The sequence below is a fragment of the Musca vetustissima genome, unplaced genomic scaffold, assembly GCF_032173495.1.
Source record: "Musca vetustissima isolate MV318-11 ecotype Yass unplaced genomic scaffold, APGP_CSIRO_Mvet_v1 utg7558, whole genome shotgun sequence".
Lineage (NCBI taxonomy): Eukaryota > Metazoa > Arthropoda > Insecta > Diptera > Muscidae > Musca > Musca vetustissima.
In genome coordinates, this window is record NW_026883613.1 from 75,398 (window position 1) to 147,486 (window position 72,089).

Genomic DNA, 72,089 nt, shown 5'->3' on the forward strand with positions numbered 1-72,089 from the left:
CACAATTTTTCAATTTTTTTCTTATTCGAACTTTCGTAGAGTCAAAGTTTTGAACTTTACTTCAATGCGTCGCTCATTTTTAAATTAAGGTCATATTAAGAAAAAGTAGTTTATCTCTTAATTATAGCATTTCCAATACACAGAGGGCGTATACGTGTTATCAGATGTCTGTGACAATAAAGGATTTCCACATAACTTCAACATTCCATGGTCATTAATTGGTTAGTCAGTCGTGTGCTTGTGTCGTAGATTTCTGATTTCAAAAAAATAAATAAAAAACATACCTTTATCCTTATCATTTTTACTGCGCTCTATCGATTGTAAAATACAATTCTCTCACGTTTTTCACACTCTCTTTTTTTTGTTTTGTTTTAGTTTATATCGCCCAATACTGGTATAAACTAAATTTAAACGAAGTGAAAATGTTTTTTTTTTCTCTCTCAAATGAGAAATGAGAGCGGATTTGACTAATTCACCACAATTGCGATAGCAATGTTCACGAACGATCGTCGTCGCAATCATCATCGCCACCCAATATTTAGTATCAAAACAAACACCCCACCACGACGGCGGGCAATCAGTGCTGCGATCACATTGTAAATAAATGTGATCGTGGACTTGTATTTAGCCATTTAGTCCATCGTACTAAGTTATTGCTTGCATTCATATAAAAATTGTCGAGTCGCTTCTCGCCACGATTAGTCTGTAATTTCATACGGTCGAAAGAATGGTGACAAATAGAAAATGTCTGAAAATTAAAAAAATTAAAAATGTCATAATCGATATTAAAATATATTAATTTGGAACGAGTAATTACAAAGGATTTGTAGTATGAAGAATGTGTGTTAAAAAATAATTTTTGAAAAATCTGTTCATAAAATTAAATATATTAAACAAAAAAATAATAACTGTTGCAACAAAGTTTCAGAATAATTGTGAATTGGTTCCCGAAAAAAATATATAACAATTTGTGAAGTAAAAAAAATTAAATATCAATAGTACAAAAAAAAGTTTTGCAGTAGTGTATGGAAAACACTTCTTGTCTTTGGATATTATTCCATGAAATGGTAAGTTCAATTTCGTGTTATTGTTGTTGTTGTTCATTTCACAACAAGTGAATGAACCGCAACTCTCTGAAATTTAATCAGAACAAAGTCACCATTGTAATGTCAGATATAGAATTTTTTGCCATTGAATTATTGTTGTGGTTGTTTTTGTTGGTTGGGGATTTTCTTTGCCATCGTCTGTACACCAATCAAATAATCATCCAATCTTTGGTTGGTTGCTATGCTTATTTTATTGTTGTGTTTTCTTTTTTTCTTGTTCCAATTTTTGTGGAGTTTACTTCGGTCATTGTGATAATACTACACTGAACAACTAAAAATTATGGATTTTTTTTCACGAAATATGGAGCGTAATTTAATTTTTTAATAAGGTTGAGTGTTATTAAAATTAAATAATTTAAATTTCAAAATCTCGAAGTATTTACCAGATACCCTCAAAAAAATCATATGCTCGTTATCACCGCAATTTTCTATGTTGTCCTTGCCATGTTGAAATTACCATAGAGATCGCAATATTTAATGTATAGTTTTGTACTTTTCTGGGGACTTTATGATATCGTCGTTATAACCAAAATGTATTTATAAACGCTTTCGACTGTAGCTTGCTACTTTTCCTAGAATATTTGATATTGAAAATGGTTTTTATTAGTTCAAAATTTTGGAATAGCTATATAACGATACAGTTCTATTTTCAGCATTTTTAAATTGTTAGCCTTAATTGTTATTTTTTTGAGAAACATTTTGCACAACATTTTCAATTTAGGGCCAAGTTTTGACATAGGCCTTCATATAAAGGTTCTGCTCTATTTAAGTTATTTCCGGATTTCAGAAGAAAAAGAAGATCGTGGCAGAATATTTTCAGTATAGATTTTTTTTGACATTGTTCAAATTTTAGGTGGTTTTAAGATCATAGGGGCAGAAGTTGGATATTTGGGATACTTAGTTCATAGCGAGGGAGACAACTTCATTGGAGACATTTTTATACCCTCCACCATATTATGGAGGGTATATTAGTTTTATTTTTCCGTTTGTAACGCATCGAAATAATCATTTCCGACCCTATAAATTATATATATTCTTGATCAGCGTAAAATTCTATGACGATCTAAGCATGTCCGTCTGCCTGTTGTAATCACTCTAGCGTCTAAACGAATTGAGACAGAACGCCAAAATTTTGCATAGAGTCGTCTTTTGTCTGCAGGTAGATCAAGTTCGAAGATGGGCTATATCGGCCCACGTTTAGGCATATCTCCCATATAGAGGTACCCTCAAATTTTCAGTATTTTGGGGGTTCTTGAGCGCGTTTTTCAACCGAATTCGCTAAAATTTGGTCAAATGGATTCTTTTAGGATACCAAATCTCTCTAACAAAAATTATAAATATAGATCCACTTTTTCTGGAAGCCCCCATATAACGGTACCTCCCAATTTTCAGTTTTTGGGGTTTTGACCGGATTTTTTCACCGAATTGGCGGTAATTTAGTACTTCGAGTTCTTATTGGGTATCAAATCTCTCCACAAAAAATTATAAATATAGGTCCATTTTCCGGGTAGTCCTCATATAAGGGTACCCCCAATTTTCGGTATTTTGGGGTTCTTGACCTCGTTTTTCAACCGAATTCACTGAAATTTGGTACTTTGAGTTCTTATTGCGAAGCAAATCTCTCCACTAAAAATTATAAATATAGGTCCAATTTTTCGGGTAGCCCCATATAAGGGTACCTTCCAATTTTTGGTATTTTGCGGTTCTTGAGCACGTTTTTCAACCGAATTCGTTGTAATTTGGTATTTTGTAGTCGTATATGGTAACAATTCTCCCAACCCAAAAATAATTAATATTCACCCCTTTTAGGGGTAGTCCCCATATAACCCCACTTTTTATACCCTACACAACTATGTTGTCAGGGTATTATAGCTTTGTGCAGCCCCAAAAGTTTGTAACGCCGCGAAATATTGGTCCTAGACCCACCTTTAAGTATACCGATCGTCATATCTCGACTAGCTGAGTCGATCTAGACATGTGTGTCCGTCCGTCTGTCCATTATAATTTGTAAACACGTACAGGCCACAGTTATGGACCAATCTTCACGAAATTTTGCATGTAGAATGGGTTTTGGCCAATGAAGACCCCTATTGTTTTTGAAAAATATCGGTTAATATTTAGGGGATGAGATGGACCAAAAACTTTATTTTTGTCGGTTTTTCTGGTCACTCTAGAGGCCGCAATTATGACCCAAACACCTCGATTTTTTGCATGAAGAAGGGGATCGGACCAAAGAATAAGTATGCCTGTTTTGATAAAGATTGGTCAATATTTAGCGGGTCAAATGGACCCTGACTTTTGTGTGAAAAATTACAAAATTTGTATTCTATGGGCTATATATTTGCACCTGAAGGTCCTAGACCCGAGAAGTTGATCGTATGATCAAAAGGAGTGGTTGACCTTTAAATTGATACCAATTATATTGTCGTATGTACTCGGATGCGGGACTTACACATAAATATTTACAGGTGCTTACGTATTCATGTATTAATTAGTAATCCATTACCAAATATAGAACTGATCGATTTAAAATTTTCCATGAGGTTCAAGTTATGGTCACCGACAACGCCTACAATTTTCGGTGATGATCAGATAATAATTTTGGGATGAAGTGGACCGAAAACTTATTTTTTGTTTTTTTTTTCGAGTCGATCTATAGGCTTAAGGGAACCCCCCCCCCCCCCCATTCTCGATTTTATTTTTTCAAGATTTTCAATGGGCTGGGTAAATCAATACCAATGCTTGTTAAGGTTTGTAACTTTGCACATATATAATTGAAGATTTAAAACAGAAGAAAAATAATTTACAAACAATTTTTGTTATTGTTTTGTTGTTGTTTTTTGTAATTAAAGAAAAGTCCTTATTTTTGATGGCGGGCATGATAACTCCTCACTGGAGCATCGGAATCCGAAAATTCCAACGGTGTTAGAAAGAGTACATGTCTGGCTCTCGTATGAACTAGGATTATTGACATCGCTCTAAAAGTAACAAAATGGTGGACCTTTGAAAAAATATTTTTGGAAAATCGCCGATTTTTTACCAAAAACAAAGTTAAAAAATAAGGAAGATCTTCACCGATTGGCTTTATCCTAGTTCATACGAGAGCTATACACTCCCAGAGAAACGTTGCAAAATTTGGAACCGATTGGATTATTAGTTTTTGAGTTATCGTGCCCGCCATTCGCAAAAAAATGTTTAGAGAAAAACGCGTTTTAAGTTTGAGAAGCCCTTCAGCCGTCACTTGTTGCTGACACAATAAATCGGCTATATCTTCTAGAGTTCTTGAGATTTTCACTTGAAATTTTGTAGAGACATTCTTTAATCAGTGTAGATTCGAATTATATCAACAAAAAATTTGACCCCGAGAATGGGGGGGGGTCCCCTTAAATTGAAAGCCGAACATCACAACACAACCCACGGCGAAGGGAATCTGGACAAGTGATTAGAAGGGCTGTACTGAATATTTTTAAGAGGTCAAGAGGGTGCAAAAATCGCGAAATATTGCCCGAGCTCAGAATATAGAACCGCAGAAAGTTATAGTTTCGTGGAAGTTGTGTGGGGTATCATATGGTCGGCCCCGTCCGACTATACTGCTCCACTCACTGGTTTATTTTAAAATAGTTAGCTGATTTTTTCTGGGTGTTGGGGTTATCCCATATACCTGTATTCCACCATAGTAGGTTATTCGGTAGACGAAATTTTCAGTTCATACCCCACATAGTATGGAATTTTAAAACGATTTAGTCGATTTAGCCATATGTTGTAATCATTTTTATCTCGGAGGATATCGACATAAAAACTAAAACGTGAGGTTTGAGAATGAACTGTATCGACCCAGGTCCTATATAAAACATCCTACCTATTTAATATTTAGTGTAATGGACGGTATTGGAATTGAAAACTAAAATATTGGCTTGGAACTTGAATACATCGGCCCTTAATTACTCCTAACCCCTTATATAATGAAAACACCAAGAAGTTACTAATTCCTACACAATGTTGTCAATATTGGTCCCGCTTTAGTATGCCTCATATATAATATTGCCCTTTAAATTGGAGTATTTTCAGGATTTTATACACATGTTTCAAAGTACCATACGTTAATAATATATGTCAACATTTTAGGGTTTTGATATTTTAGGAAAACCCCCATTGAAATTGCTGAATTTTCTATTTGGTTTACAACAATCGATTGGAAGAATTATCGTTATATGTATGTTCCCTATGTTTTCATTTCAAAAAATATTCATTTTCAATGAGGGTATCCAAAGTTCGGCCCGGCCGAACTTAACGCTTTTTAACTTGTTCAATATAAATTAATGTTTTGAGATAAAAAGTTTCGGCTAATAAAGTCGTACAGTATCGCTTTTATTTAATGCAGATTATTACGACCATCGATCAATTTCACTGGTCCCTTGACCGTCGTTATTAACGATTTTGACTGTATTTCCTTTTTCAACCAGAAATCATGCAAACCAAGGGAGTAACCAATTTCATCCAAACATTGTATATCGTCCTATATCTTGCAAATTGAGATTAAGTTCGAAGATGGAAAATTGAGGTCAGTTCATTCTGGTGGCTTCTCGACAAAATGGTCAAAATTTTGCTCAATTACATTAACTTTGTAATATAATGGGACGGGTATCTGAGTTGAATCAAACATTTTACCCCTAATATTCATCGCAAAGCTGTGTAATGTTTGATGATGAGGCTTTTCAGTCCAGTCCTTCTAGTAGCTCTTCCACCAAGGGTGAAATGTGTTAATCTCATAAAAATCCAATCTCGAAATTCATCCAAACACATTGGAATATGTTTACTACATCTGAAAAAAGTAAAAAAATTCAACTCATCAGTCTACTCCTTCTGGGAACTCATTCACAATGTGTACAACATCGAAGATAGGATGTACATTTCCCACAAAGTGTGAACATTTTGAAAATGTGTAATATTTTTAGCAAATGTAGAAAAAGTCCCAAGATGAAACCCAACGGTCCACTGTTTTCGGTAACTCCCCCCACAAAAACTTTTTTGCCCAGTATCAAACGAATGGAGTATCCGATATGATCCACACTGTGACAAATCAAGATCAAAGTCCCAAGACAGATCCACATTTTAAAAACTTGTAAATTTCATAAAGGCCAAATTGGAGTATCCGATTTGATACATTGATTGCACTTAGTAAAATTTATACCAGACCTATGTATATAAAATTCGGAGACGAGGTATGTAGAGCAACTTCGTCCATATAATCTTGGTAATACGAACTGACACTCTTTTTCCCTGCAGGTCTTCATTTTCATTCACATAATTTATAATTTTACTCTTAAAAATATTAATAGCATACATAATAAAAAATAAAAACCAGTGAGCGGAGCAGTATAGTCGGACGGGGCCGACCATACGATACCCTACACAACTACCACGGAACTCTAAATTTCAGCGAAATTTTATCCGAGTCTGGGCAATATTTCGAGGAAGTTGCACCGTCTTGACCGACTAGAGGTCAACAAATATTACTAATATTTCAGTACAGCCCTTCTAACTACTTGCCCATAATCCCTTTAGTTGTGTTGTGATGTTCGGTTTATAATTGTGGCCTATAGATCGACTAAAAAAACACACAAAAAAAATTTGTTTTCGGTCAACATCATCTCAAAATTGTTATCTGATCATAACCGCAAATTATAGCGTTGTCCTTGACCATAACCGGAACCTCATGAAAAATTTCAAAGCGATCAGTGCCCCACAATGTGGTAATGGGTTACTAAATAATATCTGAATACGTAAGCACCTGTAAATATGTATGTGTAACTCTCATATCTGAGGACATACGACAATATAATTGGTATACATTTAAAGGCCAAAAACTCCTCTTGGATATACTATCAATTTCTCGGGTCTATGTCCTTCAGGAGTAAATATATATGCCGTAGAATACAAATTTTGTAATTTTTCAAACAAAAGTATGGGTTCATTTGACAAGCTAAATGTTTACCGATTTTTATCAAAACAGTCATGCTTATTCTTTGGGCCAATCCCCTTCTCCATGCAAAAATTGTGGCCTCTGGAGCGACCAGAAAATCAGACAAAAATAAAGTTTTTGGTCCATTTCATCACCTAAATATTAACCGACCTTTTCCAAAAACAATAGGGGTCTTCACTGGTCAGAACTCAACCTACATGCAAAATTTCGTGTAGATTGGTCCATAACTTTGGCCTGTATCGTGTTTACAAATTATAATGGACAGACGTACGGACGGACACACATGTCTAGATCGACTCAGCTAGTCGAGATATGATCGGTATACTTAGAGGTGGGTCTAGGCCCAATATTTCGCGGTATTACAAACTCTTGGGGCTGCACAAAGCTATAATACCCTGACAACATAGTTGTGTAGGGTATAATAATCTCAGAATTATTCGAGTTATTGTGTAGGAATTTTTGCCATTCGGAAGAAAAATATTCCAAAAAAATTATCTCATTACTATTTGCCTTTATAATGAAAGTGTGGGTAGAAAAATATGACCACAATATAGAACCACTCAAAACAAAAACATTTTTGCGAGTGAATAACAATTATTTTTTTTGTATTGATAATGGACCGATAAAGTCTATGCTGCTCTATGAAAGATTATTATCATTATTATTATTTGCAATATATTTGTTTACAAACTGTACCGCTCATTCTTTAATTTTCTCAGAATTTGATTAATCATTACTAAGGTCATTCCCAAACAATTTCTGGTTTATAAGATTCAAGGGCTTTCATTTATTATTATTTTTTCTTTAATTTTTTAAATTATTTTTATTAACTAAATAGACTTATTAACGCAATTATCAGTCACAACATCTTGTTTTAAATAAAAGAAATCTTATCATTCTCTTATATAGTAAAGAAAAAAAAACAGTCTCGTAGCCGTTTTATGTATGTTTGTATCAGCAATTGAATGTTTTTGTGTGTGTTTTATTTTCTTTTATTTTGACGTCGAACTTCACACGACACGAGCTTCTAATGCGGTAATATGACGTTCTGTGCATGTGAGTGTGAAATTATTTGTTTATTTATAAACAAACGGTGGTCATAATACGCCAGTACCCACTATGTGATACCCTACATTATTTCATTTATTTTCAGACTTTCTCCGATACACATACTGACTAAAATAGAAGTAAAATTCTGTCGGTGGAAAGTATGCTTTCGAAAATTATCATCCAGAGACTGTACAATGTATATTCCTTATCAGTATAAATTCATATTTCCATTTGCCCATATTGTTGAAATCACGATGGACCACGTAAAATTTAAGATAAATCTTTGAAAATTGGATGTCTTAATTCGATTTTCTCCATCTATTTTCTGTTATTTGGTATTTCTTTTTTTTAAAGAATAAAATATTTACATATACTTTGAATAGCACGTCATGGCGTAGGTTATAAAAAGTTCGGCCCGGATGATTATTCGAGTTATATTATCGAAGTGGATTTCTGAGAGGTCTTCTATAACACAGATATGAGGTTTTATCTCTAAAAGAGATTTGCGATATCTCGTATCTAAAAATGAAGTTTTCTAACTATGGAAGAGGCATTTGTGTGTAAATGATGTCGTTTAAGGATTTTTTTTTTTTGAGAGACGGATGCAAATATATATTTTTCTGTCGTAATAATGGAAATACGAAAAATGTTGTTAATATTTTTCGAAGTATTCTCCAGCAAGATTGAAATACTTTTTTCATGCGCTGAAACCGATTGTCAAAGCATTTTTTTTCACTGTGCAAAATATAGTTTTTATACCCTACACAACTATGTTGTCAGGGTATTATAGCTTTGTGCAGCCCCAAGAGTTTGTAACGACGCGAAATATTGGTCCTAGACCCACCTTTAAGTATACCGATCGTCATATCTCGACTAGCTGAGTCGATCTAGACATGTGTGTCCGTCCATCTGTCCATTATAATTTGGCCACATGCCACAGTTATGGACCAATCTTCACGAAATTTTGCATGTAGGATGTGTTCTGGCCAATGAACACCCCTATTGTTTCTGGTAAAGATCTGTTAATATTTAGGGGGTGAAATGGACCAAAAACTTTATTTTTGTCTGATTTTGTGGTCGCTCCAGAGGCCGCAATTATGGCCCAACATTTACATGGAGAAGGGGATTGGGCCAAAGAATAATCATGCCTGTTTTGATAAATATTGGTCAATATTTAGCGGGTCAAATGGACCCTGACTTTTGTGTGAAAAATTACAAAATGTGTATTCTATAGCGTATATATTTACCCCTGAATGACATAGACCCAAGAAGTTGAAAATATATCCAAGAGGAGTGGTTGGCCTTCAAATTGATACCAATTACATTGTCGTATGTACTCAGATGTGGGAGTTACACTTAAATATTTACAGGTGATTACGTATTCAAATATTATTTAGTAACCCATTACCCCCTAGAGGGCGAAAATATAGCGCTGATCGCTTTGAAATTTTCTATGAGGATCCAGGTATGGTCAAGGACAACGCCTGTTATTTACGGTGATGATCAGATAATAATATTGGGATAAATTTGGGTTTTTTGAGTCGATCTATATGCCACAATTGAAATCCGAACATAACAACACAACCGACGGTGAAGGTCAAGAGAGTGCAAATATTGCCCAAGATCAGAATATAGAACCACACAAAGTTATATTTTCGTGGAAGTTGTGTAGGATATCATATGGTCGGCCCCGTCCGACTATACTGCTCCGCTCACTGGTTTAACGCTACATCAGTATTTTCTGGCAACGATAATCGCATACCCTGCATTTTTATATACAGGAATAAAAAGAGGTCAGGGCTATACGGCGGATGCCCGCCAATTTGAAGTTTTGGACGGTCAAAATTGCTTCAATATGACCCGATGCGGGAGATTTCGCTTTATACAGGGTTGCACAATGAATTGTCTGCTCTTGTTCTACGAATACTTCAGGCAAACAAATTGTTCTGTAGCTCTGAGAATTGTGCGTCCTACGTTGTTAAAGTGGCACAATCACCACATACATGTTTTTTTTTTCGAAGAAACAGGCAGTAGTGCTTCCTCGGTGAACAGCATTTGTTAAATTTGGATTGTCTTCGAAGACTCACACGGTTGTTAAGTTCCTGAAAACAGCACAACACCTGCTCGTACGCTAAGCTGGGGAGACTGGGGCACCTTCGGCATCAGGGGCACCTTATCTAGTTTCGATACATAGGTATCGAATACCGAAATAAATAACTATTATGATGCCTATTATTATAGAAATATTTAAAACTATAATTTTTTACAAGACTGATAGAAAAAATGAAAAAAAAACTATAAAAAGTACATTCGGGGTAGATTCGGCTATGTATTATTGTATTATGTGATCATCACCGAAAATTATAGGCGTTGACCATAACTGGAACATTTCAAAGGGATCAGCGCTCCTACATCCGAGCACATACAACAATATAATTGGTATTAATTTAAAGGTCAACCACTCCTCTTGGATATAATATCAACTTCTCGGGTCTATGTCCTTCAGGGGTAAATATATACCCTATAGTATACAAATTTTGTAATTTTTCCCACAAAAGTCAGGGTCCATTTGACCCGATAAATATTGATCGATCTTTATGAAAACAGCCATGCTTATTCTTTGGCCCGATCCCCTTCTCCATGGAAAATTTCACGATGTTCGGGCCATTATTTCGGCCTCTGGAGCGACCAGAAAAACCGACAAAAATTTAGTATTTGGTCCATTTCATCCCCTAAACATTAACCGATCTTTCCCAAAAACAATAGAGGTCTTCATTGGCCAGAACCCATTCTACAGCGAAATTTCTTGAAGATTGGTCCATAACTGTGGCCTGTATCGTGTTTACAAGTTATAATGGACAGACGGACGGACAAATATTATGAAAAATAAGTTTATATTTATTTCAAATATTTCCCCCCATTTGTTTTTATTTTTATTTTTGTTGTTGTTTTCGTCATTTGTTTAATTATACGCAGTAAAAAAATAAAAATTCAATGTCACATGGTGGTAGTTCCGTTGGCTGTTGCCAAAATAGTTTTTCTCACCACACTGACGATATACTTTGGGTTCAACGAAATTGTTTAGATGGTTCTCTTTGGACGATGTTTTTTTTTCATTCATAGGATTACAAAATTAGCATAAACAATTTCTGGTGACAGAAATTAATAGCAATAAATTAATAAAAAACCAGTGAGCGGAGCAGTATAGTCGGACGGGGCCGACCATACGATACCCTACACAATTACGAGGGAACTCTAACTTTCTGCGGATGTGTATTCCGAGCATGGGCAATATTTCGTGATGTTTGCTCCCTCTAGCTCGATTAGAGGTCAACAACACCTCTTCCTTACACTGACATATTTTCCGAATATCACTCATATTCAGTACAGCGTTTAGTTAATTTCCAGATTCCATTTGGGATGTGTTGTGATTTTTAGTTGGCATCGACTCGAAAAAGCACAAAAAAATTAAGTATTGTCCACTTCAATAAGTATAATCTGACCATTACCAAAAGTTATATGCGTTGTCCTTGACCAAAAAATATGGAAAATTTCAAAGCGATCAGCGCTATATTTTCGCCCTCTAATGTGGTAATGGATTACTAAATAATATATGAATACGTAAGCACCTGTAAATATTTATGTATAAGTCCCACAACCGATTACGTACGACAATATAATTGGTATCAATTGAAAGGTCAACCACTCCTCTTGGATATAGTATCAACTTCTCGGGTCTATGTCCTTCAGGGGTAAATAAATACGCCATAGAATACAAATTTTGTCATTTTTCACACAAAAGTAAGGGTCCATTTGACCCGCTAAATATTGACCAATCTTTATCAAAACAGGCATGCTTATTCTTTGGCCCGATTCCCTTCTCCATGTAAAATTTCGCAATGTACGGACCATAATTGCGGCCTCTGGAGCGACCAGAAACACAGACAAAAATTTCATCCCCTAAATATTAACCGATCTTTACCAAAAACAATAGTTGTCATTGGCCAGATACATGCAAAATTTCATGAAGATTGGCCCATAACTGTGGCCTGTTTCGTGTTTACAAATTATAATGGACAGACGGACGGACCGACGGACACACATGTCTAGATCGACTCAGCTAGTCAAGATATGACGATCGGTATACTTAAAGGTGGGTCTAGGACCAATATTTCGCGGCGTTACAAACTTTTGGGGCTGCACAAAGCTATAATACCCTGACAACATAGTTTTGTAGGGTATAATTATATGAATCAAATGAATCTGCAATAATAGTTCCTTCCTATATACATTGGTATGAAATAGCCACAATGACACTTTAAGCACCCTCTCTACCTCCAAGAAATGGATTTAAATCCTACTGATTAATAATTGTTTTACATAGGAATGTTCGAGGTTCTGCGTAAAGTATGCATGCATATAATCTTTATTTAATAACGACCATCCATATAAAAACTGTACCTCAAATAGAGAGATATATAATTGCAATTTATCAGTTGGAGTTCTTTGAATGCAATGTAGGGATATCTGGCCATATTATACAAAGAGTGAAAGGGAATCGGAACAATTCTAAATAAATATTACATTATATACATACTTATATACAACTCATTTAAAAGTCACATCAACTGCAATTGTAGTACATAGTACGTGCGTATTATCGCGTAAATTGTTTTTGTTGTCAGGTCTAAAGTTCAGAGTAACGATAATCTATACATAAGGAAAACCAAAACAATTGCATACTTTTAGGCTGCACACAAGAATAAATATAAAATATTTGTTTTTTCTTTTTATCCAACATATAACTTCATCTATTTATCTCGAAAACGATTGTTGTTTTTTGTTCAAAATAATAAATGATTTGCAATTTTATTCATTAGTTTGCAATAAATCTTGTAAAGCAAAATTAGAAATGTTAATATTACCGGAAGTTTTTTTTTACATATCTACTACATATTTACAAATGTCAACAAATATGCCAATAAAATGAAAGTGCACTTGAGTGTATGACTTTGTTAGTATGTTAATTATTGCAGTGAAATGAATCAGAGGAATTGATTGGCCCAAAGATGATATTCAGCAATAAGTACAACAAGTGTTACAACGCGTGTATGTGATTTATGACATCAAGTCATTAGCATTATTATATGCATGCATCTATAAGGAAAATGCTAGTGTAGAAGACTTTTTTCGATTTAGATGATCTCCTTTATGGACGTCTTATGAGTTCGTGATTATAGAATACATGAATGTGAAGGTTCATATATTCGTAGAAAACCATAAAAAGGTGCCTTTGTTTTAGAGGTTCTATAGAAACCCAGTTTAGAGTTATATTCCGGTTTTATAAGACTGTACAATATGTTTGTTATCTAGGCCAAAATATGTGCTGTCTTGGAGCCATCTGACATTTCCATGGGTAACGATTTGACGTGTGATAGATCAATTTTCCAAAATATTAGTATTAATTGGTGAACATTCTCGACGTGGAGTATCATTACATAAACGTTCTCCGTATGGTTTCACGTACTACCACGTGTTGTGTTGTTTATATTATTGTGCGATAACATTTCCCCAACTTTCTACGTGAATTGGGGCGATAAAGAAAACATCGAATAGCACAATATAAATTTGGTTTAATGAATTCTGTCGTGGCCGGTACTCGTTCAAAGACGAAGGTCGTGAACGACGAATTGTGGGTCTATGTTTGGATTTTCGAAGGAGAGCCAAATCCAAAGAATGTTGTTCGTGGAAGAAGGACTTCGAATCAAATGGTCGCCTGTTTCTTCGATAAAGTGTATGTAAGTGTTTCGCTTGCCCTGAAGTCTTTGCATAAATTGGAAAAACTAACAAGAGATTGTGAATCATTGTGAGCTCCCACGCATTAGATGAAATCATGGCCATTTTGATCGGTAAAAACGTGGATTTGGTGCGTCTTCCGCCGTACAGTTCTGGCTTGTCGGTGGCAGTCAATGACTTATTATTTCCACACATTAAAAAAAGGGTGGTCACCAGAAGACGTTATGTGGAAGCGTTCAAAAAACATGACGAAAAATTTTAGAAGACGAATCATTGCGCACCATCTCTATTCAAACTCTCACACATAATCAGGGCATTCTGTGGCCAGCTAAGGAGGTGAAGTTATAAGTCAGTAATCGTAAAGCTCTGACTTGACAATCGTTAACTTATTTTTGAAACGATTTTTGATGTTCGATTTTCGAATTATTCTATGTATGGAACCCCTATAAAGAAATCAATTGTCTATAGATTTATTTATTTTGTGTGTGGCCCCGATAAGGAGTCTTCTATCTGTAGAAAAGTATATTAAATGGGTTGTGTCTATAGAGGACCTGCACAGAACTGTTATGTCCTTTTAAGACGTCTTCTGTTTATGGGAGGTCTGTCAAGAGGTTTTCGGTCTACAGGAAAACTGGGAATTTTGTCGGTCTATTTATACCATTCACCACACTGTGGTACATGGTATTATGTCTTTGTGCATATGTTTGTAACAGGCAAAAATAAACGAGATAGACACATGGTTCCTTTTGAGAATATGCATAGAATCACTTTATATGTAGAATCACTGTCTGTCTGTTGATGTTAAATTGTTAACAAAGTACAGGTCGCATTTTTAATCCGATTTGGCTGAAATTTGGTACAGCTCATTTATTTGAACCAAGCACGAACCCTATTGAAATTGGAAAAAATCTGTTCAGATTTAGATATAGCTCCCATATATATTTTTGTCCGATTTTTGGTAAATGGTGCACCAAAGTCCCTGAAAATCTTTCGATTTGTACAAGTTTTGGCATAGCGTACTGAATTAGGTCCAGAATGATGTGTGCCAAGTTTCGAGAAAATCGGTTCAGATTTAGATATAGCTCCCATATATAGTTTCGTCCGATTTAAGGTAAATGGGGCACCAAAGTCCCTATATATCTTTCGATTTGTACGAAATTTGGCATAACGTACTGAATTGAGCCTAGAATGATGTCTGCCAAGTTTCATGAAAATCGGCCTAGATTTAGATATAGCTTCCATATATAGCTTCGTCCGATTTCATGTAAATGGTGCACCAAAGTCCCTATATATCTTCCCATTTGCACGAAATTTGGCATAACGTACTGAATTGAGCCTAGAATGGTGTCTGCCAAGTTTCATGAAAATCGGCCCAGATTTAGATATAGCTTCCATATATAGTTTCGTCCGATTCAAGTTAATGGTGCACCAAAGTCCCATCCCATTTGCACGAAATTTGGCATGACGTATTGAATTGAGCCTAGAGCGTTGTCTGCTAAGTTTCGTGAAAATCGGTTCATGTAAATGGTGCACCAAAGTCCCTATATATCCATATATGGCTGATAGGAACTAAACGTACCGAAATTAGTATAACTTAACCTGTGACAAGTGTCGTTGAAATCGTTTCATATTTGGGTATAGCTACCATATATATTTTCGTCCGATTTTAAGTAAATTGTACATCAAACTCCTCATGTTTGTCAGATTGACATCAAATTTTGCACAACGTACAAAATTGAGCCTAGAATAACGTAGTTACGTTTTCTAGAAGTCGATTTGTTTGAAGTCGATTTTCATACCTTTGTCCCAAACGAATGACATGTTTATGGATAGATCTAGTCCGATTCACATTTAGATAAATATCACATTTTTTTTCATCCAATTTCATGTTAATAATGCTGTTTAATATACCCATAGTGGTGAAGGGCATCATATAGTCGGCCCCGTCCGACTTTACTACTTTCCTTACTTGTTAATATTTGTAATGTCGTAAAATACCATAAAATACCATTAAACGGGATATATAGATTTATCAGTTAATAGGTCTTTTATCTGTAAATGTCATGCTAAAATGTATTTCGTGTATGGAAAACCTCTTCCATTCAAAGTTATTCTTGTTTAATTATTTGGAAAAAGCCATTTATATCTATGTAAGACCCGCTCTAAAATGTATATGCATCTTATATCTGGTATTCCTCCTATATATGTTAGGTTTAAATAAATATTTGTGAGATGGGTTCTGTACGGTGTCAACAGAAACATGTAATCAATTTTTTCAGAATTTCTACCTAATTGCAAGTTTTAAACCCAAGTGCTTATTCTATATTTCCAAACCTATATAAATGGCTTGATTGTCATAATAGCCATAGTCAGATTTTTCTTAGTCTTTATCGAGAAATGTATATTTTAATGGACTATATACTTGAGAATACTTTATATAATAATTCTAATTTGATTATTAAATGTTACAAAAAATTACAGGTCACTAAGTTAATAAAGACACATTAGAAAGTCATCGGAATAACCGTTACAAAATCAAAAGTCTCTTCACATGTTTACACATATATTTTCACGCAATAAAATTATTTATTCGTTTTCATTATTTTTTTGTTTTTTTCATAAAAAATATTTTTAACATAATACACTTGTCTAACTGGCTGGCTGCCTGCCTGCAGTCAGTCCGATTTATGTTATTCCCCCGAACATTAGAACAACAAATGTCTAAAGTAATTGTTGTTTACCTTTAGTTCACAAATGGAACAACAACAATAACAAAAAATCAAAATAATAAATAAATTAATTTCCACTACAATTGCAAAACTTATCCAATTCCCACACTCGATGTGATATCGATTTTGAACAGCAATACGATATCCAACCGACCGATCAGCCTAAGGCGGAAGAGAGTCAATTTTTTTGTTTTGTGTTGTGCTGTTTATTTGAAACTGGCACCTCATGCCAGGTAGTGTTTTGTCTGTTGTGACTATTGTGTGTTTGGGGAAGCATGCGCAAGCGTAATTGAATAATGACTAGAGAATACAGTGGTTTTTAAGAGTTACAAAAATAAAAATATGTAGAGGTTGAGGTTGTTGGACTTTCCCAAACTCAACAACGTTTGAACTTGTAAAAATCTGGAGAAGAATATAATTTCTTTTAATTTCTATACTAGCTGGAATTTGAAGTTAAGGTCACTGTTACGGTGTAGAATTTGGGTATGTAGGAAGTTTTGGAAATTTGTCCTAATGTGTACTAAATAGTACCAAATGTGTATTTGGGTGAACCGATAGAGCTAGAACACTGAAATTTGGATTGTAGGATTGGTGTATGGATGTAGTTTTGAAAATTCATACTTATGGGTACTAAATGGTACTAACGTTGGTACAATTTAAATTTTGGGTGAAGCGATAGTGCTGTGATCCTGAAATTTTTAGTTAGGATCATTGTTGGGGTTTAGGATTGGGATATGTAGGAAGTTTTGGAAATTTGTACTAATGTGTACAAAATAGTACTAAATGTGTATTTGGGTGAACCCATTGAGCTAGAACACTGAAATTTGGAAATAAGATTGCTGTTGGATTGTAGGATTGGTGTATGGGTACTAGAATCATTGTTGGGGCGTAGGATTAGAATATGGAGTATGTTTTGGAAATTTTTACTAATGTGTACTAAATAGTACCAAATGTGTATTTGGGTGTTGACATAACCTTGGTCAGGAGGGCCAAAACAAATACTATTATTTTAAAACTTTGTTGTTGTAGCGGCCCTATTGCTTTTAGTTAAGGTGACAGACTTTGGTCGAGTAAGACTCGGGTCGTTTCGGATCGTAGACCCCTCTGTCGTGGAAATGTGAAATTTTGTAGGTGGAGTCGGGAACGTAAGCTAGTACAGAATATTTGTGTTTCATTTGTATCACAGGGTTCTTCGAATAGATCATAGTTTTTTATACCCTCCACCATAGTATGGAGGGTATATTAATTTTGTCATTCCGTTTGTAACTCACCGAAATATTCATTTTCGACCCTATAAAGTATATATTCTTGATCAGACGATATATTCTTCTAAGACGATCTAGCCATGTCCGTCCGTCTGTTGTAATCACGCTATCTTCCGAAGGAATTTAGATAGGGTGCTGAAATTTTGCATAGGGTTGTCTTTTGTCTGCAGGCAGGTCAAGTTCGAAAATGGGATATATCGGTCCACGTTTAGGCATAGCTCCCATATAAGGGTATCCCCAAATTTTCGGCTTTTTTGGGATTCTTGAGCGCGTTTTTCAACGGAATTCGCTGAAATTTTGTACATTGGATTCTTATTGGGTACTAAATGTCGCCACAAAAAATTATAAATATAGGCCCACTTTTTCTAATAGCCCCCATATAACGGTACCTCCTAATTTTCAGTATTTTGTGGGTTTTGGTCGTATTTTTCCACCGAATTGGCTGTAATTTACTATATTGAGTTCTAAATAGGTTCCAAATCACTTCACAAAAAACTATGAATATAGGTCCATTTTTTTCTGGTAGCCCCCCCATATAAGGGTACCCCCATTTTTCGGTATTTTGGGGTTCTTGAGCGTGTTTTTCAACCAAGTTCGCTGAAATTTGGTACATATAACCCCATTTTTATATTAATATAATTATCTGATTTTTCCGCGTTTTGGGTTTGGTTCTAACACTCTGTTCCCAAGAAACATGGAGTATAGAACCAATATTTCGATGAGGCACATTTTCACCGTGTGAATGTGTATACACACTAATTAGCCATAAGGCTGAGGGTATAATTTTCTATTAAAAATTATTGTTTACATAATCGGACTGTAGAAATGTCGGTATAGGTCCATTTTTTGGTATGTTCCCTATATTTTCATTTCAAGTACCTTTCAGTATATCTTTGACGGAGGGTATCCAAAGTTTGGCCCGGCAGAACTTAACGCTTTTTCACTTGTTAATGGATCTATTTAGGGCACATATACCACTGTGTAATTCTCTCGTCTTTAACTTTGATCAAATAAAACGTCAGCGTTGACAGAATAGCTGTCATTTTAAACCATACATACATACTTTGATTGGTCAAATTGTCGATTGTTTGTTTTTTTAGCAAACAACCGATACCTGTTGTTGTTAATATTTTTTTGCAAACTCTTACCCCGCAGGTTGCAAAATTCAGAAACATAGATTTATAGAAAAAAAAACACTAAACAAGTTATTCTCTTAATATAGTACTATTACTTACTACTCCCATTATATTGCAACAAACATTGACAACAACAACAGGTAAAACACTTGTTGTTGTTGCTACGTGTCACACTGGCTGTCCCAATCATAATATAGTTCTCCAATATTGAAAGGGTGTGTATGTGTGTGAAAATGTCTGCTTGTTCCGCTGTGTAAATAACCTCGCTTTCGGCCACATATAAATAAGGAACATTTATTGTTTCTCAGATTTACTAGTTTCATGTTCTAACCAACAGTCGTATCGGGAACGTACAAACGCGTCTTTAAGTCTACCTTGTGGCTTAATAAAAAACAATTCAAAAAATATCATGAAAGTTTAACGGATTTTTTTTAATAAAAATTATATTTAAAATGGATACCAAGAAAATTTAAAAATAACATGTGTTTCGATCAAGTGTGTTAACCTAACGATAATGGATTATATATATCTAAAAAACGGATTACATTAATGTATCCAAGTGCTAGGGGTCATAAACATAAGAAAAAATACCTATTTTAATAAGAAAAATAAGGAAAATGTTAAAATTGTGTTGTTTAAATATTTAATTGTGGTGCAGAATACAAATGTGTCTACAGCAAAAAACAATTACAAATATCGAAAAAAATGGTCAACAAGAAATGAAAAATTTATCAAAACAAATATTGAAATTAAAAAAAATCCCCTAACTCAGTTATGCTACAAATTGTAAACCCAACACTGCCGTAATATACCTAAAATCCATAATTCCCTCCAAATATCCACGAAATTTCCAGCAAAAACAACACCCTCCCATCCCTCAAAATGCAATCACACCAAGACGCCTTTGGTTCGGAGGCCTTAAAAAATCGTGGCCATCGACGTTCGGATACATTGGGCAAGGCAATGCCGATAACTTCGTTGTTACTAAATTACACCTCACCATCGGCATTGCAAAATTTCGATAATATACGAAGTGATGCTGATAATCGCGCAAGAGCAGTGGATGATTCTTCACCCACACGCAATGAATTACCACCACAATTCTTTCCCGTACATGACATTGCTGAAACCTCCAAAACTTCCCCCACCGATATTGATGATGATTTAGACGGTCTAGATCAGGATTATGAAATACTTATATCCGAATGTAGCAGCAGCTATGCCAGCAGCAGTCAACACGATGACGGCGGCGGTGGTGGTGGTGATCGTCGCAAATCAAATTCTGATGAATACATATCCTTGATCGGCAATTCGACATTCTATACACCCTGTCAGACATGTGTGGGTTCGGCTCCAAGCGACATGGCCGCACGTCCTTTGGCCATTAATGAAATGTGCCGCCGTTTGTGCACCGAGGAGTGTCGTTTACGTTTAAGTTTAGCCGGTCTGGTACCAACTTCGGAGTCAATTGAGAAAAATAAGAAAGCTTTGGAAACATATGTACAGCATGCCATATTGGAGAAACCACCCAAATTGCCACCAAGACCCAAAAAGGAACAGGACGTGGTTCCCGATATGCCTAAACGTCCAATGCCAGGTGCAATTGCCATACAAAGGAAGAAGTTCTTAAACAACATCTTGGCACCAAATGGCCCAAACGGTGATGAATCGATCAGCAGCAGTGACAATGAAGATGATAAAGTAAAGGGGGCGATGAATCGGCCACCCAAAGAGTTAATGGATATTGTTTCGAACATTGTGATGGTGGCACCACCACCAACTCCAGCAGTCTCTCCATTGCCACAACAAAAAAATTCAACACAACCATCCACTTCAGAATCAGCGACAAGCGCGAATTCAGAGACCACCAATACCACCAATGCAGATCACAACAACACTCTCATTGATCCCCACGAAATGGCCATGCTCAAGGATTTTCGTGAGAAATTCGAAATAGCGGAAGCTCTTGCAAAGACCTCGGCAATGACCTCTACTTCGCAAATTAAGCAACGTCTAGCCGCTCGAAAACGGGAAATCGAATTGGAGAACGCTAATGCCATCATGTCTGGCGATGCTGAACATGATTTTGAGCTTGACGTTGACGCCAACAATTGTAGTAGTGGTGATACCATTTGTGAACCTGCATCTACCGGTTTTGGTGGAGGCAAAGAGTTGTCGTCAGCGTCGTCAAAACAAACCAGACGTCAGCAAGGTGCGCCTGCCATTACCGATGCCGTTACACAGCAATTGAATAGCAACAACGACAACAACAATAACAAATCGAATGTAAATAACAAGCTGACTCAGAGGCAAGTAGACACTGGGTCTAGCTCTGTTCGTGCCGCCGGTGCTGCTGCTGTTGACTACCAAGAAGACTATGAGCCTCCACGCGAGTTGCTGTTGTACCTTGTAAGGTAATTAAATGATCGACATGCCCACGAAAAAATTGGTGTATTTTTATTTTAGTTAAATTTTGTACATAAATTAATTGCTGAGGTTGATAAGAGTATTATAATTGTGTGTGTGTGCACATTGTGGTACACAGTTTTTTTTTTTTGGTAATTTGATAACACTAGTCAACAAAAAATTTGGATACTAAAACACTAAAGACCAATTGGTCTATATAGAGACCACGCGTCTTTATGAAGACCAATTGGTCTATATAGGGACCACAGGTATTTATAAAGACCAATTGGTCTATATAGAGACCAATTGGTCTATATAGAGACCAATTGGTCTATATAGAGACCAATTGGTCTATATAGAGACCACAGGTCTTTATAAAGACCAATTGGTCTATATAGAGACCACGCGTCTTTATGAAGACCAATAGGTCTATATAGAGACCACAGGTCTTTATAAAGACCAATTGGTCTATATAGGGATCACAGGTCTTTATAAAGACCAATTGGACTATATAGAGACCACAGAACTTTATAAAGACCACAATTATATACCAATTGGTCTATATAGAGACCACAGGACTTTATAAAGACCAATTGTTCTATATAGAGACCCCATGTCTTTATAAAGACCATATAGAGACCACAGGTCTTTATAAAGACCAATTGGTCTATATAGAGACCACGCGTCTTTATGAAGACCAATAGGTCTATATAGAGACCACAGGTCTTTATAAAGACCAATTGGTCTATATAGAGACCACAGGTCTTTATAAAGACCAATTGGTCTATATAGAGACCACAGGTCTTTATAAAGACCAATTGGTCTATATAGAGACCACAGGTCTTTATAAAGACCAATTGGTCTATATAGAGACCACAGGTCTTTATAAAGACCAATTGGTCTATATAGAGACCACAGGTCTTTATAAAGACCAATTGGTCTATATAGAGACCACAGGTCTTTATAAAGACCAATTGGTCTATATAGAGACCACAGGTCTTTATAAAGACCAATTGGTCTATATAGAGACCACAGGTCTTTATAAAGACCAATTGGTCTTTATAAAGACCAATTGGTCTATATAGAGACCACAGGTCTTTATAAAGACCAATTGGTCTATATAGAGACCACAGGTCTTTATAAAGACCAATTGGTCTATATAGAGACCACAGGTCTTTATAAAGACCAATTGGTCTATATAGAGACCACAGGTCTTTATAAAGACCAATTGGTCTATATAGAGACCACAGGTCTTTATAAAGACCAATTGGTCTATATAGAGACCACAGGTCTTTATAAAGACCAATTGGTCTATATAGAGACCACAGGTCTTTATAAAGACCAATTGGTCTATATAGAGACCACAGGTCTTTATAAAGACCAATTGGTCTATATAGAGACCACGGGTCTTTATAAAGACCAATTGGTCTATATAGAGACCACAGGTCAGTTGTTAGCTAGTGTACATAATTACTTCCGATATTTAAAGCCACACATTACGCGCGTTATATTTCAATTTCCATCCGCCTCTATACTGCGCATAGAGACTTTATTAATTCGCTTATGTGTTGGTGGTCCAGTAAACAGCTGTTATGTCAATGAGATAATGACTCGGCTACTTGTGTACAATAATATTTGATTTGCCAAAATAAATCAATAAATCCATTGATCTACTTATTGGATATCTGAACAAATAAATAAAATAAATTTGATTCTATTGAATTCATTTGTTGGTTAATGGGTTTTGGTTCAAGGAAGTTTGCGGAATATTGTTTTGTTTGCATTCAATTGGCTTGGGGCAAAAAAAATAAACATATTTTGTTTTATCCAAATTAAGCAAAATTATTTTTTCAAGATTTCGAAATGGAATCATTCACCTTAAAAATTAAAAAAAGTGAATTGTGTATTTTTTGTACAGTTCCAAAGGTTCTCTCTCTTAAAATTCAAAATATTTCACTTATAAAACTATGAAACTAAATTGAGCTCATGATCTGGTGGTGGGGTGGAAATTTCTAATTGAAAGCCCTTTGGGTGTATATAAAAAACCAATAAGCACAAATTAAAAAGTATTCTATGGTCACCCCTTTTTTACTTAGATCTTTCTCCTACTAATTGAAAATTACAGTCACTTCTTCCGCATAATAATTTTTCCATTGTGTAATAAACAAACACACACTTCGTACATACTTACAATGAATGGATTTCAGAATAGAAAACTTTCCTCTCACATTGCCATTCAAAATTTGTCCAATGTGCAATATATATATATTTTTTTTAATTCATACAAAGTTTGTTTCATTCTTATTTTTTTACAACTGATTAAATTTGCCACTTTGATAAGATTGCATTGTCTAGGGGAACCATCTGTAATCGCAGACAGTTAATGTCTGATATGGCCATTGTCCCAGTGTGACTTTATTCTAGAGCAACCTTATCAGCTGATAAAACATGCAATAAGCGTGATGCCAGCCAGCACATAAATATTAGATTCCGTTGTAAATGAGAATGGCATTAAAGTGGATGTAGTTCCATATTTCAGGTTCGTACTGGTTCCTTATCACACACCCATGTAAGTGTAATAAGTCAAGGTTATTTGTTTATAACTTATGTTGGTAAATTAATTTATTTCAAAGTAACTCACTTATGATGATAGCTGAACTATCTTTATTGTTACAAAGTACTATAAAATAATTGATTGAGTTATGGTAATTCGTAGGCAATATATTAAAGTGATTATGTTTATTTAACGGAATTTTGAAATTAATAACTTATTTCCATAGGAAAAATACATTCAAGTCTTGGCAATACTCTGGAATATGTTATTGATAAAAAATAATGCAATTTTAAAGTTGGCATTTCCCCTTTGATTGTCAAATAGGAAATTCGGTACATTTTACAGTTTTTCTTTGACAAAGACGAAAATGCAAGCCAAGCGTCTAAAATTGTGAATGGTGTTTATGGTTCCGATACTGTAAGACCCAATTATTGTTTTTTTTTTTTTTATTTTTTGGTTTCGTAGATTCCGTTCACCTCGCACAGGTAGACCGGTCGTCGAAGTTGTCGATGAAATCGGAGAAATGATCGAAGTTGACCGACAAGTTAGCAGTCGTAATATCGCCCAGGAGGTGAAAATCGACCATTAAACTGTCTTAAGGGGACCCCCCCATTCTCGGGGTAAAAATTTATTTTGATTCATTTGATTTAATTCGAATCTACACTAATTCAAGAATGTCCCTACAACATTTCAAGAGAAAATCTCAAGAACTCGTGAAGATATAGCCGATTTATTGTGCCAGCATCAAGTGCTTCTCAAACTTTAAACGCGTTTTTTAATGACTCAATCGATTCCAAATTTTTACACGTTTTTCTGTGAGTGTATAGCTAGGATAAAGCCAATCTAGGATAAAGCAACTAGGATAAAGCCAATCGATGAAGATCTTCCCTATTTCTTTAACTCGGTTTTTGGTAAAAAATCGGCCATTTTCCAAAAATATTTTTTCAAAGGTCCGACATTTTGTTAATTTTAGAGCGATAATAATTCTAGTTCATACGAGAGCCAAACATGTACTCTTTCTAACACCGTTGTAATTTTCGGATTCCGATGTTCCAGTGGGGAGTTAACATGTCCGCCATCAAAAATAAGGACTTTTATTTAATTACAAAAAACAACAACAAAACAATAACAAAATTTTTTTGTAAATTATTTTTCTTCTCTTTTAAATCTTCAAATATATATGTGCAAGGTTACAAACATTAACAAGCATTGGTATTGATTTACCAGCCCATTGAATATCTTGAAAAATTAAAATTGTGAATGGGGGTGGGGGTTCCCTTAAACCATTTACAATTGACTAGAAACGGCCAGAATTGGCCAACAGGAGAGGTGTCGTGTTCCACCAGGACAACGCTAGGCCACACACATCTACAGTGACTAGCCAGAAACTTCGGTAGCTTGGTTGGGAATCAATCGATTATCATATTTTTCTTGCATTGCAAAATTTCTTTAATGATAAAAAATGGTATCAAATAGGGAGCAGAACTGCTATGAGAGAGGCATTAAGAAGTTACCTTTAAAAATCCTATATCAAAACGGTGCATAACGGTTCCCAAATTGGACATTCCGAAGCATATTAAATAAAGTCCTATAGTTCATATAAAAATAATGCCATTCTTTTTCTCCAATCTAATATTTAAAACTCCTCCCATATGTCTCCGAAAATGTCCTCTATTAATATTCTTAAAATATACGTCAACGGATCTCTAAAACCCTAGAAAAATAAATCTGAAAATTCATCGATTAAATATTCTTAAAAATATAGACCTATTATGAAATCCGCTTTATTAGTAATCAAAAAATTCTAATATTCCTAATAAAAATTCTGCGTTTCCCTTTTATTTTTTTGTTAATTCATATCCCTTATGGATCCCTGAAAAAATATTTTTAAATCCAATTGCCGACATATATTTTTCATAGCCCTATAAAATACTCTTAAGGGTCGACGATTATGTATTGTGGATACGAAAATACTAGAAAAAATATCCTAAAAAATCTATGCTAAGGGAACAGATAATCTTAAAAAAAACTATTCTTAAATATCTACGACAATGTATCGATCAATTTACAAAAATATTCTTGAATATCTACGCGTCTGTATATAAAAAAATCATTTTTTTAACTACTCGTTATGATCTGATATCCTAAGATAGTCTTCGAAAAAATTATTCATAAAAAATCCACGGTTATGAATTTGAAATTCAAAGAAAAAAAATCCACGCTTGGTTTCGAGTCGAAATAGTACCATTTATAAATTATCTTTAAAAATTCCACGATTCGAGCTATTAAATTCCGCAAAAAAAAAAATATAAAAATAAATGTTCTTAAAAAATATGTTGATGTTTCCTAATTCCAAATTCGTGGATCCGATAATCCTAGAAAAAATCTTCTGAGAAAATCAAAATATATATTCTTTAATAGCTAACGAAATTGCATTGATTCTTTAAGGAATTTTGTGAAAAAAAATCCCTATTTGTAATCCTGACGATCCTCTGTTTTTTCAATCCAATATTATATAACCCACATTTTATGAAAAAATCTTAAAAAACACGATAATTTTTAGACATTTTTTTTAAAAATACATTGAATTTTAAAAGGTCTATCAAATATATTTAAAAAAAATCATAACTATCAATCGAATCCTAATTCTGGCCTTTTAAACTGTTCTTAAAAAATCGCCAATAGTTTATAAATACTTGGGACATTTAATTATTACTCGAAATTGAAAAATATTTTAAAAAATGTACCTAATCATTTGAAAAACTTTATTTAAACATACCCTCGAAAAAAAAAACATGAAGAATATGAAATTATATATGCACGTCATAATAATTTCACACTATACTGTATTTTAAATAATTTAATATTTCAACATGACCAACACCAATTTATCACAACAGCAACAACAATAAAAACATTTACTAAAAACAAATAATAGTTGATGATAATTTTAAAATTTTGATAAGCCCCATGGGGTGGCACATTGCGCTCGCTCTCTCTTTCTCCCAATGCTGACATTACAATGGTAACTGTGCGACTGATTAATCGTCTATTTCTCCATTTGAATTGTTTCAACAGCCAATCATTTTTTCTTTTCATTTTAGGAACATTTAACACAGACTCGCTTATTTGACATTATGATCTTGTCAATTTCTATATCGCAACAATTGTTGTTGGTGCAACAAGAACAAACTCGATTATCTTGATTGTAATAAAGGTTTTTTTGTCGCACGTCAATCAAATAAATAATACAACGCCGATATAGTATTACAAGTTATATGATAACAATTACATACATATTTTTAACTAATTAATAAAAATACAAATTTTAATTTATTTCAAAAAAATACATATAATACAAAATTTCCATTAAAAAACAAACATTTTTGAAATCATGGATTTCCTATTGAAATCATCGCGTCTAATTGTGAAATCGAGAACGATTACGCGTCGTGTTGCTGTGCCCATACCAAGGTAAACATGTTTTTCTATATTTTTATTTATTTTTATTAATTTGCAATGAAGTCCTGCATATACACGATTATAATTTAATGATGTCTTAAAAATATAAATTCGAATACAAGGCTGTTTAGACTTTTTATACCCTACACAGCTATGTTGTCAGGGTATTATAGCTTTGTGCAGCCCCAAGAGTTTGTAACGCCCCGAAATATTGGTCCTAGACCCACCCACCCCCACCTGAGTCGATCTAACCATGTGTGTCCGTCCATTATAATTTGTAAATACGCAGGCCACAGTTATGGACCAATCTTCACGAAATTTTGCATGTAGTATGGGTTCTGGCCAATGAAGACCCCTATTGTTTCCTGTAAAGATCGGTTAATATTAAGGGGGTGAAATGGACCAAAAACTTTATTTTTGTCTGATTTTCTCCAGAGGCCGTAATTATGGCCCAACATTTAAATGGAAAAGGGGATTGGGCCAAAGAATAACCATGCCTGTTTTGATAAAGATTGGTCAATATTTAGCTAGTCAAATTGACCCTGACTTTTGTGTGAAAAATTACAAAATGTGTATTCTATAGCTTATATATTTACCCCTGAATGACATAGACCCAAGGAGTTGAAAATATATTCCAGGGGAGTGGTTGGCCTTCAAATTTATACCAATAACATTGTCGTATGTACTCAGATGTGGGAATTACACTTAAATATTTACAGGTGCTTACGTATTCAAATATTAATTAGTAACCCATTACCACCCTAGAGGGCGAAAATATAGCGGTGATCGCTTTGAAATTTTCTATTACGATCCAGGTATGGTAAAGTTGATGATGATAGTCGGTGATGATCAGATAATAATATTGGGAAAAAGTGGACCGACAACTTAATTTTTTTGAGTCGATCTATAGGCCACAATTGAAATCCGAACATAACAACACAACCCACGGTGAAGGTCAAGAGAGTGCAAATATTGCCCAAGATCGGAATATAGGACCACACAAAGTTAGATTTTCGTGGAAGTTCTGTAGGGTATCATATGGTCGGCCCCGTCCGACTATACTGCTCCGCTCACTGGTTCAAAACATGTGAATTTGTAGATTAATAATAATAATTTTTAATAATATTTTTCTAGGATATTCACACTTATAAGCGTGTCTTTTTAGCAATATGATTTCATATGTTCATATGTCAGGGTGTGGATTTTGGAGTAATAGGAATGAATTTTAAGGAATTATTTTTCAAGAAGTCTAAAGTTCACTTGGGTGGAATTTTTAAGAATTTGTTTTGGGCTTTCGGATTCTGATTTTTTAAGAATCTTTTTAATAGTCCTACTCTACGCTTCAAAGGAATAGGCATGCATTTTCCAAGATTTTTTAAGATCTGATTTTCGAAGTATCAATGATATTTTTAAATATTTTTTGGTCTACCTACATAGGCGTCGATTTCTTAGGATTATAAAACTTTTTTAAAATATTTTTTTTGTCGTAGATTTTTCAAAATATTTTTTGTAGTACCCAGGGAGCTACAAGCGTGAATTTAAAAAAAATCTTGTCTTTATTGTAGATTTTTGAAATATTTTTTTTTCCGATGATAATATTGAATATTAAAATATATATGTTTAAAAGACTTTTCATAATTTTTTTAAAAATATTTGTTATGACTTTCAAAAAAGGCGTTTTTCTTAAAAATATTTTTTTCAAAGGCTTTCACAAATGTTTTTTTTTAATATTTCTAGTACTAGCAGAACCATTTGGATTAAAAATATTTTATCTAGGATTTTCAAAGCCCTAAGCTCTGATTAAAATTATTTATTTTCTAAGACTTCCAGATCCATTTATGTGGATTTTTTTTAAATTACCTTTTCTAACACTTTTAGATCCGAAACGAAGTTAATTATTTTTTCTGGGACTTTCAAAGGAGTCGAAAAATATAAAAATATATTTTCTAGGATTATCAGATTTTTTCAAAATTTCGTAGATTTTTTACATATTTTTTTCAAGGACTTATAGATCTATATGCGAGGATTAAAAAAATTGTGGGCCTTTGAAAAAAAATTAAAAATCTTTATAGCCATTGGCGCGGATTTATAAAAATATTTTGTCGAATTTTTTTTTTTAATATTTTTTAATGTCTTTTCATAATCCTAGAATTTTTAAAAATATTTGTAATGACTTTTATAAACATAGATTTGTTTATAAGCGTAGATTTTTTTAAAAATATATTTTTAATATTTTTAATTCTAATTTTTAATAATTTAATAATTCTAGAATTTTAAAAATATTTTTAATAACTTTTATAAACATGGATTTCTTTTCAAATATTTTTTCTAAGACTTTCATAAGCGTAGATTTTTTAAAAAAATATATTTTCTAGGACTATCAGAATATTTGGATTTTTTAACCAAGACTTTCAAAGCCATAAGCTTCGATTAAAAAGAAAATATTTATTTTCTAGGGCATCCAGACCCATAACTATGGATTTTTTAAAACTATTTCTAATTTTCTATTTCTACTTTTTATATTTTTATTTTCGGACCTTCAGTACCATAAGAGTATATTCTTCAAAAATATTTTATCTAAGACTTCTATGTCCACAAGCGTGAATTTCAAAAAATTGTTTTGGATTTTCCAAGCCGTAAGCGTGAACTTTTAAAGAAATTTTTTTCTACAACTATCAAGGACATGCGCGTTGATTTTTAGGTATATTTTTTCATGGGCATTCAGATTCATATAAATATAAAAACATTGTTTCAAGAACTTTCTAAGGTCCAAGTGTAGACTTTTCAAAAAAAATGTTAAGGAATATTTTTCTCATACTTTCAGAGACATAGGCGCGGATTTTTTAAAAGCATTATTCTAGGACTTTCTAAGCCGTAATCGTAGATTTATTTTTTTTATACCCTCCACCATAGTATGGAGGGTATATTATTTTGTTTTTCCGTTTGTAACTCATCGAAATAATCATTTCCGATCCTTTAAAGTATATATATTCTTGATCAGCGTAAAATTCTAAGACGATCTAAGCATGTCCTTCTGTCCGTCCGTCTGTTGTAATCACTCTAGCGTCTAAACGAGTTGAGATAGATCGCCAAAACTTTGCATAGGGTCGTCTTTTGTCTGCAGGCAGGTCAAGTTCGAAGATGGGATATATCGGTTGCCGTTTAGGCATAGCTCCCATATAAGGGTAACCCCCAATTTTCCGTATTTTGGGGTTCTTGAGCGCGGTTTTCAACCGAATTCGCTGAAATTTGGTATATTGAGTTGCTATTGGGTACCCAATTTCTCCACAAAAAATTATACATATAGATCCATTTTTTCTGGTAGCCCCTCTAATTTTCAGTATTTTGGGGAGTTTTGATAGTAGTTTTCGACCGAATTTGCTGTAATTTAGTACTTTGAGTTCTTATTGGGTACCAAATCTCTCCACTAAAAATTATAAATATAGGTCCATTTTTTCTGGTAGCCCCCATATAAGGGTACCCCCAAATGTCGGTATTTTGGGGTTCTTGAGCGCGTTTTTCAACCGAATTTGCTGCAATTTGATATTTTGAAGTATATGGTAACAAATCTCCCTACCAAAAATTATTAATATTCGCCCTCTTTTTAGGGTAGTCCCCATATAACCCTTTTTTTATATTAACCCTTTTTTTATATTAATATAGTTATCTGATTTGTTCCGCTTTGTTTGATTCTAAGACTCTGTTGTAATCATTCCACCTGCGTAGGATAGGGAGATAAAAAATTAGATCGTAAGGTTCGATAATGAACTATATCCGAATTTGAACTATATCCGATATTCCCCATCTTTGAATTTGAACTAAATTTGGAAGAAATAATAAGATGGGCAAAGTTTGGATTAAATCTAAATTTTCTGAAACGGATTTGGTCCAAAGAAACATGTGGGGTAGAACCAATATTTTGATTAGCCACATTTTCACCGTGTTAAAAGGTATACACCCTCATTAGCCATTAGGCTGAGAGTATAATTATCCATTAAAAAATTCTGAAATTTGTATTATGGTTAACATTATGGTTTACATAACCCGTTTTTAGAAATGTCGGTATAGGTCCACTTTTTGCTATGTTTGGCCCGGCCGAACTTAACGCTTTTCCACTTGTTTTTGTCTAGGACTGATTCAGATTCATAAGCGTGATTTTTTAGGAATATTTTTAATGGATTATCAGATCCTATAAATACTAGATCAGCTTGTCTTTTAAACATCTTTGTAGAAAATTGTCGATATAGGTCAATATTTGGAAATATCCTCCATATAAAGATTCAGGCTCGGTATTTTTATAGGCTTATACGATTTTTTTCCCACCCAAGTGTCTTTAAATAGAAATTCCAGGTTCTAGGTATTTTAAAAAAGTGTCGTTGTAAGTCAATGTTTTTTAAAAATATTAGCGGAATTTGTGTGATTTCGTTAGACATAACAATGTTTAAGTTTTAGAAGAACCCAAAATTATACAAGCATTTTAATTAAGCAGCAGTCATCCGGTCAATTTACACAAAATGCAATTGCGTTTTGAATTTTATCTCAATTCTATTAGAACATTTGAAATTTGGTTTTCTTAACCCCTTGGCGAACAAAGTGAAAACCGTTTGCAAATAATATAGAATTATTTTTTTTTTAATTTTTTTTTCTTTTCATTTTTCAAAAATTAATGTCAACACAGAGTTCTATTATGAGTGTGGGGTCATCTCTGGTTATGAGACACTTATTGATTAATAAACCAAAATGTGTTAAGATTTTCAAATGTATTTTTGTTCTTGTTAATATTTTTTCGTTTGGCCATTAGATCAATTCAAACCAATACATACATAATTCATTAAAAAATGCTGCAGCAAAAAAAAGACCAAAATGTATTGCCTTAATGAAAAATTGAACATAAAAGTGAAAATGAGAAATCAATCACCCAATCAATCCATCTCCATGCATCTTTGTATGGAAATTGGCAATATAAAATTCAGTCAACAAATCATTTCTATGCAATGCAAATTTATTGTTATGTAAATGGGTTCCAAACCAAGTCAGTCAGTCGAACATTTTTGCATTGGTTATGCAAAAAATGGAAACAAAACTTTTTTTGAGTTAAAAAAAAACTTAAAAAAAAACTTTTTTTGAGTTAAAAAAAAACTTAAAAAAATATTTTCAAAATAATTTTTTATTTTTTTAAAAAAGTGCAGGGTTGTCCGGTATATATAGAGTCGAATTCGGTTAAGTGACAACGCCTAATTTCAGAAAAAAAATCTCTTAAGCTGAATTTTCAATTAAAAGAACTTCGGATAAGCGAAACTCGTTGCGCTTAAACGAAGTTTTCAATCAATATCTGAAAAATCGTGAAATTTATAAATCATATTATAAAATGAATTGAGTAAGAACTTGTTTTTTCGTAGACATTTGAATGGATGGTTGGAAAAAATGTGAAACATAATTTTAGGGTTGCACATACAAATTTTAATGAATTTCGTGACCCTTACAAAAATTACATGTTTTCTCTTAAGGGGACCCCCTCCCCCATTCTCGGGGTCAAAAATGTTTTTGACTTAATTCGAATCTACACTAATTCAAGAATGTACCTACAAAATTTCAAGGGAAAATCTCAGGAACTCTTGAATATATAGCCGATTTATTCTGTCAGCATCAAGTGACGGCTGAAGAGCTTTTCAAACTTTAAAAGCGTATTTCTCTAAACGAATGGCGGGCACGATTACTCAAAAACCAATAACCCAATCGATTCCAAATTTTTACACGTTTCTCTGTGAGTGTATAGCTATCGTATGAACTAGGATAAAGCCAATCGGTGAAGAACTTCCTTATTTTTTTAAATTTGTTTTTGGTCAAAAATCGGCGATTTTCCTAAAATATTTTTTCATAGATCCGCCATTCTGTTAATTTTAGAACGAAGTCAAAAATCCTAGTTCATACGCGAGCCAGACATGTACTCTTTCTAACACCTTTGGAATTTTCGGATTACCCCAGTACATCTCAATATAGTTGATATTTATGCATAGGCCAACAGTTCCACTAGTAAACACTGACACTTTCTTCGGACTATACCTAATCGAAGCGAGCATATTCGCCATAGAATTATTATTTTACACAAAAGTCTCGATCCCCTTGACTTGCTAGTTGATAACCGATCACACTCTTCAATGTGTACAATTAAGCGATTCATTCGGTTAATTAGATAATTTAAATAAATCGGGTCATAAATCAGAGTCATAAGCGGGATTTTTATACCCTTCACCACACTGTGGTACAGGGTATTATGTCTTTGTGCATATGTTTGTAACAGGCAAAAAATCATGGTTCCTTTTGAGAATATGCATAGAATCACTTTCTGAATTTACGCATGTCCGTCTGTCCGTCCGTCCATCTAATTTTGTGAACAAAGTACAAGTCGCATTTATGATCCGAATTGGATGATATTTGGCACAGCTCATTTGCTTGGCCCAAGGACGAACCTTATTGAAATTGGGAAAAATCGGTTCAGATTACTGAATGAAGTCTAGAATGATGTGTGCAAAGTTTCGTGAAAATCGGTTCATATTTAGATATAGCTCTCATATAGTTTCGCCCGATTTTAGGTAAATAGTCCATTAAAGTCCCTGGAAATCTTTTGATTTGGACGAATTTTGGCATAGCGTACTGAATGAAGTCTAAAGTGATGTGTCCAAAGTTTCGTGAAAATCGGTTCAGATTTAGATATAGCTCCCATATATATCTTCGTCCGATTTAAGGTAAATGGTGTACCAAAGTCCCTATATATGTTTCGAGTTGAACGAAATTTGGAATAGCGTACTGAATTTCTTATATAATAATGTGTTCTAAGTTTCATGAAAATCGGTTCAGATTTAGATATAGCTCCCATATGTAGTTTCGCCCGATTTTAGGTAAATGGTGCTCCAAAGTCCCTGGAAATCTTTTCATTTGTACGAATTTTGGCATAGCGTACTGAATTCAGTCTAGAATGATGTGTGCAAAGTTTCTTGAAAATCGGTTCAGATTTAGATATAGCTCCCATATACATTAGCATCCGATTTTAGGTATTTGGTGCACCAATGTCTGTAAAAATCATACGATTTGCACGAAATTTGTCATAGTGTACTGAATTAAGTCTAGAATGGTTTTAAGTTCAGAATGACGTGTGCCAAGTTTCGTGAAAATCGGTTCAGAATTAAATATAGCTCCCACATATATTTTCGTCCGATTTTATGTAATTGGTGCACCAAAGACCCAATATATCTTTCGATTTGCACGAATTTTGGTATAGGGTACTGCATTAAGTCTAGAATGATGTTGCTAAGCTTTCTGGAAAAGATCCATAGCTAGGCCGATTGACACAATGTACTGAAGTAATATAAATTAGTCTCTGGCAAGTTTTCCTGAAATAGGTTCAGATATAGATATATAACAAAAACGCGACGTCTGTTAGGATACATATATGTAGAATATACTCAAAGTGGTGAAGGGTATTATATAGTCGGCCCAGTCCGACTTTACTACTTACTGGTTTTTAAATAAATTTCAAAGTATTTCCGAGCCTGTAATTACTAAGAATATTTTTTCTAGGATTATCAGAGCCACAAATGTGACTTTTGTAGGCTTTTTTGGGGACAAAAAAAATGTATATTTCCTTTATAACATAGTACTGTATGGTAACAATATGATTATATTTATATAATCATATTGCATATTATATGTTTTTCACATTTTTTGTTGTTATGAATTTGAATATGAATACCAACAAAAAGGTTAAAAGATCATCATTGCAGCCAAACATTGTTTACCTTTATGAATAAATACAATTAACTTTTTTTTTGAATATCTCTCAGTGTAGATTTTCTTTATGTTTTGCTATTGTTGTTGCTTTTGTATATCTATGCTGTTGAGACCTCAGATATGACAATACAACGAAACGAAACACGTGAGATTAAAGATACGAAAATATTGTCAACAATAAGACAATTTCAATGTGTTTATTTATGAAGTAGTATCGTCGATAACGAATTGTGTGTACCCTGCATTATTCAACAATCTAAAATGCGACACCGAAGCTAAAGAAGAAATTTGTTCTTTACAGAATTGCCGTCATTATATGGGGTTATATCTGAAGGTATTAACAATTTAACCCATATACGCCGAGTGTATTTTTTATATTCATGAATATTAATTTGTTTTATACGTTACTCTTCTAAATGCGAAAAAATATATTAATTTTGCGCTTTAAAGTCAATGTAAAACACAATTGCGAATACCCAAGGTATTTCTCAAGATTTAGATCAAGCTCTCAATTATTTATTTATTTTTTTATTATTATTATTTTTTTTTGTAAGGTAAAATGGAAATGATGATTACTTTCTTGTAGTGATAAATTCATTTGAATTTTAAATTTATTTTTTTTTTCTTCAACTAAAATTGTGTGACAAATTTTCTTTGAGACGCCATATGCGTTGAACCGCACACTACTGCTGAATTCGGTCGCATAGGGTGTATTCTCAGCGTATGTACGTTTACATAAAGTCAAGAAAGACAATTGCCGGTTAGTAGATCAGCGACAATAAGAAAAGCCGCAACAACACAACGAAAGAAAGGAAAACAAAACGAAAGCCAACTCCAATACACATCTGTCAATATTCAATCGATCGTACGCGAACGCAGGCTCGATCAATCCATACATTACCGTTCTTATATTTCAAACACTCGAACAAAATCAGTTCTAAGCAAACCTTTTACAAGAACGGTTCAGAGGGTATATTTGCTCCGATTGTTTGAGCTTCTTCGTGACAAAAACAAATAAATAAATAACAAAGTGTTCAACAAATAAAAATTATTTTGATTCCACATAAAGAAAATAGGCTTGGTGTTTTTGTTTTTCAAGCAATTTTTAAAAGTAAAAGTGTAACAAAGAAACAGTAAAAAGGTATCCTTTGATACAGGACTTCCAGAAACTGTTAACAATGGAACCAACATTTGAAATACCCACTCGTTCCACAAAGCCGCCTTGCAAAAATGATCGCAAAGGTTATTTGCAAAGAGTAATGTTGACAAGGTAATTTTATTAGAAATTCCTTAATTCATTTACTGAGTTATATAGGACAAGATATTGGTGTATACATACTTTTTATGAATATAGAGAAATTACCAATATTCCATTTAACACACAGAACACTAATCGTTTTCTTATCTCCGATTCATTAAAATTTGCATTCCGATAGACATATGTCCCCCATGTGTGATTTATGACGAATTTTATCTTTTTGCATTAAATGCACTAAATTGTGTGGGTCCACGGATAGTAAAAAAATGTTCGTAAGAAAACATAAACGGCATTTTACAAATAGTAGCCAGAGATTCGAACCTGCAGATATATAAACTTATTTACATATTATACAGACAGTGTGCTGAGGATCTGGAAGGAGCATTTTGAAAAACTTCTGGTATCAAATAGTAGCGGTGAAGAGTATACCCCACAACCAATAATATATGACGGTATAGCCAAGATGAAGTCAGAATAGCAATCAATCGGTTGAAGAATAATAAAGCAGCAGGTAGCGATGGGTTACATGCCGAACTCTTGAAGACTGGTGGTCAGATGCTGGTAAGGAGCATGCACCAGCTGATTAGTACAATCTGGCTAGAAGAATACATGTCCAACTTCAGCATCCTGTGTCCCGTGCACAAAACAGGAGACAAGACGATATGTGTCAACTATAGAGGAATAAGTCTCCTTCCCATCGCATATAAATTGCTATCCAGCGTAATACTGTAAGGCTTAAGATTATGAGGCCCAATTGTGTCTTTAGACCAAAACAGTTTTTATTTTTTTGAGAATTTGGAGCCCGCTTAAAAATCGGCTTTTCTGCTGGCTCGCTTCATAACTCTGCTTTATTTATTCCAAACTTTATTAAATTTTGGAAATGTTGACTACAAATTTTAAGAGAGAGAGTTGGGTGTGGCTTATAAGAAAATGTGGGTCGATAGGTCACATCTTTGACTTATTTGGTAAAATATTACCATTTACGCAGTTTGAATAAAATCAGGCATTCCATTGATAGTGGAATTTTTTTTTTTTTAAATTATGACACTTTGTGGATGGGAGACTAGAAGGAGTAGATCGATTTTCCCCATTTCCAAATATTACGATGTGCACTCTTTGGAAAAAAAATCGAACATTCCTTCCGCCTAATATTTGATTTATAAATATTAAAAATATTGACCCTTTGTGTGGGAGGTACATGAAAGAGTGTACCAATGGATTCCACCCTCGGCTTGGAAAAGATAATAGCATGTTCAAAGTTTGGTTCAAATCGGATAGTCCGTTTGTATGGTTGTTATACAATTAATGTTCAGCAATATATTCTGATCATTTTGTGGGGGAGGAGGTACCAACATCGATATACACCATCTTCGGTCCAAACATCTTAGGAGCAGTAAATGTTCCTAAAAAAATTTTCGATATTGATCCCCTACTTAAGGTAGACCCCATATGTCGTACCTCCCATATTTCGAAGACACGTTTTCAACGTAATTGACTGTAGTTTAGTATTACGTTGGGAAAAAAGAAATCCATTAAGCCGGTCGTCGAAAATTTCAATAAAATCGGAGAAATAATCGAAGTTGACTAAAAATCGACCATAAAACAGTTTTAAACCATTTACACAAAACTGGATTCAAAAAGAAGCTCGATGCTTGGATACCACACCAATTAACAGAAAATAAAATAGGATGTATCGAATTTCCATCTGCGAAGCCTTGGCAAAACGGAATGAGATAGACCCATTTCTTAAACGGATGGTGACTGGAGATGAGAAATGGATCACATACGATCTTTGGTCAAAGAGTAGTAAAGCACCTCAAACCAAACCAGGACTAACGGCAAGGAAAAGGTTCTGCTATGCATTTGGTGGAAGTTGCTTCCAAACGCTAAATTCTGATCTCTATTGTCAACAACTGGGCCGTTTGAAGATAGCAATTGAACAGAAACGTCCAGAATTGGCCAACAGTAGAGGTTTCGTGTTCCACAAGGACAACGCTAGGCCACACCCATCCAGAGTGTCTCGCCAGAAACTTAGGGAGCTTGATTGGTGTGTTTTAATACATTCGCAACACAGTCTGGACTTGGCACCATGCGATTATCATCTTTTTCTTGCATTGCAAAATTTCCTAGATGATAAAACAATTTGTATCTAGAGAGGCTTGTGAAAATCGACTACTAGAGTTTTTTTTTGCAAATAGAGCGCAGGACTTCTATGAGAGAGGCATTATGAAGTTACCTTTAAAATGACAACAAATCATACAACAAAACGGTATATATTTGGACATTCCGAAGCATGTTAAATAAAGTCCAATAGTTCATAAAAAAATAATGGACTTCTTTTTTTCCAACATAACATTTTGGATTGGGCAAAAAATTCCCTCAAACTATTATATTGAATCAAGTTTTAGGATAGTCCCCACATAATTGAACCTCCTATTAATCGTTATTTTGTAAATATTGATCGATCTTTGGGTCCAGCACATTTATAGGTATTCTGGTGATCTTAGGCGCATTTTCTGAACATAGTGATTATATAATATAGTACTAGCAAAGTGCCCGCTACTTCGTATGCGGAAAGGGAATACAAAAAATATTTCATATGGTATCGTAAATACTGTAAATTTGTTGTACTATAGTTTGCGATTTAGTACTCTTCATACACATAAGCATTATTTTCCGAAATCTCTCTTACTTCCATTAAACAGATTTAAACCAGTAAGGAAAGTAGTAAAGTACCACATGCAAAATTTCGTGCAAGTCGAAAGATATATGGGGACTTTGGTACACCATTTACATTAAATCGGACGAAGTTATATATGGGAGCTATATCTAAATCGGAACCGGTTTTCACGATGTTTAACACACATCGTTCTAGACGTAATTCAGCCCGCTGTGCCTAATTCGTGTAAATCGAAGGATATATAGGGAGGGGGATAGTGGTGCACTATTACCTAAAATCGGACTAAAATATATATGGGAACTATATTTAAATTTGAACAGATTTTTTCCCAATTTCAATAGGGTTCGTCCTTGGGCCAAATATGTGACGTATGCCAAATTTCATCGAATTCGGATCATAAATGCGACCTGTACTTTGTTTACAATTTAACATGGACAGACAGACGGACATGCATAAATCGACATAAAATGTGATTCTATGCATATAATGTGATACCGATGCCGAAATCGAAATTTAGTGCATTTGCTATTATATTTACTATTCGTACAAATCAATTTGAGTTTCTCTATAGCTAAATACTACACTTCAACAGTAATCTAAATTCCAAATCGCAGGATCCAACCAAATACAAATGGTTTCAAATATAGTACCATCATACTTATAAGTAAGAATTTCTAAAACTACATCAATCGTACTCTCCAACAGTAATCTTAATTCCACCAAAGTCCAAATTTAGTACTTTTCGTACTTACGAATTTCCAAATATACCTCAATCCTTACTTCAAATAGTAATCGTATGTCAAAATTTAAGAATTCCAGCTCTGCCTGTTCATCAAAAACCAAATTGTACCAGATTTGGTACCATTCTGTACTTTTCGTACCCATATTCCAAACTTTATCAAACCTACACCCCCACAGTAACCTAAAAGTACATTTACATATACGATTTTAAATCGACTCGATTAACGAAATCCAGAAATACACCTTAATTGTTTACACATACCCTTAATCATGATCTAAATGCCGAACAGCTGATGTTTGTTAGTATACATACAAAATTATTAATTTGCGCCAAAAATATTTGTTTGCAAATTGAAAAAGAATAGAAGAATTACCACAATGGAAATGTTTTTGTAATACTGTGATCGTTTGGAAAGTAAAAAAACACCTAAAAACAAAAATTCTATAATTAATTTTTATTTTCCTTTGATCTGTCTTTTTGTATTTGTCAGCCGTTAAATTTAAAAACAAACGGCATGTAAAAACAGTTGCAAATTTTGGTACATTGTGAGAGAGTTGTATTTTTTCGTACAAAACCCGCGTTGCATCTCAGTAGTACCATGATTTCGATCATGATTTAAAATAAATCCTGCTGCACGATGATTAAAATTTGTGTGGTAAATCATGGTAAATTCAGCCTGATTAAGAAAATAAACCCTGATTCAGCCTTTAATCATGATTAAATGTTATATGTAAATTCGCTTTAAGTTGCAACTTTCGGGATTCGAATTCTACCCGTTCACCAATGTCCAATTTGTACCAAATTTTGTGCTTTTCGTACCCATAAGTACGAATTTCCAAAACTACCCCAGTCATGTTCTTCAATAATAACCTTTAGTCCACATTTAAGGATTCCAGCTCTATCCGTTCACCACACTCCAACAGTAATTTTAATAATAAATTTCAAGATCCCAGCCCTATCCGTTCACATAAATCCAAATTGTAGCATATTTCGTACCATTTAGTACTTTTCGTACTTTAAGTTTGAATTTTCAATTTAATTTAATCAAAATTTCAGGATCTCAACCCTATCCATTGGTACCTTATATTATTTAGTAACCCATTATCACTCTAGAGCGCGGAACTATAGCGCTGATCGCATTGAAATGTTCCATAAGGTTCCAGTTATGGTCAAGGACAACGCCTATAATTTTCGGTGATGATCAGACAATAATTTTGGAATGAAGTGGACCGAAAACTTAATTTTTTGTGTTTTTTTCGAGTCGATATATAGACCACAAATGAAAGCCGAACATCACAACACAACCCACGGTGAAGGGAATCTGGACAATAGCTGTACTGAATACTCGTAATATTAGGAAAATATGTCAGTGTGAGGAAAAGGTGCTGTTTACCTCTAATCGGGCAAGAGGATGCCAATATCACGAAATATTGCCCAGGCTCCGAATAAACATCCGCAGAAAATTTGAGTTCCGTGGTAGTGGTGTAGGGTATCGTATGGTCGGCCCCGTCCGACTATACTGCTCCGCTCACTGGTTTTAAATTGCTCATGCTCGCATTCAAATATAATAATTCCAGTAATTCCATACGTCATAATCTGAATCGGAATCACAATACCTTGTGCATCATTGCACATTTGTGACGTTATTTAGCGACAGACATACATCCAAATTAACTTAAATCTTTTAATAAATTAACACAAGTGCACGTTCGCACAAGCAAAAAATATAATTTTAAATGTCGTTTCATATTCAAAGCAAACAACAAGAAAGTGCCGCAAACGTTCCCCACAATAAATGTCGCGTCAAACGTTTTAGAAGTTATATATATATATATATATATATACCTAATGTTATTTTGTAAACTGTCACTGCTGTTGAATATCACAAATTCAAAATTTCCTACGCCAAAACCAAAAATACAAGATAGAATTTATTACGATCATAGTGTACATGTGATCCATATTGAACAACAACAATGCTTATATTTTAATTTGGACACGATTTATTATTTTTTGTATTTATTTATTCTGATAAATGAATCATTCCGCGTATTAATTCTACTGTTGAGTTCATTCATTCCGAAAGTAAACGAGTAGAGGCGACGCCAGACCTAGATGTCATTATATCCCACAATTATTCCATTTCAAAACTTGCTACGAGTGTGTTTACTAGCAGACGTAGCGATAAAGTAAAAAACAGAGGAAAACAGCTGAGGCACATCTGTCAAGCCATTATCTGATTATTAATATAATTAATAATTGTATTTTGTTTTAGAAGTGTTAAATTTTAATTGAAATTCTAATTGAATGCTGCTGCGGGAGATTGTGTGAGTACTAGAGCTAATTGTTGTAATTTGAAGCGTATAAAAATCCGCTATATTTTTTGCTTTGATTTGCATTACTTCCGATATCGATAACAATTGCAATAAACCGCAAATACATTTATTTCTACGATACATGCAAATAAACTCATATTAGTAACACGCACCCACACATCGCTCCATATATCGTCAATGAAATACACTGAGCTATATCAACTCTATATATTTTCTTGATCAGCATAAAATTCTATACCGATTTAGCCATGTCTTAAGAAATTTCTATTAAGAAATTCGTGCCCTCAAGAGTTTGTAACGTCACGATATATTGATCCTTCAAATTTTAGTATACGGATCACCATATATCGACCAGCTAATTAAACCCACAAAGCATAAAAATGGAAAATATTCATCCAAATATTTATGAAAATCATTTGAGAAAATACATTTGCCGGTCACTGTATGAAAACTTCGGTCCCAGCTAATTTCATCGTTTACGTATTCGGCGGATTGTAGCATTTCCAACAATTTGATAACAATGAATAAAACCCTAACAATGCTGAAGCATGCCCGGCATTTGTTAGAACAATTCCATTGAGTGATACTCAGGCAAGCAAGCATTCATAGTTTCGAAAGGTGTTTCTTATCGCTCAGTCGCTAGACTTCTCATAAATAAAGGTACAATCTTAATCTCAAAGGTGTGTGTGTGTATCTGTGTGTAATTTCAGTGAAATGTCAACTACAACAAATTTGGGTTCCAGTCGCCACAGTCACACCCTATTCATAATAGCTGTATATATTCGTAAAATTTTCTTTAAAAATCCAACACTGTGAGTACCCAGATAAACGTCCAAAAAAATTGCCTGATTTGCATTTGAAGATGTTTGTCAGTTTTGTTTATTTTGAAAAATGTTTGTGATCTTGTTTTCGTTTTTTTTCGTTTTTTTTTTTTTTGCATTGATTTCTTCTTCCCAATAAGAAAAATTTTGAATGCCTGCCAGCCGTTATTTGCATTTGCAAATTCAAATGCTTCCTTAAAAATCGATCGATTCTAACACTTTTTATTTGTTCTCCTTTCAGAATGGGCTCATTCAATTCGGCGCCCAAAATCAATAATGTCGATTCACAGGATGATGGTCTAGATATACCGAAGGGTCTCAGCACATCGGAATTGTTGCAACATGTCAAACATTTGCGTGGCCTCAATCAACCGCCTCTATTGAGTCGTTACTTTTTGAAGCCAATGTCATCGATTATTTCATCGGATTTAACGGATGGTTTGCGTTGTTTGAAATTGAATTCAGTATCACGTGGTGAGTACAAAAAAAGAAAAAAACAAAAGTCGATATCGATTAAACGATGAAATTGGTCAAATTCGTAATTTAAAACATCCTCCGGAGACCCCATTATTAATTCTTATCAATGTCTGTCTGTGTATCTATTTTTACATTTTGCTACTGTTGATATTGAAACGGTTCACGTTTTGGTAGCCCCCATATATCGGTACACCCTGATATTAGGTTTTGGATTTTGGTTGGTTTATAAGTTTTTGAGCAATCGTGCCCGTCATTTGTAAAAAAACTGTTTCGGGAAAAAGCGTTTTAAGCGTTCGAATTAAATAAAAATATTAAATATTATCAATATTGATCCACTTTTATTATAGCCCAGATATAAACTCCCACCCTATGGCTTGCGGAGGTCTTGGATATAACACACAGGATTTATTATTTACTTCATATTAGGTATATTTTTTATCAATGAGGTTTCGGATTTAATGTGGTTCTAATCGGTTATTCAATTCGTTTCAAATTAAATTACAAGTCTCTAAAATATTTACCCTTTGTGGGGGAGGTACCAGAAGGAGAGGGCCGACGGGTCCCACCTTCGGCCAGATATTGGATTAAATATTGAAAATTTTGACCATTTTCACCCGTTGGTATCAGAAGGAGTGGATAATTTTGTCCCATATTTCGACTTCATCTAGGCATGCCAAAGATAATAGGTTGGTTCAAATCGAACATTCAATTCGCCTAAAATTGGCGAATTGGGGAGGCACCAGAAGAAGTGGACCGAAATTCCCGTACTGGAAGAAATATTACGTTGTACAAAGTTTGGATGAAATCGGTTACTGCCTTCGAGAGTTATCGTGCGTATCAAACAGACAGACGGACCGAGGAATGACATTTGATAAACCAGTGAGCGGAGCAGTATAGTCGGACGGGGCCGACCATATGATACCCTACACAACTACCACGTAACTCTAACTTTCTGTGGTTCTATATTCTGAAACTGGGCAATATTTCGTGATATTTGTACCCCCTAGATCGATTATAGGTCAACAGCTCCACTTTCTAATCCTGGCATATTTTCCATTTTTTTCATGAAGTGAATTTTTACGCTATAAAATAAAAAAACTGATCACTTTAGGTTTTGGTTGATTTGACCCTCGGAATATTGACCGATCATCATCTAAACAGCCCCTCTAAGTATTCGGTCACATCCCCTTCACCTTGTAAAATATGTGATTTTCTGCATATAATAATTGCCTCTAGAGCGACTAGCAAATCTGACAAAATTAAAATTTTCCGTCCATTGCACCATTGCACACCCTGAATGAAATCTCAACTTCACCGAAAACTAAAGGCGTCGTCCTTGACCATAATCGGAAATTGCTTTACAATTTCAAAGCGATCAGCGCGACATTTCCGTCCTCTAATGGAGTAATAGTAATACTATGCACATAGTCACATTTACCTTATTATGTATAACTCCCATATCTGAGCACATCCGACAATATAATTGGTATCAATTTAAAGGTCAACCAATCCTCTAGGATATACTATCAACTTCTCGGGTCTATGTCCTTCAGGAGTAAATATATACACCATAGAATACAAATTTTGTCATTTCTCACACAAAAGTCAGAGTCCATTTGACCTGCTAAATTTTGACCGATCTTTATCAAAACAGGCATGCTTATTCATGTAAAAATTCGCGATATTTGGGCCATAATTGCGGCCTCGGGAGCGATCAGAAAAACCGAGAAAAAGTAAGTATTTGGTCCATTTCATCCCCTAAATATTAACCGATATTTACCAAAAACAATAGGAGTCTTCATTGGCCAGAACCCATCCTACATGCAAAATTTCGTGAAGATTGGTCCATAACTGTGGCCTGTATCGTGTTTACAATTTATAATGGACAGACGGACGGACACACATGTCTAGATCGATTCAGCTAGTCGAGATATGACGATCGGTATACTTAAAGGTGGGTCTAGGACCAATATTTCGCGGCGTTACAAACTCTTGGGGCTGCACAAAGCTATAATACCCTGACAACATACAACTATAGGGTATAACTACGATCGTGGTGCTTCTGTGAACTTTTATAAGATCGCTACAGGCGACGAATCGTAGATTTTTGGTATAAACCCGAAACAAACAGCAATCGACCGTGTGATGAACAAAATCCAACGGAAGTTGTTCGTGAAACAAGCACTTTCCATCAAATAATCGCCTGTTTTTTCGACAAAACTTGTCATGTGGCGACTTTTCCGCTTGAGCAACGTACGATGATAAATCCCACAATTTTTTCCACCTGAAGTCTTCGGAGAAATTCGGTAAACGACCATAAGAAGCATTGTGCACCATGACAATCTGGCTCCCACCAGCTTAAACGGCGAACAACCATGATTCGCCACCCAAAGATTTCTTTGTAAACCATTTTTGATTTGTATATATATATAGAATTAACTGTTTTAAATACAAAAAACTTGCCCTGTCATTGTCTTATAGTCTCTTTCCAATATAATCTTAACAATTTCAAACCGATCTTACACAATATTTCAAATGTAAATCAATTTTTGCTATTGCAATATTATTTGTATCTTATTAACAATTGTATTGAATTGTAAATATTAATTTCTTTTTTCTCACCTTTTTTTCTTTACAGTCTGCAGTGCCCCAATTTCGGATCCAAATCATATTCGTCTGTTGCAATGGAATCTTTTGTCACAAAGTAAGTAATTCTTTCTTCGCTCAACCTCACTGGGCGATTATTGACTCTTTCTTTGTGTGTCAACCCAGCCATTTACCGGATGCTATTGCAAAAATTTGAATACGAAATTTGTCTTACATAAAGATATGTTGCGGTGGATTAATTTGAAATGTTGTATGCCGAAGCGTCTATTGTGGAAGAGCGTTTCTTTTTTATGAATGGTTATTTGTTTCCGAAAAATATATTGAATGAAAATAAATACTTCGGAAAGTGTGTAGAATAATGTTAGGGACAGTAGGTGAAGTGTTATATGAAATCATATGGAAGATACTTTATTACATATCGACTCATATGAGGTATTATATCTACTGAATGGATATATAAGGCCTTTAGTCTACTGAGGTCTTCTAAAAGTAGAAGACGTTTAGCTGTCTTTCATTCAAGAAGTCTTATAAATGATATAAATACATTTTATTTATAGAAGTCCTACAATGGTCATATAGGATCCATATTGAGTGCTTCTATCCTGATACCATGATTGAAGATAATAAAATTTTATAAAGAATCGATTCCATTATGAACGTTAGCACCGTTAGTTCTTTTCACACAAATTAAAAGAATTCTCAAATATTAGTTGGTATATCCATTCTTGTATCTATATATGTTTCTCATTATAAATGTATGGGTTCCAGACAACCCTATAAAACTTTCCTTGCACATTCCGAAAAGCCAACCATAGCAAGTTTGATTTTCAGTCGTTTCCTCTGGACGTCAATCATCGCCATAGCAGGTCACTAAATAGCCTATTCCCTTCGGATATTGTGTGTGAAAATTTATTAATTTGGTCATAATCGGTTTACCATCGACAGATGTCCTCCAGTATTTTCATTAATTACAAATTAAATTCCTCTTTTTTTCTCTTTCAGCCCTTGGCCAAAATAATGATGGTTTTGTTCGCTGTCCCGTAGAGGCTTTGACATGGGAAAATCGCAAATACCTTATAGTACAAGAAATTTTACAGCACAATCCCGATATTTTATGTTTACAGGTAATTACCGAAAAACCAATAACAACATACCCAATTTATAAATTTCTAAAACTATAATTTCTCTTCACATATACAGGAAGTCGATCATTTCAAATTTCTTCAAACCATTTTGGGAACACAAAATTACGAAGGCATATTCTTCCCCAAACCTGATTCACCATGTTTGTATATCGAAGAGAACAACGGTCCCGATGGTTGTGCCATTTTCTTCAAACGTGATAAATTCGAATTGCGTAACTTCGATACACGTATCCTGGAGGTATGGCGTGTTCAAAGTAATCAGGTTGCCATTGCCGTCAATTTGATTGTCAAACAAACTGGCCGTGAGCTGTGCGTCTGCACTACACATTTAAAGGCTCGTCATGGTTCGCTCTTATCGAAATTACGCAATGAACAGGGTCGTGATTTGATTCGATTCGTAAAACAATTTGCTGGCGATCGTGCTGTAATATTGTGCGGTGATTTTAATGCTGAACCCACCGAACCGGTCTACGAGACAATACTGAATTGTGAATTTATGAAATTGGCCAGTGCCTATGCTGAGATGCGTGCCGAGAGCGATGAGTGTAATAATGCCAGTACCAAGGACTCAATGCCGGCGATGAACGGTTGTGATAAAGTGCAGAAGTCTATACAAAATGAGCCACCCTATACGACATGGAAGATACGCGAAGATGGTGAGGAGTGTCACACAATTGATTATGTCTTCTATACCAAGGACCAGTTGAAGGTGAGAACCACCATTCCATTAAAGAATTTTGAATTGTTAGTAAATAACTCTGTCATTATATGTTCTAGGTTAAAAACTGTTTGGAATTCCCACAAGGCGATGAAATCGGCTTGAATCGTACGCCCAGCTTCCAATATCCCTCAGATCATTTCTCTTTGATATGCGACTTTGAGGTTTTGGATTCCTCGCAGGAATCATCAGCACAACAGCAGTCGCAACAGGAAAAAAATAAAGTACAGTGAACCTCCTAGATATCTTCTTCACACCCTCTGAGCCATGTGTTTTCTCTACTTACACAAAACCTGAAGTTTTCCACACACAACAAAAAGAAGCAATACCCCCATAAAAGTTTACATTAAATATGTAAACACGAATTTTACTTAATTAATTAATATAGATTTTAAAGAACGCCCCTTTTACATCCTAACATACAATCACACACACACACACACACACATCAACAGATTCACTCTTAACAAATTGTGATATTAGCTCTTAGATACAAAACAACTACAACAACAAAAATTAAAGAAAGAAAACGGAAAATGCATAAGCATAAAATTTACTTACAAAAAAAATTGACATGAAATCACATTCATGCATAATATATACAGACATACAATAATAACATTAATATTAATAGCAATAATAATGAAAGTAGTTTTGTAGTTTTCTTTGATTTATTTTTTTATTAAAAAAAACAACAAAAACATAAATAAAAATACATTAGATGTAAAACAATAAATATGTAATTTTATTAATGGTGGGGCGAAATCCATAAAATATAAAGAATTCTTCAAATGTAACACCATAACACTCGGATCTTCTGTCTATAGTGGATCTACAGAATGGTTTTGTTTAATAGTATTAAATGGATAAATATTCTTGTAATATACGAAAATTGTTATTTCGTCGTTATAATCTAAATCTTATAATCTAAAATCTATAAATTTGATTCATCACAACCCCGGGATATTTTTCATAATTTAAGTTGTTAATAGCTTGTCTTTTTATATCAAAATGTCAGGGGCTTAAATACTAAGCTCAGAAGCCTATACATAAAACGTTTTTATGTTGATTATAAGTGATTGTGTTCACAGAAACATGGCTTAAGTCTGATATTAAAGACACTGAATTTTTTTCTGATAGTTTTCAAGTCTATAGAAAAGACAGGTTAGACAAAATTGGTGGTGGTGTTTTGATTGCTGTCCACAACCCAATTTCATCTGAACTTGTATATTTAGAAACTAACCGTAATGTTGAATTAATTTACGTAAAGCTATTGTATCTTGGCACTATTACTTATACATCTTGTTCCTATATTCCTCCTAATTCGGATATTGAGATATATAACAGACATGCCGATTTAATAGGCTACATCTCGGATTTACTCTCTGAAACATCTTTGTTAATTTACATGGGTGATTTTAATCTTCCAAATGTTTCTTGGGTGGCAGGTGACACAAATTTAGATTTCATTCCGGCGGTAAATAATAATACTGGACTAGATACTTTTTGGGACAAAAAATATATGATAAATGTTTGTATCAAGTTAATTATATCTTAAATTTTAAGGATCGGATTTTGGATTTAGTATTTTCACCCACGTTAAATATTTCTCTAAACAGAGTTTCACCCCTTGTAGAACTTGAAGACAAGTATCACCCTACGTTTTCAATAATCATATTGACGCGTGTGTTGCAAATTTCTACAATGAACTCAACAGTGCTTTTTCCAAATGTGTTCTTTGACTAAATGTTGTTGACCAAAGTCCTGCCTAGTTTACACCTTCTTTAAGGCGACTGCGTAATATTAAAAGTAGGCTCTTTAAAAAGTTAAAAAAAACAATACTTTTCTGCAGATCTACAACTACAAACCTTTTGGAATTCATTAATGCAGTTCACAAGGTTTTAGTAAAAAATTGCTGACTGATGTTATATACACCGATTTCAGCAAAGCATTTGATACGGTAGTTCATAAACTGTTGCTTTATAAACTTAGTCTTATTGGATTTCCTAATACATTCTTAAATTGGATATCCACCTACTTAGAAGGTCGTTCGCAGAAAGTATTACTTAATGACTCATTATCCAGGAATATTACTGTCTTATCAGGGGTTCCATAAGGTAGACACTTAGGACCTCTTCTTTTTATTCTCTACATCCATAACCTTCCTTCCGTTATCCGCTTTTCAAAAATACTAATGTATGCTGATGATGTTAAGCTTTTCCGGCATATTGAATCTTCAAGTCATTCCAATCTTTTACAGTTTGATTTGCATTTTTGGCTAACTGGTGTAGCGCCAATGGAATGTTTTTAAATATTAATAAAAAATGTAAGAAGCTATCATTATTTAAAATGCACAAATAATTTATTATTTTTGTACAAATAAATTACATTATTCTGCTATTTCATATCATAGAAGACCGAAAGAAATACATTAACAATTGTAATAATGAAAATACAAGCAAAGGTAAAATTATTAACCCTTGAAGCACCAGCGACATCAGTCTCCTGATTAACATTGACTCTGCTGTTGAGAATGAGACTGACACCAACAATTACCTGAAAAAAAAAACAAATACATTTATAAACAAATTGAAAATATATTCAGAAGGGTTTCGAAAATCATAAATACGAGGTTTGGTTCACAAAGTCCAATTCCCAAAGAAAATATTTATTTATTATACTTGAAAGAAGAAATTTTATTTAATATCAACAACTACAACTTAATGTCGCAAAAATATATTCTCAACCAACTACTTATACACCCATACACACTTACAACTTACTTGAAAGAAAATACTTATCGATATGAAAACCACATTTGCCACATAATATGGATGTTTCGTTTCCATGTCCAAAAGTGTTCGCAATTGATTAACATTTGCTGTTAGCAGAGCCAAATCCATCATACCCTGACCATAGGTTTTGCGTTGTTGATAATTGTGAAAATCCGTTTTGGTTATATTCTCATTCGCATTTTCTTTTTTATCCTTTTTCGATTTGATAGCTTTCAAAGCATCTTCACTGACCTTAACTGATATAGTTAAATAAAAATTAAAAACAAACAAAATTATATACGAATATAAATTAAAATCTTACCACCAGCGGAACAATAAAAACAACTCCATGGTGAACGTTTCTTGGATCGTTGTGGCTGTGGATTGGCTGAAAGTAAATTTTCTAAAGGAAGAACAAATCGAATTCGTATTCTTTAGTATTTCATTTTGAGTTTTACCTTGTACTTCACGATTTGGTGATGGCACATGTTCCATTTCAATATCCTTTAAATACAAAGAAGGGAAGGAAATGTAAAAAAAGAATATGAAATAAGTGAATACTAAGTGATAACAATAAAACTTAATGATAACAAATTATTTTCGTTTTTGGTTTGGAACAAATAGGCGGACGTTTGACAATTATAAAATATATACTATCTTATATATTACTTAAAAAAAAATCTGTAATAATTAGCACGATGAAACAGGTGGATGACCTTTATATTTATCTGAGACCATTGTCACTTTCCTCTAAATTGCAAAGTTCTGATTAAATTTTATAATTTATGTCATGACGTCGTTTGAAATAATCTAGCCAAGCAGGTCAGTTAGTCTTTTTCGAAATGTAAATCTCATATTCTGCGCCATTTTGACTGATTTCTACAAACTGGAACTTATTTGTGTGCAAACATTTCCACTGATATTTTCTTTTATTTTTGTAGTCAGACATACCTCATTTGTGGAGCACATTTTTTGACCAACGCCCGTGGAAATACTTAATTCCATGTTCGTTTTCTTTTTCCAATTGCACTTCCGATGTATGTCTTATTGACACTAATGTTCTGCACCGACTAGAAAACCTCTGCCTATGTTATTGGCATGGTAAGTTATTGGATAACCACAATTGAATATAAATATCTCACATTATTACTCAGCAAAGGTTTTAATAATAAATTTAGTAAAAATACTTTAAAACTATTAAAAGGGTATTGTAATTATAGGTACGAAAATAATCGAATGCGGCAAGCTGCTCTCAATCCCAATATTTAAATATCATTTCCCCTTTTCATTCTTCTGAGAACGAACATCCGGCATAAGCGGAAGAGTATTTCCCGTTAGTCCAAATCCGATTCAGACAATTTGGAGTCGATTTACAAATATCCGTCAGTCACAAGAGAAAAGAGTAACCGATATCATCCACACTTTGCACATCGTAATATTTCTTCCAGTCCTAAATCAAGTTTGAAGATGAGGATTATCGGTACACCCCACAAAAAGGCCAACATTTTGCTACAAATTTATTTTATTTTGTAATATCATGCGAATGTACAATTCGATTTTAACTACACTTTACACAACCTAATATTTAACCATACCTTTATAATGTTGGAAGATCGGACTTATCGGCCCACCCTTTTCGTTCCTCTCACAAAAGTTTTAATCTTCTAAAAATCACAATTCATTCAAATGTTATTTAAATTTAATGAATGCGACAAAACGCCATCTATTGATGTAGTCCATTGAAAAATGTTTTTGTAATAAAAATTGATGTCATATGAAATCTAAAAAGTCTGGCTATTTCGAAATACGTTCGTATTTTAATAAATTTGAAGATTTTTATGTGAAAAATTATTTTGGAATTTACGTTTGTAAATTGACTGTTAAAACTGGATTTAAAAGTTAAAATTGTCGTTTCTATAATAAAGAAAATAAGTCCCCTACAATATGACACCTGATTTGTGTTACTGTCAGTGGAAGACAATTCTGAAGAAACCCCAATAAGAAAAGGAAAAAAGTTGGTCTGAATCGACTATATAATACCCTACACTATTTTTGGTATATATAAGAGATTTTTGTACGATTCTTATAGTAACCAACATTAATATTTATACATATTCCGCAACTATTTAAAATATTAGTTTGGAGAAAAATAAATCCATTTTTTTATATGAACTATATGACATTATTTATTTAACATGCTTCGGAATGTCCGACTTCGGCCAAATATGCACCGTTTTGTTGTATGATTTTTTGCCATTTTAAAGGCATTTCTCGATCATTTCTCCGATTTTATCGACATTTTCGACCCCCTTATATATAGTTTTTATTTTGACATTAGATTAAAGGCCTTATCTTTTTTATACCCTTCACCACACTGTGGTACAGGGTATTATGTCTTTGTGGAAAATTTAAACGAGATAGACACATGGTTCCTTTTGAGAATATGCATAGAATCACTTTCTGAGTCGATTTACGCATGTCCGTCTGTCCGTCCGTCCGTCTGTCCATGTTAAATTGTTAACAAAGTACAGGTCGCATTTGTGATCCGAATTGGATGAAATTTGGCATATGTCACTTATTTGGCCCAAGGACGAACCCTATTGAAATTTGGAAAAATCGGTTCAGATTTAGATATAGCTCCCATATATATTTTCGTTCGATTTAAGGTAAATGGTGTACCAAAGTCCCGATATATCTTTCGATTTGCACGAAATTTGGCACAGAGTACTGAGTTGGGTCCAGAATGATTTTTGCCAAGTTTCGAGAAAATCGGTTCAGATTTAGATATAGCTCCCATATATATTCGTCCGATTTTAGGTAAATAGTGCACCAAAGTCCCTATATATCCTTCGATTTTCACGAAATTTGGCATAGCGTACTGAATTAAGACTAGAATGATGTGTGTTAAGTTTCTTGAAAATCGGTTCAGATTTAGATATAGCTCCCATATATATTTTCGTCCGAATTAAGGTAAATGGTGTACCAAAGTCCCTATACATATTTCGATTTGCACGACATTTGGCACAGCGTAATGCATTAGGTCTAGAATGATGTCTGTTAAGTTTCTTGAAAATCGGTTCAGATTTAGATATAGCTCCCATATATATTTTCGTCCGATTTAAGGTAAATTGTGTACTAAAGTCCCTATACATCTTTCGATTTTCACGAAATTTGGCATAGCGTAATGAATTAGGTCTAGAATGATGTGTGTTAAGTTTCCCAAAGTCCCTATATATCTTTCGATTTGCACGAAGTTAAGTTTCCTGAAAATCGGTTCAGATTTAGATATAGCTCCCATATATATTTTAGTCAGTTTTCCACGAAATTTGGCACAGCGTAATGAATTAGGTCTAGAATGATGTATGTTAGGTTTCCTGAAAATCGGTTCAGATTTAGATATAGCTCCCATATGTAATGAAAATGTTTTCGTCCGATTTAAGGTTAATTTTGTACCAATTTGTACCGATTTGCCCAATATTGAGCATGACATATTGAATTAAGTCTAGAATGATGTGTGGTAAGTTTCGTGGAAATCGGTTCAGTTTTATATATAGCTCCTATATGTTTTTTCTTCCGATTTTATGTAAATTTTGTTCTAAAGACCCAATGTTTGTCCGATTGGCACACAATTTTGTAAAATGAACTGTAGTTAATATAAATGAATCTGTCAAGTCTCGTTGAAGTCGGTTCAGATTTAGACATAGGTGGACCAAACTCCTCATATTTATCAGATATTTATCGAAATAACAAACGGGTGTTCGATTTATATTTTTTTAAATAGTTTTAAATAATTTTGTCCCGTTGTAAGGAGCAACTTAATAGGTGAGCAAGTGAAACATTTAGTGTAGGTTGCAGAATGACATGTTTACGGTTCCAATTTAATTTTACTGGTCCTTTAAAATGCGAGGTCTGTTATGATTCATCTGTTGAATATACCCAAAGTGGTGAAGGGTATCATATAGTCGGCTCCGTCCGACTTTACTACTTTCCTTATTGGTTTTTATTTCAAAATGGATTCCAAATCTGGTTTTTACACTGAGATCTTGTTTCCCGATCTTTTTTCGGATTAAACATTTAAGCCGCAAATTTTGTAATATTTCACACAGTATTGGTTCTATCAGTAAATCCATCTGCCGAAAAAATAATGGAATTCTTTTTCCCCAACCTAATATTACATATTAGTCAAAAATTATTTGATTTAAACGTTTTTTATAAAGAATTTTAAAAATTTGTAGCATACCTTTAGGCGTTCAAATTTTTTATGTGTGTAGGTATGGAGTTTCCAGATTATAATTTTTGTTTTTGATCAACATTTTTATATTTTGATGGGCAACTTGCTATTTTATTCTGGTAGCAAAAGGCTGAGGCTGGTATACAAATAATGAGGATCTTCACCGATGGCATTTATCCTAGGGCATTATGAGTTTTTGAATTAACGCCAATCGCAAAAACACGCCTTAAATAAAAATAGAAATATTCAATTTCAGTAGTGTTGGCGGGTTATTTGGGATGCCATTTGTATTTTGTTTTTGCAAAATAGTCAGGCTGAATCCCAGTTTGTTGTTTTTATAAAAAAAACAACTATTTATTCTCATTTGGGTCGTATCGCTGGTAACGTAAGAACTTCGAATTGTCACAAGAGACATTTAGGTATGAAAGGTATTTTGTAAAGAAGCAATAAATAGATAATGGGGATAATATCCCAGCAAAAAACTAAGGGAACTGATGAGGATCAGTGGCGTGATCCGAAACTTTAGTCTTCTCTGCCTTACCCCTCGGTGGACAATGCCATACATACCCCACTAAATAATAGTTCTTTTTATAAAAACAACAAACTGGGATTCAGCCTGACTATTTCGCAAAACAAAAATATTCAATTTTTATGAAACTGATGGGCATTTATCATTGATTTTTGATTTCTTTCAGTATACGAAAATTTGTTACAAGTTTCACAAAAAACCGATTATTCACCTTGCTATTTAAGATGGAATATTTCTTTATTTGTCGATTGATCGAATTGTTGATAGGCTTTTTTTGTGGACATTTTTGGTATCTTGTTATGGAGTATTTTACCAAAATCGTTCGTTCGTTTTTGTCAATCGTTTTATGTGCTGCAATATTTACAAGCCAGGCACATATGTGATATACATACATATATATATTTACTTGAAGTGTTGAGAAACAATTAATGAATGCTTTTAGTAAGACAAAAAAAATATTTTAAAATGTATCTTAATTTTATTAACATAAAAAATTCACACAGTACAGTAAAAGCTTATTTATAAATGCATATAAAAATACAAAAATTTCAATATTTAGATTTACACAAATATGAGATATTTAGATCATAACATTTTTTTTTTTTTTTTTTGTAAATTTTATGTTTTAAAGATTCGCAGAGATCACATCGATGGGCGGCATTATTTTATTTAATTTTAATTAAATTTATATTCGGATCACAATGAAATATTCTTTCACTTATAGATATTTTTTGAATAACCTCAAAAATGTAACTAATCTAGAATATTATTTATTTTATTTGGGTGTGACACAAGTATTTTTAGGTGTTATTTTGTAATTAACATAATTTGTTCATTGCATTTACATTTAACATAAATTTTACAATTACAAATCTTAAAATAAAAAAATTATGACAAAAAATACTTAATACAATTACATTATTTTTAAATGGTATTACAAATTTAATATTCGAAACATAAATTATTCTATACAAATTGCTACTGCTCTTAAGAACAAAATTCGATTTCTAAAACTAATTTAGAAATATGTCCACATTCAAGTACTTCGTTCCGCGGGTTCTGCAACTCCAAAGGCCGATATGAAAACATTTACCACCGTTACAACAAAAATTCCAATAACCGTATAATTATTGATTTTATTTGCCCGGCAAATGTCCCGCTCATTTTTAATATTGTATTTACTATTCAGAATTAGGCCAACGCCTACGGCAATCTGAAAAGAAGACAAAAAAAAATAAAAATTTAATATAATCAATACATATCATCTTGGACACACACACACACACTCACCTGAAATACAATACTCAATGAAATGAATACCAAACTGGGATAATAATATGGATGGCGACCATATGATTCCAAAACATAACGCAATTGATTGGCATTTGCCGATAATAAGGCCAAATCCATCATACCCTGAGCCAAGGTTTTCTTGTGTTGATAGGCATTGACATCAGGTATGGGGGTATCCACACCATTGATTGTTACAAAACCGGGTCCATCGTAGCCGGGAAAACTAAAACTAGGACGTCTTGAAGGTCTTTCGGGTTTTCTGTCGGCCACACCATGACTCGCATCACCACCACCACCGCTGCCACCATTTGGCAGTAGTCCATCATCAACACCACTTCTGGGTCCTACAGCAAAAGGACGATCATCAAAGTCATCTTCATCAGCCTCAGATACTTTTTATATGGCGAAAGTATAAACAAATTGCAAACAAAAAATAGGAAAATAAGCAAAAGGTATAAGGAAAACAAAAAAAATATATACATATGTATATAAACTAGCTTTGTTCTAAGTTCATAATAATGGGGGAACTGGAATATGTTAAATTGGTTTGTGGTTTACTTACTTGTTTTGGGTACGTTTGGTGCTCTACCATCAATGAAATCAATATCTTCTGGAGGAAATGTTTCTGTTGCCTGAAATTAATAAAAAAAAATAAAAATTTTCAGTTTGTCAATTAAACAAAATGAAAAATAATTAAAAACCAGTGAGCGGAGCAGTATAGTCGGACGGGGCCGACCATACGATACCCTACACAAATTCCATGAAAATCTAACTTTCTGTGGTTCTATATTCTGAGATTGGGCAATAGTTCGCGATATTTGCACACTTTTGACTGGCTAGAGGTCAACAAATGTTACTAATAATCAGTAAAGCCTCTCTAATTACTTGTCCAGATTATCTTCACAGTTGGTTGTGTTGTGATGTTCGGCTTTCGACTCGAAAAGTACAAATAATTAAGTTTTCGGTTCACTTCACCCCACTCCCCTTGGATATATTATAAACTTCTCGGGTCTATGTCCCTCAGTGGTAAATATATACGCTATAGAATACAAATTTCGTAATTTTTCACACAAACGTTAGGGTCCATTTGACCCGCTAAATATTGACCGATCTTTATCAAAACAGGCATGCTGATTCTTTGGCCCGATCCCTTCGCGGTGTTTGGGCCATAATTGCGGCCTCTGGAGCGACCAGAACTTACTTACCTACTTAGCTGGCTTGTTACAGAACGGTTGTTCCATAAGCCGAGCTTAAAAAAGATTTCCAAGCGCGTCGGTCTTGTGCGCAAGTCCACCAATTTGGAAGACCACGTTCCAAGAAGTTGTTTTCTACTTGGTCTTTCCATCTGATTTGTGGCCTTCCCCTTCTACGGGAACCATCAGTAGGCTCATTTTTATATGCCTTTTGAGCTGGGGCATTTTCATTCATCCGCACAACATGGCCTAGCCACCGTAGTCGCTGCAGCTCAATACGACTTACTATGTCGATGTCCGCGTATAAATTGTAAAGCTCGTGGTTCATTCGACTCCCATATTCACCGTCGACGTAGATCGGCCCGTAGATCTTTAGGAGAATTTTTCTCTCAAACACCCCAAGAGCTGCCTCATCTGCTTGCGCAAGTACCCATGCTTCTGATCCATATAATAACACGGGTAGTATCAGCGTCTTGTAAAGTGTGAGTTTGGTCTGGCGGGAGGTGGCCTTGTTTCTAAACTGCTTACTTAGACCATAGTGGCATCGGTTGGCCATCACAATCCTTCTCCGAATTTCAAAACTGATGTCATTCGTTTTATTTATGGCGGTACCAAGGTATATAAAGTCTTTAACTACCTCGAAGCTGTAGTTCTCATGTTCCACAGTTGGTCCGAGTCTACTGGACGTCTTGCGCGTTGATACCATCAGCTTGGTCTTCTCGCCGTTTACTGCCAGACCCACTTTGGCAGACTCCTTTTCAATTTGTTCAAAGGTGGCTGTTACCGCTCGCAATGTTCGACCCATTATATCGATGTCATCGGCGTAGGCGAGTAACTGGTGTGGTTTGGTGTACAGAGTGCCATTTCTGTTCACCTTTGTGTCTCGTATGACCTTTTCCAGTAGGATGTTAAAAAGATCACACGACAAACTGTCACCTTGCATGAATCCTCGTTCGGTATTGAAGGGCTCAGATAGGTCCTTTCCTACTTTAACGGCTGACCTTGTGCCACTTAAAGTTATCCTGCATAGCCGTATTTATTCTGCAGGATTGCCGAACGCAGACATGGCTTTAAACACCTCTGAACGGATAGGGCTGTCGAATGCGGATTTATAGTCGACATATAGGTGGTATGTGTCGATGTGTTTTTCGTGGATCTTTTCCAGGATTTGGCGCAGAGTGAAAATCTGGTCAATGGTGGATTTGCCAAGTCTGAAGCCGCATTGGTATGATCCGATGATGTCATTGACCATTGGCTTCAATCGTTCACACAGCACACTGGATAGCACTTTATATGCGATGGGAAGGAGACTTATTCCTCTATAGTTGGCACATATCGTCTTGTCTCCTTTTTGTGCACGGGACACAGGATGCTGAGGTTCCAATCATTGGGCATGCATTCATCTAGCCAAATTGTGTTAATCAGCTGGTGCATGCTCCTGACCAGCATCTGGCCACCAGTCTTGAATAGTTCGGCTGGTAACCCATCGGCTCCTGCTGCTTTGTTGTTCTTGAGCCGATTAATTGCTTTTATGACCTCATCTTGGCTAGGTGGTATACACTCTATACCATCATCTCTTATTGGTTCTGGGGTATCTTCTTCATCGCCACTATTTGATACTAGTAGCTTTTCGAAATGCTCCTTCCAGATCCTCAACACGCTGTCTGTATCTGTCACCAGGCTTCCTTCTTCATCTCTACAGGAGGATGTGCCTGCCCCAAAGCCTTCGGTTTGGTGTTTTACTCGTTGGTAAAATTTCCGGACTTCATTCCGACTCCTGTACATCTCGATTTGCTCACGCTCACTCACGAAGCGACCAGAAAAACCGACAAAAATAAAGTTTTTGGTCCATTTCATCGCCTAAATATTAATCGACCTTTTCCAAAAACAATAGGGGTCTTCATTGGCCAGAACCCATCCTACATGCAAAATTTCGTGAAGATTGGTCCATAACTGTGACCTGTATCGTGTTTACAAATTATAATGGACAGACGGACGGACACACATGCCTATATCGACTCAGTTCTAGGACTAATATTTCGCGGCGTTACAAACATTTGGGGCTGCACAAAGCTATAATACCCTGACAACATAGTTGTGTAGGGTATAACAAAGGGTAAAAATAATTTAAAACCAGTGAGCGGAGCAGTATAGTCGGACGGGGCCGACCATACGATACCCTACACAACTACCACTGAACTCAAATTTTCTACGGATGTGTATTCCGAGCCTGGGCAATATTTCGTGATATTTGCACACTCTTGCCCGATTAGAGGTAAACAGCACCTCTTCCTCACACTGACATATTTTCCGAATATTACGAGTATTCAGTACAGTTATTGTCCAGATTCCCTTCACCGTGGGTTGTGTTGTTGTAGATCGACTCGAAAATAACACAAAAAAAATTAAGTTTTCGGTCCACTTAATTCCAAAATTATTATCTGATCATCACCGAAAATTAAAGGCGTTGTCCTTGACAATAACTGGAACCTCATGAAACATTTCAAAGCGATCAGCGCTATGTTCGGCTCTCTAGAGTGATAATGGGTTACTAAATAAAATACAAATACAGAGATACCTGTAAATATTTAGGTGTAACTCCCACATCAGAGCACATGCGACAATATAATTGGTCTTAATTTAAAGGTCAACCACTCCTCTTGGATATAATATCAATTTTTCGGGTCTATGTCCTTCAGGGGTAAATATATACGCTATAGAATACAAATTTTGTCATTTTTCACACAAAAGTCAGGGTCCATTTGACATGCTAAATATTGACCGATCTTTATCAAAACAGGCATGCTTATTCTTTGGCCCGACCCCCTTCTCCATGCAAAATTTCATGATGTTCGGGTCATTATTGCGGCCTGTGGAGCGACCAGAAAAACCGACAAAAATTTAGTATTTGGTCCATTTCATCCCCTAAATATTAACCGATCTTTCCCAAAAACAATAGGGGTCTTCATTGGCCAGAACCCATCCTGCATGCAAAATTTCGTGAAGATTGGTCCATAACTGTGGCCTGTATCGTGTTTACAAATTATAATGGACAGACGGACGGACGGACGGACGGACGGACACACATGTCTAGATCGACTCAGCTAGTCGAGATATGACGATCGGTATACTTAAAGGTGGGTCTAGGACCAATATTTAGCGGCGTTACAAACTTTTGGGGCTGCACAAAGCTATAATACCCTGACAACATAGTTGTGTAGGGTATAATAAAGGGTTCTCTACCCTCATTATCCCACCGAAGTGGCTGTATATCAATGGATTAAAGTTTTCTTCAAAAACTAAATATTTTAAATATTTTTTTAACAAACCGCGTTTGCCAGACTTATTGAAAGGTATTTGTTATATATTTGTATATCTGATGACGTATGACAGATGACGATTACAACAAAAATATATAAGCTATACATATAAGTATTTACAAAATCTATAGACACGTTCGGGATAGATGACTAATTTTTAGGCCACACAAATATGCGAAAACTTCACGAAGCAATTTGTTGTTCAAATTTATGTTGTTGTATTTGTTGTTTACATCATAAAAAAAGTGTTTCGCTTTTATTTCTATGTAGTTTAAGAAGCTTTGTTTTCTTGTATTAGAAAATTTTTTATAAACTACTGGACGTCGCCGAGATCAAAATAATAATTCATTTGATATAGAAGTATTGCCGCTGCAAAATGTATGTAAAGATTTTTTTTTGTTATTTCTTTAAGATAAAAATATTTTTTTCAATTTCAATTCTCAAGCTTTAAGTTCGAATAAATGCCAACTGGAATATGGTATGCTATTCTCGATTCAATTAATCGGCATTGAAATTATATTCTCAAATAGGAAGCCATTGCATTCTTCAAAGACTATCACAGAAATACTGTGGAGAAATACGACCATGTCAAATTAATTCGAGAACTAATTGTCATTGCATTACATGCAATACATCTTATGAATAATACATTGCAAATTCAATAAATTATAGTAATTACATTATTTGAAATTCAGATAAATATTTTCTATTTCGATGTATTATTTATATGTTCTCAAAAAAATCAATAAAGTTTTTCTTTAAGAAAATTTTTTCTATTTGAGAGAAAATACAGTTTCATAAATCTATAGAAGAAATAGTTTTCTGTTTGAGAAAGAAATCAAATATATTTTATAATGAGGAAAATGTCAGCCAATCTTAAAAACCAGTGAGCGGAGAAGTATAATCCGGACGATAGTTTCACCCTCTAGTGTGATAATGGAAATACTAAATAGTACTGCATGTATGTACTGTAATGTAGACCCTCTTGTATATAGCATTTATCCCATATCTGACTTTGTTACTTGAAAAAAAGGTACTCGAAATAAAAATATAGGGAACATACCAAAAAGTGTACCCATACCGACATTTTTACAAACCTATTATGGTCCTTAATATTGTTCCTAGACCCCTGTTTCAAACAATTTTGATTTCATCCAGACTTTGCCCATCTTATTATTTCTTCCGAAATTAGTTTAGCGAATTCGGTTGAAAAACGCGCTCAAGAACCCAAAAATACAGAAATTTGGGGGTACCCTTCTATGGGGAAAAATGGACCTATATTTATAATTTTTTTGTGGAGAGGTTTGGTACCTACTATGAACTCAAAATGCTAAATTACAGCCAATTCGGTGAAAAAATACGATCAAAACCCCCACAATACTGAAAATTAGGAGGTACCGTTATATGAGGGCTACCAGAAAAAGTGTACCTATATTTATAATTTTTTGTGGATACATTTAGTACCCAATAAGAACTTAATGTACCAAATTTCCGCGTAATCGGTTGAAAAACGTGCTCAAGAACCCCAAAATACCGAAAATTGGGGTTACCGTTATATGGGGGCTATCCGAAAAAATGGACCTATACTTATAATTTTTTGTGGACCGATTTGAAACCTATTACGAACTCAAAATACTAAATTACAGCCAATTTGGTGCAAAAATACGATCAAAACCCCCAAAATACTGAAAATTAGTAGGTACCGTTATGTGGGAGTTACCAGGAAAAGTGGACCTATATTTATATTTTTTTGTGGAGACATTACCAAACCAAATTTCAGCGTATTCGATCGAAAACGGACTCAAGAACCCCAAAATACAAAAAATTGGGGGTACTGTTATATGGGAGATATGCCTAAACGTGGACCGATATATCCCATCTTCGAACTTGACCTGTCTGCAGACAAAAGACAAACCTATGCAAAATTTCAGAACTCTAACTCAATTCCTTCAGAAGATAACGTGATTACAACAGACGGATGGGCAGAGGGAAGGACGGACATGGCTAGATCTTAGAATTTTACCCTGATCAAGAATATATATACTTTATAGGGTCGGAAATGAATATTTCGATGAGTTACAAACGGAATGACAAAATTAATATACCCTCCATACTATGGAGGAGGGTATAAAAATAGTCTAAAATACCGAAAATTTGATAATGATGTTATATAAGAGCTATATAAAAAACGGGGACCTATATTAGACATTTTCTGCGATGAAATTTTTATACCCTACACAACTATGTTGTCAGGGTATTATAGCTTTGTGCAGCCCCAAAAGTTTGTAACGCCGCTAAATATTGGTCCTAGACCCACCTTTAAGTATACCGATCGTCATATCTCGACTAGCTGAGTCGATCTAGACATGTGTGTCCGTCCGTCCGTCCGACTGTCCATTATAATTTGTAAACACGATACAGGCCACAGTTATGGACCAATCTTCACGAAATTTTGCATGCAGGATGGGTTCTGGCGAATGAAGACCCCTATTGTTTTTGGGAAAGATCGGTTAATATTTAGGGGATGAAATGGACCAAATACTAAATTTTTGTCGGTTTTTCTGGTCGCTCCACAGGCCGCAATAATGACCCGAACATCATGAAATTTTGCATGGAGAAGGGGGTCGGGCCAAAGAATAAGCATGCCTGTTTTGATAAAGATCGGTCAATATTTAGCATGTCAAATGGACCCTGACTTTTGTGTGAAAAATGACAAAATTTGTATTCTATAGCGTATATATTTACCCCTGAAGGACATAGACCCGAAAAATTGATATTATATCCAAGAGGAGTGGTTGACCTTTAAATTAAGACCAATTATATTGTCGCATGTGCTCTGATGTGGGAGTTACACCTAAATATTTACAGGTATCTCTGTATTTGTATTTTATTTAGTAACCCATTATCACTCTAGAGAGCCGAACATAGCGCTGATCGCTTTGAAATGTTTCATGAGGTTCCAGTTATTGTCAAGGACAACGCCTTTAATTTTCGGTGATGATCAGATAATAATTTTGGAATGAAGTGGACCGAAAACTTAATTTTTTTTGTGTTATTTTCGAGTCGATCTACAACAACACAACCCACGGTGAAGGGAATCTGGACAATAACTGTACTGAATACTCGTAATATTCGGAAAATATGTCAGTGTGAGGAAGAGGTGCTGTTTACCTCTAATCGGGCAAGAGTGTGCAAATATCACGAAATATTGCCCAGGCTCGGAATACACATCCGTAGAAAATTTGAGTTCAGTGGTAGTTGTGTAGGGTATCGTATGGTCGGCCCCGTCCGACTATACTGCTCCGCTCACTGGTTATACAATAATAACAGGCAATTGGAAAATATAGCCTTTTGGCTGAAAAAAATAAATCTAAGGCTACAAAAATTGTTAACATGGGATGTATATTAAAACTAATATTTATAATTTTGGAAGGATGATCTGAACCCAACATATTATTATATCCAATTCAGTGCCTTCTATTCAAGGCTGGTGGACAGATCCTGGTCAGGAGCATGCACCAGCTGATTAGTACAATTAGGCTAGAGGAATTCATGCCCAATGTTTGGCACCTGTGCATATTGTGCCCCGTGCACAAAAAGGGACAAGACGATATGTGCCAACTATATAATGAACGACTAAAGCCAATGGTCAATGGCATTATTGGACCATACTAATGCGGCATCAGACCTGTCAAATCCACCATTGACCAGATTTTCACTCTGCACCAAATCCTGGAAAAAACCCACATCGACCCATTCCACCTATTTGTCGACTATAAAGCCGCATTCGACAGCCCTATCCGTGCAGAGGTGTTTAAAGTCATGTCTGCGTTCGGCATTCCTGCAAAATTAATACGGCTATGCAGGATAACTTTAAGTGGCACAAGGTCAGCAATTAAAGTCGGCTAGGACCTATCGGAGCCCTTCAATACCGAACGAGAATTCAGACAAGGTGACTGTTTGTCGTGTGATCTTTTTAACAGTAGACTCGGATCAACTGTTTGTCGTGTAATCTTTTTAACATTAGACTCGGACCAACTGTGGAACTTGAAAACTACAGCTTCGAGGCAGTCAAAAATTGTATATACCTTGTACCTTTTATATATATATACCTTTTATAAACCTTGTAAAACTAATGACATTAGTTTTGAAATACGGAGAAATACGGGTAGTGTTGACCAACGATGCTACTATGGTCTAAGTAAGCAGTTTCGAAAAAAGGCCACCTCCCGCCATTCCAAACTCACACTCTACAAGACGCTGATACTACCCGTGCTGTTATATGGATCTGAAACATGGTTACTTATGCAAAAAGATTAGCCAGCACTGTTTGAGAGAAAAATTCTCCGAAAGATCATAGGGCTGATCTGCGTATGGGATATCGCCGTCGAATGAACCATGAGTTGTACCAGCTATTCTCGGACATCGGCATTGTCAGACGTATCGAGCTGCAGCGGCTACGTTGGCTAGGTCATGTTGTGAGAATGGATGAAGATGTCCCAGCTCGAAAAGCATATAAAAGAGAACCAGCTTATGGCTTACGCAGAAGAGGAAACCCACTAATTAGATGGAAAGATAAGGTGGATGACAAAATTGCCAAACATTGTCTTTCAAATTGGAAAAACTGCGGAAAAGTCCGACGCGCCTGGATTTTTATACCCTTCACCACACTGGGGTACAGGGTATTATGTCTTTGTGCATATGTTTGTAACAGGCAAATGGAATCGAGATAGACCCATGGTTCCTTTTGAGAATATGCATAGAATCACTTTCTGAGTCGATTTACGCATGTCCGTCCGTCCGTCCGTCTGCCCATGTTAAATTGTAAACAAAGTACAGGTCACATTTATTATTCAAATTGGATGCAATTTGGCACAGCTCATTCATTTGGCCCAAGGACGAACCCTATAGAAATTGGGAAAAATCAGTTCAAATTTAGATATAGCTCCCATATATATTTTCGTCCGATTTAAGGTAAATGGTGCACCAAAGTCCCTAAATAACTTTCGATTTGCAAGAAATTTTGCACAGCGTACTGAATTAGGCCTACAATGATGAGTGTCAAGTTTCGAGAAAATCGGTCCAGATTTAGATATAGTTCCCATATATAGATTCGTCCAATTTAAGGTAAATGGTGCACTAAAGACCCTATATATCTGTCGATTTGCACGAAATTTGGTGCAACGTTCTGAATTGAGCCTAGAATGATGTCTGCCAAGTTTCGTGAAAATCGGTCCAGATTTAGATATAGTTCCCATATATAGTTTCGTCCGATTTCTTGTAAATGGTGCACCAAAGTCCCTATATATCCTTCGATTTGCACCAAATTTGGTATAATGTACTAAATTGAGCCAAGAGTGATATCTGCCAAGTATAGAGAAAATTGGTCCAGATTTAGATATAGCTCCCATATATAGTTTCGTCCGATTTGATGTAAATGTTGCACCATAGTCCCCATATATGTTTCGATTTGCACGAAATTCAGATTGACATCAAATTTTGCACAACGTACAAAATTGAACATAGAATTACGTAGTTACGTTTTCTAGAAGTACAGACATAGCCCAACGGATGACCTATTGATATTTGTTTGAAGTCGATTCACAGTTAGATAAATATCACATATTTTATTTCATCCATTTTCATGTTAATAGTCCTGTTTAATATACCCATAGTGGTGAAGGGTATCATATAGTCGGCCCGTCCGACTTCACTACTTTCCTTACTGGTTTTAAGTTCAGTTTATGCAACGGAAGTTCTGTCACAAGCCAGATAAGTATCCAATTCAGTAGCAAAAACCTGTCCTAAATATTAAACATTTTTGGTACAATTATATGGAGACTACGCCAACATGTGGATCGATGCATCCCATTTTTATTACCACCTAATATTTTATAGCAATTAAACACAAAATATGATCCTAAAATTCTTATTGTAACCTACAATAATAAAACAAATGTTTCCCTCTAAAGAATTAAATAATCGGACAAACTTTATGTATTTTAGATGCCATATCTAAATATGTAATCTAAACATAACCGATTTCAACATGTGATTTTTGATGTACCTAATTCTAGGCTCAACCTGGCACGCTGCGAACTGTATGTAAATCTGAAACGATTTTTACAATCTCAAAAAAAAACTAAATTTAACATAAATGTTATGAGTCATTTTAGCTTTGTATTTAAGAAATGTATTAATTCACATTATAAAAAAAATAGAAACCATACCTTGGATAATTTTCTAACAAAAAAAAAAACTTTCTTCAATGCCAAACCATTTGCAAGAATTGGGAATTTACCCTTTAATATTTGCGGTAGTATGCCGGTGAGTCAAACCGGTTAGGATTTATTTTTGTTTGTATGTCTGTCAATGAAGCCATTGAAAGACCAGTCAATAAATACACACAAACATGCACAAATTGTGATCCTCAATATTTTGTTGTAAAAAATAATAGGCACAAGACAAGAAAATCAACAAGCTTTCTAAAACTAATTTATTACTGTGCTAAAAACCATTTTACAAAAATTAACCCCGCTTTTAATATTCAACTTACATGATGATCGATATTTGTATCCAACGGATTGCCAAATTCATAATTTAACTTGGATTCATTCATTTCCAATGCAATGTGAGGTTCAGATGTTTTGTGATTAGCCATATTGGTTGTTGTTGTTGTTTCTTTATATAGAATTTTCGTTTTCTTTGTTTTATTTCTTAGAAGATGAAATTTTTATTTACTCCTTAGACTTTCAAATAGAAAATGTTTTATTTGCACTTATCTACTCGCAAAATCTTTTATGTGTATAATTTTGTTATGTTGCGGTTAGTCTGGCACTTTATTATACAATTTTATCACAATCTTGTTTTATATTTCCTTTGTTATATTATTTTTATTTATTTATTTTTTCACTGCAAGTTAATGAATATGTTTATCAGTATACATATGCAATATATATTATTTATTAATATATATATATTATTTATTATTATTTATAAAATTAAAAATTCAATTAATTTGCCGGTTCACAGTATTCGCTTTCCTTTTTATTTATTTATTTTTTTTATTTTAGTATTCAAACCGTCCCGCTTCGTTGTTCTTCGCACCGTACAACTTTTCCAACTGAGATCTGGGCTGCTGGTTTGTTTACTTTTAAATTCAGATGCTTATTGACAATATCTTTAATGGGGATTTACTCAGAGATTGTTTTAATAAAACTTGAATCTTTTGTGAGATTTTGAGAAACTCTCTTAGCTATGTATAATAGTATGCTCTTAATTTTATTTTAGCATATATTGGACTGGTGAAATTATCAGTGTTTTTTTTTTATTATTTTGGTATGATACATATTAAATATTTGAAAATGTACCAAATGAGGTAGTTTTCTTAATGAGTACCTATACAAAAAATTAATTAGTCAATGTGGTATACATTTACGGTTAATCCCCCCTAAGAAGCCGGTAGTACTTTTTTGCCAATACACGCAAACATGGCCAACAAATTTGTTCTTCCCTGCAACAATATTAGATTGTATTTCACATTATTAACCTACAGATGATGATTGCTGCATAGTTACTACTAATGCCAAATCTTAAATTGGATCCGTTTTTTTTTCAATATTTAATAGAAATTCGGCAAGAATGTACACTTGTTTACTGCGATAACTTTATGAAATCGAAAAAAAATTTGTAAAAATTAGTAACTTTTTCTCAAAAATTAGAAACAAACCGAACAATCTCAATTGTTAAAAACGTCGTTAAATTCGGCCAACCTTAACTTTGTATGCCCTCCACCATGAGTTAGGCCTTAAAATACTTAAAACCGATTGGGGCTGCAATGATATAACGAAATACCAAACTGCCGACACTTAGTTTTGAAAATTGGACTAGGAATTTGAACCTGTCTGAACTCCTCAAAATATCCAAAATTGAGGGAAACCGTTAATTATGAATCGAGAACACCAAATAAAAAATTAGAGCTAATTCGATTGAAAAACGTGACCACCCTCCGAATAAAAGCAACATTTAAAAGGTGCAGCTATATATGGGGTCTACCCTAAAATGTAGACCAATATTATTATTTTGTGAAATAATTTAATACCCAATGATAACACAAAACTTGTTGCCAATTTTGTTGAAAATTTACCAAAAGTACCGTTTGTTTGAGGGTACGATTATATGTGGGATATACTAAAACGTTAACCGATATATACACAACTAAGTTCAACATTTCAAAGCTTTATCTATCTTAATATTGGACATCAATAATATTAGGTTGGGGAAAAAGAAAACCATTATTTTTATATGAACTAATATAGTACATTATTTAACATGCTTCGGAATGTCCGATTTGAGCCAAATATGCACCGTTTTGTTGTATGATTTATTGTCATTTTAAAGATAACTTCATAATGCCTCTCTCAAAGAAGTCCTGCTCTCTATTTGCAAAAAAACTCTAGTAGTCGATTTTCACAATCCTTCCTAGATACCAATTTTTTATCATCAAAGAAACTCACATCTGAATGCACCAAACAAAAAACAACAAAATAATTTGTTACTGCGTTATGTCACCCTTCCAACGATCATAAATCTGAAATTGTTTGATCGATACGTTACGAGAAATCTATCTATCAGTATAGCCATTTGCCGAAAAAAATAATGGATTTCTTTTTCCCCAACCTAATATATATACTTAATTTATTTCTTATATTTCCAAATCCAAATTACAGACACTTGGGTAGGAAAAAGCGGCTAGAATCATTAACAAATCCGGTTTGGGCTTCATAGCAGGTCTCTATCAATACATGACCAAAACTTAAGCAACTCAAATTGCAAACTGTATAAATGTCCTGCAACTTTTTTGAAAATAAACTAATAGTGAAATTGTTTTTTTTTAACAAAACAATTTTTGCATGGCCAAAACTTAAGCAACTATTTATTTTTTTATAAATACGCTAATTCTGCTAGTAATCGACAGCATAACCATTATTTTTGATAACGGCAGCACACCTACGAGGCATTGAATCTATAAAATGCTTGATTTGATCCTTGGGTATACGATTCCTTGTATCCTGAACCTTTGGGAATAGATTATGTCTGTTTTGTTTGTGAAACTCTTTTGATTTTGCTATCTATGATCCTCCAACGATTTATCCTATAAAATCCTAATTTTTGACATCCACAACCAATCGTTGATATGTTTCCAACACATTTGTGTAATACAGAAGCGTAAGCCTTTCTTTTTTCAACTTCTCACTGTATTTTTTTCGTGTCTGTGCCTTTAGTATTAAACTTTAATTCATCCGAGGGTATAATATTTACTGAGTTGGTTTCCAATGAATATGTGCTTTTGCCAAATCCAATCAGGCTTTCTGATTTTTCCGGAAATAAAATTACTTTTTTGATGGTATCCGGTCATGTGGACTTGCACATGTTATTGTAATAAAAACCATTTTAAAATGATATGTAAGAATTTAAATAAGTATAGAAACCAAAACCCCTGCTTACGTCCCTGTGGGGCGGTATCGGTTAATAGGGACAATGTTTAAACGTGGACTTAAACGGCATATACATTAGAACTTTTTACCGGGTTAACCTATTTTTGAGGATTTATTTGACATATATGCAAAGGAATTGACCATTGAGACCCACTAGGATAACGAAATCCGGTTAAATGTAAATGTATTTTTCAATACTAAAATATGTAAAATTTCAAATATTATGACATATATCGTTATTTCAACAGACAGGCGGACAGACATGCCAAATTCGACATAGAAGTTTATTATGATCAGTGAGAATATATAGGGACTCCATTTAATATTTCGATGTATTGCAAACGAAATGATAAAATAAGTATGCACATTTATTTTGATGTGTATAGTCTTGAAAATATCATTTAAAGAGAATATTAATAAGAGAATCAATAAATGCATATGAGTATTGGATAATTCTGGGTTTCTCTTAACAAAATTGATCATGTAAAGTTTGGATGTTTACATTGTTAAAAAAACATAAATTTTTACGAAGGCCTTTTGAGTGTTCAAAACTCACAAATTGACAATTATGTATATGATGATATGGCATCATTTACATGTCATATTCCATGTTATCTCCCACATAAATATGTATAGTTATCAAATTATTGGAAAAATTAACACCAATATCAAGTTCATTTTCTATTTGGGGAATTCCATGGATGGTTGAGTTAAAGTAAATGGTCCGTGACTAATATTATCGTAGTCAAATAATAAATTGGAGTTTTACAAATCATTTTATTGAGGGAAATCCGAAATGAAAATTAAAAACAGAGCAATGGTATAAATTATTATATTACAATACCTCTTACTAGGATTAGAAGTGAAATTATTGTTTAAAAAATTAATTTGCAATGATTATCAAAGTTAAGACAGTGAAATCATTTCTTAGGGATTGATTCTTCCAAATTTCGATACGAATCTGTTCTATATTCACTAGAATTTCGATAGTTTTTTTTAATATTTTTACACCTCTCAAGATCCTCTTTGCTCCCGGATAATATCGATAATTTATAGTAAAACTTTTACACGTTCTACTCAAGCGGAAGTATTTACTACCCAACAAATATTCCCACCTCCCATTTAACTACCAACGAACAAAGAAAAACGGCGGCAAAGTTGCGTGTACATTCGTGGAATACATGGATGGACAA

The 72,089-nt window shown here is 34.3% G+C and overlaps 3 protein-coding genes across 3 annotated transcripts; 1 reads left to right on the forward strand and 2 right to left on the reverse strand.

Moving 5' to 3' along the window:
• The first annotated feature begins 19,947 nt into the window (after nucleotides 1-19,947).
• LOC133330526 (nocturnin) lies at nucleotides 19,948-48,292 on the forward strand. The gene is made up of 6 exons (XM_061538963.1): nucleotides 19,948-21,479; nucleotides 43,354-43,586; nucleotides 46,228-46,293; nucleotides 47,199-47,320; nucleotides 47,397-48,050; nucleotides 48,119-48,292. The coding sequence occupies exons 1-6, from the start codon at nucleotides 19,948-19,950 to the stop codon at nucleotides 48,290-48,292; spliced, it is 2,781 nt and encodes a 926-aa protein (XP_061394947.1).
• Nucleotides 48,293-50,454: 2,162 nt separating this feature from the next.
• LOC133330518 (ninjurin-A-like) lies at nucleotides 50,455-51,838 on the reverse strand. The gene is made up of 5 exons (XM_061538955.1): nucleotides 51,785-51,838; nucleotides 51,292-51,337; nucleotides 51,156-51,236; nucleotides 50,843-51,090; nucleotides 50,455-50,615 (listed from the first exon to the last, which is right to left on the reverse strand). The coding sequence occupies exons 1-5, from the start codon at nucleotides 51,836-51,838 to the stop codon at nucleotides 50,457-50,459; spliced, it is 588 nt and encodes a 195-aa protein (XP_061394939.1). The 3' UTR covers nucleotides 50,455-50,456.
• Nucleotides 51,839-56,629: 4,791 nt separating this feature from the next.
• LOC133330519 (ninjurin-A-like) lies at nucleotides 56,630-57,400 on the reverse strand. Its single transcript, XM_061538956.1, has 3 exons — nucleotides 57,385-57,400; nucleotides 56,884-57,278; nucleotides 56,630-56,806 (listed from the first exon to the last, which is right to left on the reverse strand). Exons 1-3 carry the CDS (start codon nucleotides 57,398-57,400, stop codon nucleotides 56,630-56,632), a joined length of 588 nt encoding a protein of 195 aa, XP_061394940.1.
• Between the last annotated feature and the right edge of the window lie 14,689 nt (nucleotides 57,401-72,089).

What these genes read in the sequence shown, in the direction of transcription:
- LOC133330526 (XM_061538963.1), top strand. Translation starts at nt 19,948, where the DNA reads ATGCAATCACACCAAGACGCCTTTGGTTCGGAGGCCTTAAAAAATCGT. An exon ending in TTGCTGTTGTACCTTGTAAG is followed by an intron (nt 21,480 to 43,353) that starts GTAATTAAATGA and finishes TTCTCCTTTCAG; the next exon opens with AATGGGCTCATTCAATTCGG. An exon ending in CCGATATTTTATGTTTACAG is followed by an intron (nt 47,321 to 47,396) that starts GTAATTACCGAA and finishes TCACATATACAG; the next exon opens with GAAGTCGATCATTTCAAATT.
- LOC133330518 (XM_061538955.1), bottom strand. Translation starts at nt 51,838, where the DNA reads ATGGAATTAAGTATTTCCACGGGCGTTGGTCAAAAAATGTGCTCCACA. An exon ending in AAATGTGCTCCACAAATGAG is followed by an intron (nt 51,338 to 51,784) that starts GTATGTCTGACT and finishes TTGTATTTAAAG; the next exon opens with GATATTGAAATGGAACATGT. An exon ending in CGATAAGTATTTTCTTTCAA is followed by an intron (nt 50,616 to 50,842) that starts GTAAGTTGTAAG and finishes TTTTTTTTTCAG; the next exon opens with GTAATTGTTGGTGTCAGTCT.
- LOC133330519 (XM_061538956.1), bottom strand. An exon ending in CATTGAGTATTGTATTTCAG is followed by an intron (nt 56,807 to 56,883) that starts GTGAGTGTGTGT and finishes TCTTCTTTTCAG; the next exon opens with ATTGCCGTAGGCGTTGGCCT.